The sequence below is a fragment of the Triticum urartu genome, chromosome 3 (genome assembly GCF_003073215.2).
Source record: "Triticum urartu cultivar G1812 chromosome 3, Tu2.1, whole genome shotgun sequence".
NCBI lineage: Eukaryota > Viridiplantae > Streptophyta > Magnoliopsida > Poales > Poaceae > Triticum > Triticum urartu.
Window position 1 is genome coordinate 698855886 of NC_053024.1, and position 60625 is coordinate 698916510.

Below are 60625 nucleotides of genomic sequence, written 5' to 3' on the forward strand. Positions count from 1 at the left end.
TGGAGAGTGGTGTCTCCTAGATTGGCTAGGTGTCACTTGGGAGCCTCCGACAAGATTGTGGAGTTGAACCAAGGAGTTTGTAAGGGCAAGGAGATCGCCTACTTCGTGAAGATCTACCGCTAGTGAGGCAAGTCCTTCGTGGGCGATGGCCATGGTGGGATAGACAAGGTTGCTACTTCGTGGACCCTTCGTGGGTGGAGCCCTCCGTGGACTCGCGCAACCGTTACCCTTCGTGGGTTGAAGTCTCCATCCACGTGGATGTAGGATAGCACCACCTATCCGAACCACGGGAAAAACATCCGTGTTTCCAATTGCGTTTGAATTCTCCAAACCCTCCCCTTTACATTCTTGCAAGTTGCATGCTTTACTTTCCGCTGCTAATATACTCTTTGCATGCTTGCTTGAATTGTGTGATGATTTCTTGACTTGTCCTAAGATAGCTAAAATCTGCCAAGAACTAAAATTGGGAAAAAGTTAAGTTTTTATTTGGTCAAGTAGTCTAATCACCCCCCTCTAGACATACTTTCGATCCTACAAGTGGTATCAGAGATTTGGTCTCCATTTGCTTTGATCTCCATAGCTTTTGGTGGTCATAGCCTTGGTTTCACAACCTAGGAGAGTATGACGTCTAGCGAGGGAAATTATCACCGTAGAGGTCCTTACTTTGATGGTACTAATTTTGCTAGTTGGGAGCATAAAATGAAAATGCATATTCTTGGACATAACCCCGCTATTTGGGCTATTGTGTGTGTTGGTTTGCAAGGTGACTTCTTTGATGGGAGAGAACCAAACCGTGAAGCTACCGCGGATGAGTTGAAGATGCTGCAATACAATGCTCAAGCTTGTTATATTTTCTTCAACGGATTGTGCCCCGAAGAATTCAACAAAATCAGCCGTCTTGAGAATGCAAAGGAAATTTGGGACACTTTGATTGATATGCACGAAGGTACCGACTCCGTCAAGGAATCCAAGTTGGATGTGCTTCAAAGTCAACTTGACAAGTTCAAAATGAAGGATGGTGAAGGTGTCGCTGAAATGTACTCTAGGCTTGCTCTCATCACAAATGAGATTGCCGGCTTAGGAAGTGAACAGATGACTGATAGATTCATCATCAAGAAGATTCTAAGAGCCTTGGATGGAAAATATGATACCGTATGCACATTGATCCAAATGATGCCCAATTACAAAGATCTCAAGCCAACGGAGGTGATTGGAAGAATTGTTGCTCATGAGATGTCACTTAAGAATAAAGAGGAACTTCACAACAAATCAAGTGGTGCCTACAAAGCCTCATGTGAAGCCCCTACATCATCAAGTGAGAAACAAAACTTCAATGAAGAATTGAGCTTAATGGTGAAGAACTTCAACAAGTTCTACAAGAGTAGAAGCAAAGATAGAAGTTTCAAGTCAAGGTCCTACAATGACAAAAGATCTTCTAGTCGAGAGCGAAACTGCTACAATTGTGAAAGACCCGGACACTATTCCAATGAGTGTACGGCTCCCTACAAGAGAAGAGAGGACTCTCCAAAAGGAAGAAGCAAAGAATCATCACCAAGAGAGAGAAGGAGTAGAGATGATCGTTATGAAAGAAGATACTCACGGAGAAGCAAGGATTCGGAAAGGAAGAAAAAATCATCAAAGAGCTACACAAAACGAAGACATCAAGCTCATGTTGGTGAATGGGTATCTGGCTCCGACTCCGTGCCACTCCGAGAGAAGTTATCACTCCGACTCCGAAGATACTCAAGATGAAGGTGTTGCCGGTCTAGCACTTGTGTCAACCAACTCCTACGACATATTTGATTCACCAAATGAAGGAATTGGAAGATGCTTCATGGCCAAAGGTCCTAAGGTAACACACCCCGAGTATGTTGATCTCTACTCCTAATGTCTCAGTCCGTACGTCGTTCGTTCGTTCGTTCGCTCGCTCGCTACTTCCTTTCGATCTCCCCCCACCCCACCTCCCACCGATTTTTTCCATCCCTATGAAAACCGGTGGAGAAAACACCCCCAAAAAATCAGGTGGTCAAACAAGTAACCAACCTGCACGATCAGGTCCAAGCAAACCCTAACTCTAGCCCCTTCTCACGCACCCCACAACCCGCCCCTTTACCACCGCTCCTCGGCTTCGGCCCTCCATGCGCCGCGCCGCCGCCCCACCCACCCTGCATGCCCCTCCTCACAACCACGCGGGATTGCACGCTGACCTCCATGCTCATCTAGACGGTCTTGAGACGGACGTGCAGCCTGGACTTGCCGATCTCGATGCGGGATTGCACATGGCCTCTCCCACCGTGAGCAAGCGTGGCTGCACGATGTGGGCATCGGATTGGACGGCCTTGACGCTAATCAGATTCTCCTCCAATTGGGATTGTATGCGCAGCTGCACCTACGACACACCCTTACGCGCGGCTGCATGTACGCCGCCGGCGCAGGTACATGCTTTTCTTGATCTTTTCCGTTCATTGCTAGCTAGCTTTCGACCAGCCAGAAACACATATAGAACAGCCTCGGCTAATCAATTTCCATGGTCAGCAAGAGTTGTGAGTTTTGTATATGCTAAATTATATGTTATGTTTTTTTCTATGAATGCAAAACTATCTCCGGTGTAATAAATATGCCCATGTTATTTTGCGCTAAACAAATTATGTAAACCTAGACTTTGTTTGTATGGGTAAGCTTATAACTTTTTTATGTGCTAATGTCAATATTTCCTTTCATCATGTATCGTGATATGCCAAGCAAACATATTAGAGTATTTGGCTTAATGGTTGTTTATTATTTTTGACATAAGAAAGAATTATGCAGTGTAATTATCGTGGGAAAGGCCGGCATGCAATTCCGCTTGGAGGCCGGCAAGTCCAAGCTGCACATCCGTCTCTTGCCCCTCCTCGTCTATAATTCTAAATATACGTGTGTTTAAAAACACACATGTTCTCAAATTTTAAAGTATCCATCCAGATTTTGACTCGTGAACCAGCAAAGAAAAGTTCAAGCTATGCAGAACACAAAGAAGAGGTCAGTTTCTTCCAAGCAGATAAAGCTGCATATCTACCCTTTTAAGATCTGGGTAAAAAGGTGTTTTCCTTAAATTATATTCGTCATCTCTTTACCATGCAGTATTACCGAGTGTTGCTTCTCAATCCCCCTATCTCTTTACCTACAAGTAATAGTTCAGTAAAAAGAAAACACACAATTTATATCTATGCATGATGTATACTTCAGACATTTTTGCAAACAAAATACAAGAGAGAACAATATATCCATATAACACAATACTTTTGTTAGGGGTATTACAAAGGAGGCATGAGGGAGAGCTCAAGAAAGAAAATAATAACTTTGAATCTGGGATATGCATTCCACTTCTGTTGATATATTCTATTCAAGGTGGGCATAAAATGATTTTTTATTTCAGATGTTTGGTCTGATGAACTACATTTCCTTATTTAAAGTATATGAAATACGAGAAAAAAACTTGTAGTTGAACTTGTAATAGAGGGGGGAAATGATTAACCCAATAGATGATGGTTTTTTAGGACATACCTTTTATCCATAGTTACAATGTCAAGCACTTGATTTTTTAAGTTCTCCTCAATTCTCTCTCCATGTTTACAGAATTGTTTGCCTGTGAGAAGAAGATACCACTTGAGAAGCCTTTACACTAATTGACATCTTGAAGAAAATCCAGATGTAAGAAACAACAACTTCTATTTGGTTCGGTTGATTTTAACTCAGATATAAGAGATGTTCCACATGTTCCAGTCCCCATCATCACATCATTGACTCCCCTAGACTGTGAGAGGGAAAGGGATATCTGAATAAGAACTACTTTTCAGTTACCATGTTCTGTTCTACTGGTCCCTGTGTTTTTTTAAGTTGAGTACATTCAAATTATGGCTTTGAGTATTCAGTTTTGTCCCAAGGTTATTGCTTGCACTAAAACTCTTACTGAAGGAAACTGGCCGCAGAAAACAAAGTGAAATTACAAGTATTTTCAGTTAAAGAATCACTACTCCGATTTTATTGTGTCATATACCTCCAGCTATTTGGCAGGATATTTTGAAGGGGTCCTTATTTCAAACTACATTGAGTGTGCTCTCTTTGTAGCTCTCAATCACTTGCAAGATTTGGGATTAGTAAAGTTCTTTGTACGTTCGTTGTGTCATACCATGGATAACAAGCAAAAACTATGGTTTTAGCTAAGGTCGTATAAGTATATAACATCATACATAAGTGGTCTGTGATGGGATCTTGATTCTTCAATGATACAAGAGATATAAGAGAATGGGTGAAGCTATATCAGGTCTCTCAATCTGCAAAAATGGAGGACTTCATTCGTTACCTCAAGGATATATTGAGATCACTATTGAAGATATATCATGTAATCTAAAGATGGTGTACGTTCAAAGTAGATAGGGTGCTGAGCAGAGGATGGCCCCGTGATGAAGTCTGCTCCTTTTGCGACAAAATCATTGAAAGTGCTGCCTGCCTCACCCTTTCTCCTTTTGCGAGCTCGATTCTACCAACCTGGAGATTATGAGAATATAAGGTTAGAAATCAAACATCAAGAAATGATGGACGTAAGTTGTGGTCATGGCCAATTCCAAAGATACCTAGTACCTAGCCACAAATGCTATGTATGTTGCCTCGCACTTATAGAAGGAAAGAACCGTATGATGTTTGAGGGAAAAATATGCTAATGCCATGGTGGTATCCGAGTTGATGAACGAAGATATCTGCCTCCTGAACAACGTGACGAAATTTAATTTTTTTTGCTAGCTGAACACTGTACTTGATAACGATGCCGACGAGCTTTCCCATCGTGTACGCGGCGAGCTTGTCCATCATGTACGCCTCGTCTCATGCTCATGCACCGCTGCCTCTCCACTGCGCTGCCCTCCAGTCTCGCCGCGAGCTCCTTCGACCTCGTCCGCATGCAGGAATGCGCGGCTGCTGCCTCCTCCGCCAGCTCCTCCGCCCTCGTCCCCATGCAGAAGACATTGGTTGCTGCCTCCACTTCCACGGGGCGCCCTATTCCCTTCCATCAGCCTCGCCGCCTCCCTGCTTCGCCGGCCTCGTCCCCAAGTGGAAGACGCAACCTGTTGCCTCCTCCGTCCGCGCGTCGTCATTCGCCATGGCCGACATCTGAGGGTAAGGGAGGTCGGCCTGGAGATCTCATCCTATGGACAAGGTGGCAGGCAGCCGGAGCTCGCTGGATCGGATCTGGTGAGGGGCGGTGGGAGGAGGAATAGTCTGGAGAGGTCGAGGCAGAGCTCAGTGAGGTAGTAGCAGACTAGCTAGCAGCTAGCTGGGTTTTTTTTTCTGAGGTAAGTAGCAGCGCTGGTTCGGTGTTCGTTCCTGAAGTCATTTCCTTTACTTTTCTACTGTAGACGCTTCGGTGCATGATCGGCTGAGAGAGAAAAAAAGCAGAAAAACCCTCAAACTAGAGCCTCTTTCGTTGAAAACAGACAATACTTATTTTTCATTTTTTATATTATATCGTATTTCATCATCTTATTTAGCTTAAAATTAGCTAGATGTTGTTACAAGCTGAGTACAAGCCATTTTCTATTACTCGACTTTGAACTTCACTTTGTTTGAGCTCTCTTGAATTTAAGTTTAAGTTGATCTAGCTCGACTCGTTTGAGCTCGACTCGTTTGAGACCCTAACTGGAGGACTGAAAATTCACCCATTTGACAATAACACACGTATAATTGTCCTTTTTTTATGTGTCTTACATTTGGCAATATTTTACAATTTATTTCTATATGTCTCACATTTGCTAGACATTCATAATGAACCCACTTAACCCTAAGACGTGGTTTTTGAGTTCGAGAACTCACCGACATACATACACTTTAAACAAATTGCATTTTCATTACGTGCAGAATGTCAAAAAAATATGCTATCCTTTTAATAAACATTGTGTTTGCATATGGGACGTCGAGAAAGTGCTACCTCCTTTTCAGGTCCTGCGTGTATCTCTAGGGTCGGTAATTTTACTACTGTAATATGGATTATACATGACAAAAGTTGTACCATTGAAAATAGAACATTTGAAGTTTCTGATGGTATAAGTTTTGTAAAATATAACTTGCATTATTTTGAAAAAATATCATCGATCTAGCGATACGTGTGGGCCTAATAAATCGGAAAGGGGGTAGTATTAGAATGACAGGTATTCATAGCAATAAAATTATAAGTCACATGTAATGTCCACATGTTGAATTATAGTTTATTTGATCGACACTTTTTCTATATATAGTTTTGTCAGCCCGTGGCAAAGCACGGGCGTTCTACTAGTTTTAATAGTGATGAAGATGACTTGTTAGGTGATGATTTACTTGTTGACAACTCTAGTGATGAATACTATGATGAAACATCAATTAATCATGCTAATCAAGATAAAACGAATGACAATGATAAGGAGAAGATTGAGGCTCTAACTAAAGAACTAAACACTCTTAAGTTAGCTCATGAAACTATCTTCGAAGATCATAGAGAACTTTTAAAAGCTCATGAGAAGTTACGCTTTGAAAAGCTCAATCTTGAGCAAGAGCATGAGTTTTTAAAGGTAATCAATGATGATCTCCGCAAGAAAAGTTCTTCTTACATTGCCAAGCGTTTACTCTTATCCACTTACATGCCTCAAGTCAAGTCTAGTAACAAGAACAAGAAAGATTCTTTCTCTAGTAGTAACAATGATCATGCTAAATCCAATATTGTTGCTTCTAGTAGTTCTCTTGATTCCACTAATGATTCTCTTAGCCAAGTTACACTTGAGCAAGAAAATAGCTTATTGAAGGGAATTATAGAGAAAGGAGTGTACAAAAGCCTTGCCGGGAGTAAGCAATTCGAGGAAATTGTGCGCAAGCAAGGAATGCACCGGAAGAATCAAGGTGTTGGTTTTGAACGAAAGTTCAATGCCAATGAAGTTGAGTGGTAAGAAGATCAATACCCCAAGACAAAGTTTGTTCCTCAACAAGAGAAGTATGATACTTCCTTCAAGGGGACACAAGCTCAAGATGATCTTCCACCACAAGACTACAAGCAAAAAGGCAAGGACAAGCTTCAAGAGGAAATTGATGCATTTGAAGAAGCTCCTAAGACCTTAGTCAAGTGGATTCCCAAGACCACTTCAAGCTCCACTTCATCAAGTATGACTACAACTCCAAGGATTCCCATCAAGATGGTGTGGATCCAAAAGAAGAAGAACTAGAGAGTTCTTGAGGGTGACTCCGCCAACATACTTCACTCTTATCATTTTGGCAAGAACAAGTGCAATCAACTTCCGCATCTTGCACTAGTTCAAGGAGCCACAAACCCTCTTGTTGGTAAGACAAGGGACAAGGTAACCCAAAAGTTTTCATGGACATCATCTTGTGTGTGCATCACTCTATGTCTATGGATATCCTTGTTTGTTCCTTGTGGGACTAACCCATGTAGGTATTGAAAGTGCAATTCACTCAAATGGATAGCTCCAAGTGATCTACATCAACATTGAGCATCCACATCTTCAACATCTACATGAAGTCATCATCGACAAAACCCAAGGTTAGTTCATCCCTCTTAGGGGGGATCTCACATCTAGGGGGAGCTTTACTCTAAGACTTGAGCTAAAGCAACTCTAAAGATGTGAACACAACAATGCTTTATGTAAAAGTGGTAACCCCACTTGAGCTTAAACGATGAGTATGACCTATGATCAAGTGTTCTCACTTGACTCCTAAGTCAATATACTCATATATAGATGACCTAGTCATCGCAAATTGCTTGATAGATGCTAGAATTGGTTGTGCATGCTTTGCCACATATTTCATTTGCCATCTTATTGTGTGAGCATGTTGATTGCATATTTTACTCATTCAAGGACATCCACTTGTTGTTTTGATTGTTTGGTTTTATTTCCTCTTGCCAAGTGGATGGACAAGAATGCCTAAGAACCTCCTCTAGCTATCTATGCTTTTCTCGTCTCAAACTCTATTCATGCTACATCACAAAATTTGATCAAGTCAGATTCGAACCACTCTGTGTGAGGAGCGCTCGGAGTCCCCGATTCGTCATAGACTTAAACTTCCAAAACCTCTTGGTGATTCTCGGTCTGACCGATACCCTACTTTCGGTCCTATCGACATCATTAAGTTGATCTAGGTTTTCGATCTTGGTGCAACCGATTTGAACCATTCGGTCACACCGAGTTGCAACAACTGTATACAGTTTTGCATCTCGGTGCCACCGAGTTGTTCCACTCGGTCACACCAACAGGGTCGGGCTATATATAGTCACGGGCAAAAATTTGGAAATTTCTCCGAACCCCTTCGCCCGCGCGATAGCCTGCTCTGCCATCATGGTCTCCGGATCGTCTTCTCGCCGCCAGCCGCCTCCAGTCGCTGGTCTCCGTCGCCGTCAACGGGAATTCTACCCCGCCGTTGCCGCCGTAGCGAGTCTCTGCCGAACTAGGGTATGGACTCGATCTCTGTGCTATTCCTCAATCCAATTCTTAGCAAATTGTGGATCATCATGATTCTTGCCACATTTGATAAACTTCTATCCAGTCAATGAACTCGTAGATTAGGTTTAATTCGAAAATTCTAGGGTTAGGTTTCCGCCGAAACCATCTCGGACCCACCGAGTTGAAAAACTCGGTCCCACCGATTTGGCTTATGCCATTGCACAAGTGAGACTCGGTCTGACCGAGAATTACTTATCGGTGTGACCGATTTTGGAACTCTGTGAAACCCTAGCAGTCTCGGTGCCACCGAACTGTGACTCGGTCTGACCGAGTTCACTAGTTTAGGTTCCAAAACTGCTTCGGTATCACCGAGTTTAGAAATCGGTAGATCCGAGATGCTTTCAGTGGGAAACTAAAACTAAGTTTTTGAATTATTCTTTTGCAAAAATCTCTGCATTTTGTGATGCTCATCCACTCTATCTCATCTATAACCTATTCACAGGGTCAGCAGTCAGAGTTTGCAACATGTCAGACCAAAGTGACAGCCAGAATTTGTCAGAGCAGCAAGTACAGATGAGTGAGGGCACTAGTCCCTCAAGTTCTTCAGATGATGGCAGCAGAAGTACTCCTAGCAATCTAACTAAAGCTGCCACAAGACAGAGAAAGAAGAGAACCTCAGACTCAGAAGATGAGGAATATGTGGCAGAAGAGGAAGCAACTTCCAAGAGAGTTGAGCCAGCATAGGGCACAAAGCCAGGGCTAAAGATCAAAATGCCAGCAGGCAGGCAGCCTATGTCAAAGGCCAGAGCTTCAACTGAGAAGCCCACTCCCATGGAGTCAGTTGCTGCTGAAGGCAAGAAAAGGAAAGAAAGAGTGAAGAAAACTGTAGCCAGAGTGCTTGGCAAGGCTTCCATCATGGAAGATGAGGAGGAAGAAGAAGAGATAGCTGCACCAGCACCTAAGGCACCCAAGCTGATGGGTGATGCCATAAGATCAGGGGCAGCTGCTTCCAAGGCCAAGCTAGCTCCAAAGCCAAAGCCAAAGAGAAATACAAGAAGCATCCCAGCTGTTGAGAAGAACAAGGCCCCAGTGCCTGACACTGCTGAAGAAGATGAGGAAGAGCAAGTACTAAGGAAGCTCAAGCCCAAGATCCCAGACCACAACGATGCTCATCCTGTGGCTGAGGATATGAAGCTCAGGAGAGATTCAGGGCTCAGGAAGTGGAGAGAAGTAGATCCGTATGCTTCAAGAAGGAGGACTGCTGTTGACTACAGGTTCCACACTAAGGAACAACAGGACTTCTATGAGACAGTGCTGCTTGATAAGAAGCCAATAGTCTGTGATATGAGATGGGTCGACTGGGAATACATCAAGGAAAACGAAGAGTACTACCCTGGAGTGCAGGACAGCTTCAAGGCATGTGGAGTAGAGGACTTTGTTGGGCAGAAGCTCACAAAGTGGAATGAGGAGCTTATCATGCGGTTCTACTCCACCGCCCATTTTTATCCAGATGGTAGGATAATTTGGATGTCAGAAGGTACGAGGTACCAGTCTACAGCTGCTGAATGGGCTCAGCTGATTAATGCCCCAGAGGAGCAGGACGATGACTTGGACATTTATGCCAAGAAGAAGATGGACCACAACTCAATGTCAAACATGTACAAGGAGATTCCAAATGAAGCACTTGATACGTTCAAGTTTGGCTCAGTACACTATCTTCTGTCAGGGCTGCCAACCATCAACTGGATTCTTAGGCACACTTTATTGCCCAAGTCTGGAGATCACAAGATGATCAAGGGCCACGCAATCAATTTGCTACATATCTTTGATGTGCCACAGAAGTTCAAGGTGATGAGCCTCATGGTAGAAACAATCAAAAGGACTACAGCAGACCAGAAGAGGAGCTGTGGGTATGCCCCACAAATTCAGGAGCTCATCAACTCCAAGATGGGCACGGGCATATACTTGTTGGACAAGGAACACCTGCCCATCCGTCCAGACTTTGAAGATAATCAAGTTGTCATGACTGAGAATAAACCATCATCTGCACAAGCACAAGCCAAGAAGGAGAAGGCGAGGAAGGAGAAAGCTGCCAAGATGCCAACTCAGGAGGAGGCATCTGAATACTTCTTGAAGACCAAACAGGAGCAGCTTGGTTACTTGATTGCATCCACCCTGCGGATTGAGCAAGGACTAGCCACCCTAACTCAGAACCAGGCAAGCTTAGAGAGGATCATGGAACAAAAGTTCTATGACTTGGATGTCAAAGTGATAGAGATTCAGACTGCAGTGGAGCAGCTCCAAGATGACATGCAGGAGAGGAGAGGCAAGACTACAACTGATGCCTTTGCCAGAGTGCCACGAGGTCCGAGGTCGTCTGCAGTGCCAGTTGCTGACACCAGAGCCACCACTTCCGCACCAGCTATAGCCTCAGTTCCACCAGCTCCAGCGTCCACTTCAGCCTCGACTCCGACCACGTCTACAGAAGGCTTCATCCTTGGAGTGCTCCGGACTCCACCACCACCTGAAGATCAAGCCTGAGTGTCGACTTAGCACTATGCATTTTCTAGGAACTTTTTGGTAACTTGTTGCCAAAGGGGGAGAAAATGTATAGATCATAGGCTTCGAGAGAGAGTGTTGCTTTTATTCTCTCTTGTTTTATTTGGTGGTTTCTTGAACTTTGTTTGCTTTTGAGTGCCTGAGATACTACGTCATTATCTGTGAGACATTGATGATCATGTGTTTGATCATAAGCTACACTTAATGTTTGCTTAATATTATTATCCTACCTATCTTATGTGATCATTCACTATTCTTGGTGATGAGTGCATGTATTTTATTCTTATCATTTTAAGCGCTCCACCAAGATGTATGTGACATGGAAGAGTAACCCATGACTCTAACTCTTTGTGCATTTGCAGTCCAAAGCAAATTTTAAATATGCACAAATTTAGGGGGAGCTCTTGCTTGTCACATACTTCTCAAAGCGATGATATATTTCATGCCTATTATCATTTGTCGAAGCTTTGATCTATATGTTGTCATCAATTACCAAAAAGGGGGAGATTGAAAGTGCAACTATCCCTAGGTAGTTTTGGTAATTCATAACAACATATAGCTCATTGAGCTAATGCTATTTCAAGATGATTATTTCAGGAAAGCTCAATGATTGGCATGGCATGGATGTGAAAGTGGAACCCTCAAAATGCTAAGGACAAAGGATTGGCTCAAGCTCAAAAGCTCAAGACTCTTCATTTTATATTTTAGTGATCCAAGATCACATTGAGTCTTTAGGAAAAGCCAATACTATCAAGGAGGGATGAAGTGTTGCTTAATGAGCCTCTTGCTTCATGTGCTTAGTGATATGCTCCAAAACCCTTAACTACTTTCCCATATCCACATATGACCTAAACCCTAAGCCAAACTCGGTCATACCGATTCTTTCTATCCGGCGCCACCGAGTTTCACTTGTCATGAGCCACTGCCAAACCCTAGCAATTCGGTTCTACCGATAGGGATCTCGGTCTCACCGAGATGGGATTGCAAACTCTCTGTTTCCCTTTCGTAACTTTTCGGTCTCACCGAAAGAGCGAATCGATCCCACCGAGATTGCAATATAAACTCTCTGTTTCCTTGTTGTAAATTTCCGGTCTCACCGAAAGAGCAAATCGGTCCCACCGAGTTTACCTGACCAACTCTCTGGTTAGCCTATTACCAAAATCGGTCTCACCGAGTTTGTGTAATCGGTCTCACCGAGATTACGTTGTGCCCTAACCCTAACCATATCGGTCCTACCGAGTTGCATGTCAGTCCCACCGAAAATCTCTAACGGTCACTATGTTTACCTTTTCGGTCCGACCGAGTTTGTTGATTCGGTCCCACCGAGATTGGTAAATTGTGTGTAATGGTTGGATTTTGTGTGGAGGCTATATATACCCCTCCACCTCCTCTTCATTCGAAGAGAGAGCCATCAGAACACATATACCATTCCAACTCATACGTTCTGAGAGAGAACCACCTACTCATGTGTTGAGACCAAGATATTCCATTCCTACCATATGAATCTTGATCTCTAGCCTTCCCCAAGTTGCTTTCCACTCAAACCTTCTTTCCACCAGATCCAAATCCTATGAGAGAGAGTTGAGTGTTGGGGAGACTATCATTTTAAGCACAAGAGCAAGGAGTTCATCATCAACACACCATTTGTTACTTCTTGGAGAGTGGTGTCTCCTAGATTGGCTAGGTGTCACTTGGGAGCCTCCGACAAGATTGTGGAGTTGAACCAAGGAGTTTGTAAGGGCAAGGAGATCGCCTACTTTGTGAAGATCTACCGCTAGTGAGGCAAGTCCTTCGTGGGCGATGGCCATGGTGGGATAGACAAGGTTGCTACTTCGTGGACCCTTCGTGGGTGGAGCCCTCCGTGGACTCGCGCAACCGTTACCCTTCGTGGGTTGAAGTCTCCATCAACGTGGATGTAGAATAGCACCACCTATCCGAACCACGGGAAAAACATCCGTGTCTCCAATTGCGTTTGAATTCTCCAAACCCTCCCCTTTACATTCTTGCAAGTTGCATGCTTTACTTTCCGCTGCTAATATACTCTTTGCATGCTTGCTTGAATTGTGTGATGATTGCTTGACTTGTCTAAGATAGCTAAAATCTGCCAAGAACTAAAATTGGGAAAAAGTTAAGTTTTTATTTGGTCAAGTAGTCTAATCACCCCCCCCCTCTAGACATACTTTCGATCCTACAATGACGTCGCTTTGAATGCTGCATACTGAACACAAAAGAAGTCCGGAGTTCAAATAAGTTATTAAAAATAAAAAAGAGGTGCAATGCTGGTTAATTTGCTTCAAGTCATTCGGAATAGTGTAGACTGCACTGCACATAGCTCAGTGCAATCTATGCTATTCCGCAAGGCTTGAAGCTAATCAACATGCAGGTGAGCATTGCAACTCTTCGTCATTGTCTGTGCACTCACGGCTTATAAACCGCTCATATTGCCCCTCTCTTGGCGAGGTGGGACTAAAAATCAGCTTACAAAGAAACTCTAGTACCGGTTCATGGCATGAACCGGTACTAAAGGTCTTCGTGGGGCCCCAGCCTGACCATAGCCTGACACAGCCTCATTAGTACCGGTTCATGGCATGAACCGGTACTAAAAGTTGCTCACGAACCGGTACCAATGATGCCCGCCCGCCTAGTCGTTGGAACCGGCACTAATGGTCACATTAGTGCCGGCTCAAATTCAAACCGGCACTAATGTGCTTCACATTTGACCCTTTTTCTACTAGTGTAAATTGGCTACAAGTGCTCATGATGCTGCCTACGCAGGGGGGGGGGGTCATCTTCAGACGTACCAAACGGCACGAGATCAATATGGAACTGTGTTTGGAAATTATCGGTGCCACAGAAGATGAAGATAGCGGTTTGGAAAGTGGTGGTCGGGGCTTTGCCGACGGCAGCATGCAAGAAGTACAGACATGTTTCTAAGCGGTCTACTTGCCTGCTATGTGGTGTGGAGGAGGAGAATGAGTTCCATGCCTTAATCACATGAGATCATGCACGTACCCTGTGGACACACATGCGGGAAAGGTGGCCTCTCCCTTCGGATAATATTCTGATCAATACTGGCAAGGAATGGCTCCTGAATTTGCTCATGCCATGTTCGGATCAGGTTCCTGACATGGTGATCATGCTGCTGTGGAGGATATGGCAGCTGCGGAATGACTGCGCACATGGCAAGGAGGTGCTAGCAGCGGCGGCAACGGTGGAGTATCTGGATAGTTACTACAAATCCATTCGGCTCGCTAGTCGCTTTACCACGGAAGAAATAATAAAAGGTAAAATGCCGGTCTCGGAGCAGAAGACCGACACTCAGATCAAACAACCAGCGCCACCATGGCCGGCTCCTAAGACGGCGGCCGCCGCGCTCTCTGTTGATGGGTCCTTCCGACAGGAAGATGGGTCAGCAGCAACCGGAATCGTGTTGAGAGATGGATCAGGTACGGTGTTACTAGCGGCTTATCATTACATGTTTAATTGTAATGATGCATTGGAGGCGGAGATCCATGCTATCATGCAGGGTATGGCCTTGGCTATTCAACACACAGTTCTTCCGGTGGTGGTGCAGTCGGACTCGGCGACTGCTCTTTCAGTATTGGCGAATGATGATCTCACCAAATCAGCATATGGGCATTTGATACTGGAGATTATAAAGACTTGATGATGAAAAGGGAGTTTTTACCTCAGAAATTACATCGGAGTCAGAATAGTGTTGCAGATCGGTTGGCAAACTATAGCCGCACCGAGAGAACCACGGCTGTGTGGGTTCATTCGGTTCCACCATGTATTGAGGACCTTTGGCCTCTCGATTGTAACACTGTGACTTTATAATAAAACTCCCTTTTACCCCGCAAAAAAAAAGAGTACGCTGCTTCCTCAAATAAGCTATCTGCCTGTGTACGCTTGTGGCACGGGTACTATCAACAAGGTCTGAGGGTCAGAGGGTGGCGTTGTTTTCACACCCTAATCGACTGTAGTAGTCTATGATAGATTTGTAAGAGCAACTCTAGCAGAGTCCCCATTTTATCGATTGCCATCTATCATATGGAACACGCTTCATAATAATATGGAGGCTGCCAAGGCGATGCGCAAACTCAGAATCACCATGCGGGATCCGTTTGTCGTTGGCTAAAGACCTCTTCCTTCCCCGCCTCAACAATGAAAAAAATTCATTCTAGAATTAAACATGGATTACAACTATGATTTCAACAACCATTTAAACTATGATTCTTTCTCGATTCGAGAAGATCTCAATGTTCTACTTGGAGGATTCAATCTATCCGGCGAACCAACTCGTGGACATTAATCCTGTCACGTACCTCATTGAGATACACGCAACGCACTGGACGCACGCACACAACCATTCGAACTTCGACGTGTTGCTTTTTCTCCATGTGTAACTCCGCCCGAACTTATGAATGTAGGCCAACATTTTGCGGAATCACGAGAAATAAGCAGGTCGAGCCAAATGAGCTATAGTCATGCATATCGGTTATGTTCAATGTTGCGACATGGGTGATCTATTGTATCCCGGTGCACGCTGACAAGACAAACATACCGGCCGTGGCCATGAACATAATCAAAGTAGGGTTCAAGCTATTGTATGTGGTCCTCTTCATCATTGACCCCTAGGAGGATGACTACAGACGGAATTGAGCTATGGCCATGACGCGCTATCCGTGGATGCAGGAGGAAGAAGATTTCAACATCCCCAAGATTTAAATTGTTTTTCTACTTTTTTGTACGGGTATGTTTGTAAGCACCTGTGATACTTAATATGGCCTTAGGCCTTTTCGCCAAAGAAAATTGGAGGTGCTGGTGCCGTTCAGGTGTAGAGCGGGTTGGATTCATCGGGAGAGAAGAAAACAGGAAAAAGGAACATGTTTCCACGTTGGGCCGGGTAGGCCTGTACTGGGAGAATGGGGCAAATGAATATGCGAGGCTGTTTCCACGTTGATTCATGCTGACATGCTCACATGCATTAATGGACTGTAACATAGCAAGAGCAGTGTGGGCAATGTGGGAGGATGATGTTATTGTACCATTGGTTGGAGGTGAGACCCCAAATGCAAAGTTGTGGCTCTTCAATCTAGTAAACACACGTCAATAGGATCAGCTGGTCGAGGTTCTTGTTACTCTCTGGGCTATTTGGTGGGCGCGGTGGAAAGCAATACATGAAGGGGAGTTCCAAACATTTTTATCGCCAGATACCTTGACGAGGTGCGGTCGGCACATGCCATGCAACCCTTCGGCTCCCAAACCAACTCGTGTGTGGAAGCCCCCACCTGAAGGGTTTGCAAAACTGAATGCCGATGCGGCAGTAGCGAAGACTCGGAAGTCAGAACCGAGGTGCGATTGGGGTGAATTACACCAGGGGGTTTTCCGCGCGCGGGGGCGGGGGGGGGGGGGGGGGGGGGGGGGGGGGGGGGGGGGGGGCGTCCGTAGTTGTTTTTGAGGGAGTACTCGACCCAGAAACTCTCGACCTATGGGTGCAGAGAAGCTCAAGCTTTAGTAGAAGATTTGGCAATGCGCAAGATCTATTTCACCATTGACTGTCTGAGAGTCGCAAACGACCTTCGGACGACACGTCATCTAGGTGGTTATTGTATGATTGTGAGAGCTTAACCCTGGCAAGACTAGTTTTCTGCACGTGAAATATGCCATGAGAAGCGCGAGCATAATTTGAAGCTCACAATATTGCAAAAATGGCTACTAGCTTGGGTTTGGAACGCCATGTGTGGCTCTCATATCCTCCTAGCAACCTTTGTATCCCAACACTTCCGTCGATAAAATGAAGTGCGCTGTCGCGACTCAGAAGAAATGAACACACGGGGCAAAATTGACACAGAAAATTGAGAGTTAAATATGGCATGTAAAAAAGTGGATTTCAGTCCTTTTCTTTTCATTTTTGACGTGTTTTTTGGGACATTTTTAAGAAAAAAGAAGACATAACACACACGAGTGGTTGACTTAGATGCATGCAGTTTGCAATTGCATTGCCAGGCAGCTTATTCGAACGCAAAATATCCAGCGCTTGTCGCATTCCATTCAGAAAGTAATGGAGTAGGCCGGCGACATGTCCGGATTGAACAGCCCAAAGTGCTTCTCGCTCTTCTCCCCGTCCTTCTTGTTCTCGTTGAACATGGCGAAAATGTACGTCTCCAACGGCCCGGGCCGTTTGGGCGTGCCGTTGCCGACATGGTTGATCAACCCCTGGTTATACGCACGCGCGTTCTGCGCCGTCGCCCCGAAACCTTCGTCCGACGGCCACCCGCTCTCGGATATGACCACCTTAACCCCGGGTCTGCCGGCTTTCTCCAGCGCGGTGTAGATGGAGTCGACCATGGCGTCGAAGAGGTTCGTGTATGTCAGCCCGTTGTCGTTCACGGTGGTGCTGCCTGGCACGAAGGTAGCGAAGTTGAGCTGGATGTTCTTCGGGTCTTTCTCGTAGGCGAAGTAGGGGTAGACGTTGACCAGCAGCGGTGCGCCGGTGCTCGCCAGGAACTCAAGGATGGGCCCCATGAATGATGTGTCCGCGAACACACCGTTGGAGGGCGGAGATGTGTCCTTGACCACGTCGAACCGCACGGAAGTCGACACCTTGACGCTGCCGCCGAGGCCGGCGGCCACGAGCGCCGCTTGTACGTTCCTCATGGCCGGGAGGATGGTCTTCTGGCCGGCGCTGTCGATGACCTCGTTGCCGACGGCGATGTAGCGGAAGGAGACGCCCGGGAAGGAGGAGACGTTGGCCTTTACCCAGGCGGCCGCAGCGGAGCTGCTGGAGGCGAGGCTGGGTAGCGCCTTGCCGACGTCCATGAGGACGGCGATGCCCGTGCCGCTGAGAGCATTTAGGACGTTGCCCTCCGGCTCGTAGATCCGCATGGCGTTGATGCCCTTGGATTGGTAGAGCTTCACGACGTCGCTCGGCGCCGGCAGGTCGTTGCCGAGCACGCCGTTGCAGACGCCGATGGAGTGCACTGGAGAAAAAAAATGCGGCATGCAAGAGCTAATGAGTTTGATTTGTTGCGTTAGGTACAGCATGTAATCACCGCCCAAATACTACGATATCGTGTGCTAAATATACCTGCTGGAAATGCTGCGAAGGCAACAAGGACCAGCGCCACTGCGACGTCTACACCTTGCTTCGCCATCCTCCTCGCTTATGTCTGTGTATCTTTGAGGTGTCTTCCCCCTTATTTGGATGCAATGTACCAAGCACACTCGCCTCTTATATACACAAAAAATTCTCAGAACTACCAGGCAGTTTGGCCCAATAATAATTCTCAGAACTACCCGGCAGTTTGGCCCAATAATACACCATTACTAGTTTCTTCTCGGTTTCCATTTTCCATGGCACCTACAGCATGTGTAGTGCTGGCATGAGAGGAGACCGGCCGCCGGCGCAACTTGTTCGTTGGTCTGTGGAAACCGGTTGAACGGTTGTCACCATCCAGTCCGGCCATATTTTATCTTACGCGCGTTGCGGTGATTGACTCGATCCGTCCGTGAGCGATGAGGTCGTCGACGTGCCGCTGCAGGTCGCATTCCATCGCTGGGAGAGAACTTGGCGACACATAGAGCTTGTCTGGCTCGTGGAATTTCCTCACCGCGCTGACCGCTGACCTGGCCCGTCTTAAGGGCTGATGATGGCATCCACAGTGCGTCCTTTGTTGCTTCCTTGCCAGTTGCCACTAAAACCCCAGCTAAGCTAATTGTCTGTGAGTGCCTTGTGGGCTTGTGGCACGGGTGTTATTAACCTGGACTGAGAGTGGTAGTGGTTCACACCCGATTGAATCGACTGTACTAGTCTACCATAGCCCTTGGTCATCGTGGCAACCAAAGCAAGTTTTGTGTTTCTTCCTTTTTTTTTCCTTTCTTTTTGTGAATAGGCAACGAAAGTGTTGGCGCCGCCTCCTTGCAGCGCCGCTCTTCCTCTTCTATATTGGTGCTGCCTCTCACAGCTCCCTCTCTTTTTCACTGATTGTTTCTCTCAAACACAAAAGAACACCCACACACACACGCACCAAGAAGGAGCACAAAGCTTTGCCCACGGGCTCTTCTCCTTGGTGAACGTATTCGCTACATTTTGCTCTCAGCCCTCACAGCCTACTTTTCATTCATCTGATCAACACATATATACAACGGGCTGGCTCACGCACGCCCTGACCCAGCCTTCACTCGGGTCACTAAACCCACTAACCCATGCACACACACAGAGCTAGCTAACCAACTACTTGCATGCAGCCAGTTTGTTTCCTTGATTCACTCCAACGTCCCAAGACTAGGACTTGCATGCAGCTCACAACCGGATCAACCCAGCCGGCTAAACATGCTCATAGAGCCCCACACTCCAGCCTTCGTCGCACTTGCCGCATCACACGGCCATGCTGCCTCACGCAGCACTGCAGCCTCACGCCGCCATTGGCATCTCGCCATCATCGTCGTATCGCACGACGCCTTGGCATCTCGCCTTCTCCGCACGCCTCCGCTGAAGTTTCGTTGGACAACTACTCCCTAGACAAACTAAGCTACATGCATAACGAAAAACAAACTATGCAGATACACGAATCAAGATTAAGTCTAACATTTTTCTCCCTAATCTTGATTCTCCAATCATCACAATCTTTGATGCGGATCACCCGCCATCACTTGATGACGCCATCGCAGCGCCGTAACTAGCCACGCGCCGCCACCGACGCCGTCGCAGCAGCGGTCACCATGAACCATCTTGTCGTGGATGACGTCCTCGCAACGCCAATCACCACACCGTCTTGCCGTAGACGACGCCATCGCAGCGCCGAGTACCATGGCCTCTTGCCGCATGTGGCGGCCATCTCTTCACGTGGACGACGCCTTCGCGGCGCCGATCGCCACACCAACTTCTCCTCATAACGGCCTCGCGCCGTCAAAGCCACCAGCGGCCTCGCGCTGCCACAAGCCTCTTGCTTGCGCCACCGGCCTCCATCTCACATGGAGTCCACCACGCCGCCGACGCCGCCACCGGATCAACCAGGCTCTGATGCCAATTGTTGGCGCCGCCTCCTTGCAGCGCCACTCTTCTTCTTCTACATTGGTGCTGCCTCTCACAGCTCCCTCTCTCTTTCTCTGGTTGTTTCTCTCAAACACAAAAGAACACCCACACACACACGCACCAAGAAGGAGCACAAAGCTTTGCCCACGGGCTCTTCTCTTTGGTGAACGTATTCGCTACATTTTGCTCTCAGCCCTCACGGCCTACTTTTCATTCATCTGATCAACACATATATATATACAGCGGGCTGGCTCACGCACGCCCTGACCCAGCCTCCACTCGGGCCACTAAACCCACTAACCCATGCACACACACAAAGCTAGCTAACCAACTACTTGCATGCAGCCAGTTTGTTTTCTTGATTCACTCCAACGTCCCAGGACTAGGACTTGCATGCAGCTTACAACCGGATCAACCCAGCCGGCTAAACATGCTCATAGAGCCCCACACTCCAGCCTTCGTCGCACTTGTCGCATCACACGGCCACGCTGCCTCACGCAGCACTGCAGCCTCACGCCGCCATTGGCATCTCGACATCATCGTCGTATCGCACGACGCCTTGGCATCTCGCCTTCTCCGCACGCCTCCGCTGAAGTTTCGTTGGACAACTACTCCCTAGACAAACTAAGCTACATGCATAACGAAAAACAAACTATGCAGATACACGAATCAAGATTAAGTCTAACAGAAAGCAAGTTAGAGCATCTCCAATTGGGCTGGACAAATATGACCCCTAAACGTCTGCGAACGCGTAGGTTTCATCGTATGTACTGCATACATAGGTTAATACGAGCTACATTCAATATAGACTACACTAATGCTACTCCTCGTCCGAGGAAATGTTGATGACCTCCTTTCTGGAGCCTCCGGCCTCATGGTCATTTGCGGCAGGGTGGAACTCCAGCGCCTCCTCCTCCTCCTTGTCGGCGTCCGCGAATAGCTGCTCCTTCCTCATGTTGGCGAGGTGGATAAGGCGACGATTTGCCACCACCTCCCACCGGGACTGGATCAACTCCATGATGGCATGGTTCTTGGCCATGAGGCCGGGATCCACGACGAGCCCGGTGAAAGTGGCATCGCCTACGTGCGCGTCCTCAGCCACGTGGTGCTCCACCTCCGCGGCTTTAGTAGGGGAACGTGCTACATAAGAAAAAAAAAGTCGCGCACATAGATCTCAGAAACACTATGGAGGTACAAGTAATGATTATCTCACCAACGATCTATGCACCGGAAGTAGAGGAAGAAGAGTTGGTGAAGCTCACTGATTCCTACATCTAGAGGTATCCATGCCTCCCGATCTAGAGATACTGCAACACTTCATGGAAAGAGAGAGAGAGAGAGAGAGAGAGAGGGAGGGAAGAGAGAGAGAGAGAGAGAGAGAGAGGAGAGGTGGTAGCGACGGGTCGGCCTCCGATACTTTGGTGTGCCTCTAACCTGCCCCCCCCCAAACCCAACCCAACACACAGATAGGGGGAAGGGGGCAACCCACTTTGGGAGGAGGCCCTCTTTGGGTCGGTCGACCTGGGTAGTGGAGTCCTCCTAGGACTCTCTCCTGGGTGGCTTGCCCCCAGATTTCCCTAGTGTTGGCCGACTTGGGCCCTTGGGGTGCCTTGCCTACAACTCCAGCATGGAGTGGCCCTCTAAGGACCCTCCCAAATATTCTGGAAGGTTCTGGAACATTTCAAAAGCTCTCGTGGCATTCTAATACATTCTGGGACCTTCATGGTATCATTAGGACATTCCCAGGACCTCCCAAAACAATTCCGGTATCATCCGGAACACTTCCAGAGCTCATTCTCCATCATCTCCTAGTTCTGAAACATTACCACGAGTCATTAGGCGTATGATCCTACATGTGTGATAATATGCCGACAAGTGCAGAACACCTTCCGTTCAATAATTATTATCGGGATCTGGACACCCATAATGATTCCCGCATTACCAACGAAGATTTTATCAAGCGAATATTTTTCAACGCGGAAAAAATTGCCTTCTCTTTGTGACACATTACAAAACCCGAAGCAAGACTTGTACTGTATCCTCGTGATCAACACTTTGATCACTACACCTTGTTATCCTCATTACCGGTTTGTACACCTTTCTTGTTTCCGTATTTCTATGTGCCCTTGCTAACACCTTAATCACTATGCTTGGCCCAGCGATGATGGACATTGTAATACCGAGTGGGCCCAGAGTATATATCTCCATCGCCATAGGAGCAAATCACATTGTTGACGTATCAAACACCACAACATACTTTTAGGTATACTTGGAAGTCACCTTTATAACCATCTAGTTATGGGGTGACATCTTGTAACCCAATGTAATCATGTGTCATCCCGGTTTATGATATTCTCATAGTCTAAGGACTTAAGTAAACGTTAAAAGAATAAAAATGTTGACACTTCATACGAAAACAAGGACAACATATTGTCGACGTGATCTCATACTATTTCGTAAGTTGGGTCTATCCAACATCATAGTTACTCTAACAATGTGTTTTAATTATTTTTAACATTCTCGTTACATTAAGGATGCTCATGGTTAGGAAAATAGAACCATCAACAATGCGTGATCTAGTCTAGAGGCTTGATTAGGGATCTGATTGGTTTTTATTTTGGACACATGCAAATAGGTTTTTCTACGAATATCACATTCAAAAACGATTGCGATTGTGGCATGAAAATATAAAATAAATTATAAACATGGAAATAGAAATACTAATAACTTTATTAATTCCTTCTAGGGCATATTTCCAACAATTTGGGTGAGGTGGACTGCTCCCACGCTTCCTCCATCCCAAATCCATTGGGCTCAAGCTCCATGCCTACCTCTACCTCCTCCTCCTCTGGCGCCGCATCCTCCGGCACCTCCTCGTACTCCTCCTCTGCGCAAGGTAAGTGACGCGGCGTGACTCAGTGGTGCGAAGTTCTTTGATAGGTTGCATCTTCCGCCCGATCTCCACATGTGTTTAGGCGTGAGCATTTTGGACAACCCTAAAGTATGGGCGATTTTGGGGTCCGAGTGCGTGTATATTCGGTCTGGGAGGTGTCTTGGTAGTCCGTCCTAGCATTTAGGGGGGATGGGAGTCCGATTCTACATGCTCTTACGGCCTCATGTGGCGCGTCCCAGAAAAGAGTCCAATGAGTTTGGATGGTTACCAATACCTACTGTATAAAATAAATCTTCTGAGGATAAACCATTCCGCACTCCTAATTTAGTAGTAACCAAAGGTTTGGTGCTTGTTTGCATGGCTGCCAATATATTGATTTGCCCATGACAAGTTAGCAACTCTAGTTTAAATTTTAGCCAATTTTAATCAACTCATGGCAAGAAAAAGCTTGACCAAAATATTGGCCAGCCAAATGTATTATAAACGTCCAAAACAACCCGCCTAATGTTATAGAGACATGTTTCCTAAGACATTGGTTGTGTATCCTGACTTATCTATACCTAGAAATTTAAGCTAGCACAGTTAATTTTTCATTAAATGGCTCTAAATATGACTAAGATTTAAAGAATTTTCTTTGAAAATTTAAAAATAAATGTATAATGTCTCCATAGGTCTAGTGAGCTATCACTTTATTGAAGCTACTAGAAAAAACACTTAAATGAAAAAAGTGATTTCGGGAGAGGATGCCGAAATATACCTATTTATTGAAAAAATTGACAGGAAAATGGTTATGTTTCTGAATTTGATAGAAAAACATAACATGATGATATACAACTGCGGCTAGTGCAACAAATGTTTATCTTAGGTCATTGTGTGTGCCTTTTTTCCAATGTATATTGCATTCTAATATGCACACTATGGAATCTTTGTTTATTGCTTGGGCGGTTACATTTTTTTAATTTTCAAAATAAAGTGTTGCATGGTGAAAGTGCGTTATATCGACTAGAGGGGGGGTGAATAGGCGATTTTTATGAAAATCTTCAAAACGTGAGAGTTATGAAGACAAACAATGAAGATTAGGCCTATTACTGTGCAGCGGAAGTTAGATTACACTAGGCCAGCCATGGTCATGTATTCAATAGAGTGAAAGCGCAATGACAAACAGCTTCAGTGTAATAAGGATCAGGTAGGAAGAAGTTATGAAGCCAAACAGATCATACATTCATGTTGTGAAGACAAAAGATAAAGCAAGCATGCAATGGCTTCACAATGAATAACTGTAAGTAAAAGGAAGTGAAGATGAAACCAGTGACACGTTGAAGACAATGATTTGTTGGACCAGTTCCAGTTGCTGTGACAACTGTACGTCTGGTTGGAGCGGCTAGGTATTTAAACCAAAGGACACACGGTCCCGGACACCCAGTCAAGGACACTTAGTCCAAGACACCCAGTCCTCACCGTTTTCTCCTTGAGCTAAGGTCACACAGACCTCGCGCAATCACTCAGGTAAGTCTTCAAGGTAGACTCTCAAACCTTCACAGACTTCGTCCACTGGCAATCCACAATTTCTCTTGGATGCTCAGAACGCGACGCCTAACCGTCTGGAGGATGCACAGTCCTCAAGTGTAATAAGTCTTCAGATCACATAGACAAGAAGACTTAAGTGATGCCCAATTTACTCTGGCTCTGGGTGGTTAGGGCTTTTCTCCTCACTAGGAATTTTTCTTTCAAAGGCTTCGAGGTGGGTTGCTCTCAAACGACAAAAGTCGTGCACTGAACTCTGAGCAGCCAACGTTTATGGTTGTAGGGGGTGGGCTATTTATAGCCACTGCAACCCGACCTGATTTGTCCGAAATGACCCTGGGTCACTAAGGAACTGACACGTGTCCAATGGTCAGATTTCAAACTACACGAGCAACTTTACTTGGGCTACAAAAGCTGACTTGTCTGACTCTGGACAAGATTTTCTCTCAAGTCTTCGCTTGAAGACATAGGATTTGAATTAGGCATCACTTCGTCATTCTGACTGGTTCTCTTGGACCCCACTTAACAGTACGGTGATTCCTATGACACAACATAAATGAAATAAAACTACGAAGGATCTAAGTCTTCGAGTTCCATAAGCTTCATAGGGAGTCTTCTCATGTCATTGTCTTCAATATGAATATCTTCATAAACCACCATTGTCTTCAATGTCTTCGTACATTTTTAGGGGTCATCTCTGGTAATAAAACCGAATCAATGAGGGACTTCTACCTGTGTTTTCCTGCAATTCTCACAAACACGTTAGTCCCTCAACTAGGTTTGTCGTCAATACTCCAAAACCAACTAGGGGTGGCACTAGATGCACTTACAATCTCCCCCTTTTTGGTGATTGATGACAAACTAGTTGAAGTTTTCAACGGGGAACATAATTTGTGAGATAGTAAAGGAATTTGTCTTCATAAGTTGCAAGGGCTCCCCCTGAAGATGTGCATATAAGTAATTTGCTTGAATGCAAATGCACATGGCAGGTTGTACTTGTGGAGATCCACTTCAACTTATGATGACAATCCACTATGCATGTGAAAGTATATGAAGATAATGACATGCATAATGGAAAATGGACGTCTGCAGAAATGAGATGAGTGCGGAATTTATCGTCGCACATGCGGAATTTATCTTCGCATAACGGAGTGACAAACAGGTAGCAGACGACCATCAAGGCTAAGTGTTACAACTCAAAGAAGCAATGTAGCAAAAACGGGAGTTGTAAGCACGAAGCAAAATGTAGCAAAATATAAAGGCACCCGCCCAAGACCCGCTTGAAGACTATAAACATCATGCTTCTCCCCCTTTTGTCAGTGATGACCAAAAAGGTTTGAAGACATAGAGTTTTCTACGCGTTCCCAGGCGCAGCAGGATCGGTGGAGTTGTTTGGTGGCGGTGCAGATGAGCTTGGTGCAGATTCGACGTGTGTTGAAGCAGGTGGAGATGATGTCGCGTCGTCGTCTTCTTCAATAATCCGGGCAGACACGGTGGCAGCAGAAGAAGAGAATTCTGACTCTTCAAGTGATGGTGTGCTTCGCATCACAGCTCTTCTTGGAGGCGTGGAGTCAAATTGGAATCTCTCTCTGAAGCCATCCTCTTGCAGTTCAGCTTCATTGCTCATCATGGTGAGGCCTTTCCAAGTGCGCACAGTCTCGTGTGCGACAACGCATTCTTGGTTTCCAATTCTGATTGCGATTTACGTATTGCATGATCTTTCATCTACCGTTGACCAGTCTGATGCCTATTTGGCTTTTGGTGAAGGCCAAAAGCTCTGTCATTGAGTGCTCGAGCGTGCTTCTTGGTCTCTTGGCAGCTGTGCTGTCAGTGGCTTCAGTTGATGCAGGGGCACGTGTGGTGCCAGCCATTGGATACACTCGGGAGAGAGCTTCAACACCTTCAATATTTTGAGTGAAGCTCTGGTGTTCTGCATTTTGAAGACTTAATGGTTGCTTGCCAGGCTCTGGATATATTGCTTCAGCAGATGTGTCCACATCTGGCAAAAATATCCTATGGTTGCGGGCTGAGGGTTGATAGGAGATTGCAGAGTGAAGCTTGATCAGCCTCATAACCCAAGGAGCATAGAACTTTAATCCAAACAGTTCTGAGGCAGATCGCTGCAAAGTGACGGATGAAGAGATCCTGTGCATTGAAGCATTTGCCATGAAGAATGCAGAAGATGAGAGTCTTCATTGCACCATCAATTGTTGCATATCGAGAGTGTCCCTTTACAGGCCATAGAGTCCGCCTTATGATGTGATATATTGTTCTGGGCAGGTACTCTAAGTCTTCAACGAAGAACCTAGTTGGATAGGGTGCATTAGGAGGCAGTGGCTTCATTATTGAGAGCATCTGACTCATATCTGGCTCAGGACGCTGAAATATGCTCTCAATTGCTTCAGCATGGAGTTGGCACCCTTCTTCAAAGAATTCGCCAGGAGTGGGAAGGCCGGTAAGCTCAATTAGGTCGAAAGCATTGGCTTCATGATGGATATTGCCTGTCATCCACTCCAGATCCATGTCTTCGGATCTCTGTTATAGCCTTTGATATGCAAAGTGGCATAGAACTGGAGCAGAAGCTCTTCGTTCCAGTGCTCTTCATCAGTGATAAATGGCAGCAAACCCACTTGCTTGAAGCAATCCAGTGCTTTCCAGACCAGGCAGACCAGCAACAGCTTCAACCTCAAGGGCCTTGTGAGGAAAGATGCAGGCCTTGTGTATGAAATCTGATAATTACATAGCTGCGCTGCTTAAGCTCCACAGAACCTACTTACAATCCTTCCCTTGAATAAGGGTTTGACGGTTCGAAAAACGTGTTATCTGCCCTGAACGTATGATGTTGAAGAACCAGAGTGATGCAGGACCTGGACCTTGGCATCGTGGATCGGCTCTGGACCTGGGGTCGTGTACGCAATTGTAGTGAATGTGCCGTCACAGACTAGCACAGAATGTTAGGAGCAGTAGCTCTTGCTTCTGAAGCTATTTTGTGTTGCTCCACATTTGCTTCTGCTTGGTTGTTTGTGCAGCCTCAACATCAGACTCAGGCACGTTCTCCTGGAGAACTGCTTCTTGTTGGTGTGGGAGTTGGAGCTTGTGTATCTCTGCATGCTCTTCGGCTGATGCAGCCGGAATGTCGTCAGCAGCCTGAGCCCTTGGCCCTTTGCGAAGCCTACGGAATGTAGGCGCCGGTGGAGTTGCAGTGGGCTTGGGGCTCATCTTCCTCCTGTGGGCGATCTGCCCACGATGCATCTTGTGTGATTGGCGTCAATGGACGACCAATACTGATCAGTTCGCTTGTCTCAAGCTGAGGAAGGGCTGCATCACCTTGCACATTGTCTTGGAGACCAATGTCTTCAGCAGCGTTGGTTCGTCTGCTGGAATGTCTTCAGCGTGGGTTCATGCACAGTCAACTGACGATCTGCGTCAGGATAGCGGACGGAGAGGGGTTCAACTGTCAAGGGCTCTGTGGGAGCAGCCCGAGATTTCTTGGTCTTGCGCTTCTTGATGATGGGTTCAGAAGGAGAGGCTTCAGAATGTTTTCTCTTCTTAGCTTCAGCCTCTGCAGTCCGTGTCTTCTTGTGCTGTGAGGCGGTTGATCGACTCTTTGGCTTCGAGCCAGTCGTTGCAGCGGGGAAGACAATCGGAGCAGTTTCTGACCTTGGCGCTTCAGGTTCAGGCACAGCAGCCTTCTTTTTCTTCTTCGCGGCCATCCTGGGGTCAATGCCGGGACGCCCAAGTGCCTTGCGCTTCTCTGCCTCATTGTAGGCCTGCACGCAGCGATCAGCCAAAGTCTTCATGCGCTCTCGCGAGCCTTGAGCTTCAGCACGCGTCTTCAGAAAGTTCTCTTTCAGCTCGTGCAACATGATCTTGAAGTTTTTCACTTCTTGCACGCTGAGCTTGGCCACGTGCTTCTTGAACTGAGCCTTTTCATAATCAATTTTCTGCTTCAGTTCTACAATTCGCTGGGCTATTGCAAGTTCTGAAGCAATTGCACCTTGAAAGGCAACGCTGAGGCCTATGGTAGCTGCAGATCATCTGAAGCTTATGTCTGGTGTGTCAAACCATTCATCAATGAAGCTGTGGATGACGGCGACATCAAACAGAGGCAGATTGTTGAAGATTTCAGCCTCCTCCTTGCTCTTGATGAGCTGCTCAAGTGCGTCATCTCCAAGATCTTCATCGCTTGATAGATCAATGTTTTCGCAGCGCAGAACGGAGCAGCTGTGAGCTCTTTGCCTGTGTGTGGCTGAGGCTTCTTGGCTTCTTGGGGCTTGGACACTCGTGATAAGCCTTCTGACTGCACACTGGCTTCAGGAGGTGCAGTTGCTAAAGGCTTCACTCTTGCGATCTTGGGAGAAGCGGCTGGCTTTGAAGCTTTTGGCTTCTTCTGCTTCTTCGGCGCAGCAGGGGCGTCATCTGACTCAGTATCTGCTGGAGGGTCATTCACAGCAGTCCCTTGGACTAGGATGCGAGTGATGAGGCCTGCAAGATTGGCATACGGCCCGATGATATTGGGATCGGCGTCGCGTGTGCCATCTGCCCTTGGTGAGGAGGGACCAGGGTTGAAGTCAAGCCCAAATTTCTTCTTATTTATCTTCGCTGATTGTTGTGCAAACTGAAAGTTGCGCTTGAAGAGATTATCATCGCGGCACCAGAGAAGTGATGACGGATGTGCTTCAGCTGGCTGTGGTCCTCTCACCATGCATGGATAGAAGCCTTGAGCAATGTCGACTCTGGACCTGGGTACGAGATTTTTGTATAGTACGTCTCCCCACGGTCTCTTGATGGCGCACTTCTCCGCATATCCTGAGTGACGAAGCGGTATGGAACCATTGCTCTGCCCAATATCTTCGAATCCATTGGATTCGTGTCTTGCGCTGACCATACTTTCTTCTGGCTGTTTTACATCTTGCCATGCAATCATCGCAGATCTGACGTTCACGTCCGTCTCTGTCTGCTCCTTCTTGCTTGTTTCTACCATGATAACTTGGAAGCTTCAAGATGTTCAAAGCTTCAAAGGTTCCTTTTGCAAGAACTGGCTTCAGAGAGTTGATGTGATGCTCAAGTACTCTGCAAATGAATGCAGACTATGAGAACCAAAGGATTCTCCCACGGACATGTACCTGTGACAGCATTAAGGTGCGAGGGAAGGGGAAGAGGTCATATGCATTCTCAGAAGATTTTGAAGATAAATCGGTTTAGAAGACATAGACCTCATTGTGCGAAGACATTCACTCACAGATAAGAAGTTGGTTCCAGATTTGTACGAACCCACAGATCAGTACAAGTGAGGAATCTAACTACCTTATGAAGCACAAGTGAATATACTAGGCATGTCATGAGATGTAGCGAGATAACTAACTGATGTGAAGAGAAACTCCTTATGGCAGAAAGTGACTGAACTATGGATCAAAAGAGGCTGTAAAAAGAGGTTTTATTTACCACACTTGGAACTGCTAGACGAAGTGAGAGTTGAGGCCGAGCAGTTCGATCCTCCGTGCCCTAACTTGGCGACGGAACACCTACGGCGACGGCGAGAGAGCGATGTCCGCTGTCGGCGTGAAAACGGCGTCGGAGAGGTTGCGCAGTGAAGCGCTTCGTCGCCGGCGTCGTCGAGTGCTAGCGGTGGCGCTAGGGTTCATGCGAGGGTGGAAGAAGGAGATAATGACCGCAGTGAATCGTATTTATAGGGATAGAGGCGGCACTGCGCTATTACGCAGGTACCCCTGGCGGTTCGCATTTGAGGCACGCGTGGCCAGTTAGAGGAAGATTGGGATTTGTTCCACGTCCCACGCACGCCTAAATTGTCGGGCGGTCGTTCCTGCTTCTCCGGATATTATGTGGAGGAATGAGCATTAAAAACGGACTTTTATGGTTGTCACTATGTCTTCAGCTGACAAGGACACAGTGAAGACATTTGACAGTTTCAACAGAATGCATATGACTTGGAGAGATAGAGTTTGAGATAGAAAGCATAGAGAGGTTAGGGTCCGATCACATTCACTTAGTTCAAAAGATTCAACCAAGAAGACATAGCTATAAGTGAATGCTAGGACAGAACACTAGTATATATATATAATCAACATAGTGAAGATAATCATGAAGACATGTTGAGATTGAAGCCAAATCAAATGTGAAGACATAGCAAATGTAACGCCATGAGTGAAACACTTCAAACAGAACATTTGGTGGTGGCGTTACCCACCGTATAGGAAGTATTAGACCCAGACACGGCACAATTATCGTGGCGCTCTGAAGTCAAATTCCACATTAATGTATTCACACTTAGAATGTATGTCTTCATTGATTGAAGATATACTTTACTTCGTGTGTTGCACATCTAAGTCATCAATATGCATGCTTAAGTGTTAGGATGTGTGCCTGATCACAGGACATTTGAGGATTCCAAGATATTTAGCTCACACCGTAACTTGCAAAATCTCTTCTCATCCAAGGGCTTGGTGAAGATATCTGCCAATTGCTCTTCAGTGTTGACGTGTATGATATCAATGTCTTCCTTCACAACATGATCTCTGAGAAAGTGATGACGAATTTCAATGTGCTTTGTCTTCGAGTGCTGAACTGGGTTGTTGGCAATCTTGATGGCGCTTTCGTTGTCGCAGTAAAGTGGCACTTGCTTCAGATGAATGCCATAATCCTTGAGTGTTTGCTTCATCCACAGAAGCTGAGCGCAGCAAGATCCAGCAGCAATGTATTCAGATTCAGCAGTGGAGAGTGATACACAGTTCTGCTTCTTTGAAGACCAACATACAAGTGATCGTCCCAGAAAGTGACATGTGCCTGATGTAGACTTGCGATCAACCTTGTCACCAGCATAATCAGCATCCGAAAATCCAACCAAATCAAACTCTGAGCCCTTTGGATACCATAATCCTAGAGTTGGGGTGTGAGCCAAATATCGAAGAATTCGCTTCACAGCTAAGTGATGCGACTCCTTTGGTGTCGCTTGAAATCGAGCACACATGCAAACACTAAGCATGATATCTGGCCTAGATGCACATAAATAAAGCAAAGACCCAATCATGGAGCGGTATACCTTTTGATCGAACTCTTTACCATTGTCGTCGGGACCCAGATGATGCTTGGCTGGCATTGGTGTTGTGAAGCCTTTGCAGTCTTGCATACCGAACTTCTTCAGGCACTCTTTAAGATATTTCTCTTGAGATATGAAGATGCCGTTGCGTTGTTGCCGTATTTGAAGACCGAGGAAGAACTTCAGCTCCCCCATCATGGACATCTGATATTGCTCTTGCATCATGTATCCAAACTCTTCACTATACTTCTGATTGGTGCAGCCGAAGATAATGTCATCCACATATATTTGGCGCACAAACAGTTCACCATCATATGTCTTCGTGAAAAGAGTGGGATCCAGGGAACCAGGTATGAAGCCTTTGCTTTTCAGAAAGTACTTGAGTGTATCATACCAGGCCCTAGGGGCTTGTTTGAGGCCATACAGTGCCTTGTTGAGCTTATATACCATATCAGGATGTTTTGGATTTTCAAAGCCAGGTGGTTGTGCAACATACACTTCTTCTTCAATCTTGCCATTGAGAAAGGCACTTTTCACATCCATCTGATAGAGAAGTATGTTATGATGATTTGCATAGGCCAGCAGTATGCGTATGGCTTCAAGCCTAGCCACAGGAGCAAATGTTTCATCGAAGTCAATGCCCTCCACTTGAGTATATCCTTGAGCAACGAGACGAGCTTTGTTTCTGACAACTTGACCATGCTCATCTTGCTTGTTGCGGTATATCCATTTGGTGCCTATTATGTTGTGCTTCCGTGGATCAGGACGCTTAACCAGTTCCCATACATTATTCAGCTCAAACTGTTGAAGCTCTTCTTGCATAGCTTGAATCCATTCAGGTTCCATGAAGGCTCCTTCAACTTTCTTGGGTTCTGATATTGAGACGAATGCGAAATGCCCACAGAAGTTTGTTAGATGAGTTGCCCTTGCACGAGTGAGTGGACCAGGTGCATTGATGCCGTCAAGTATTTTGTCAATTTGTACTTCATTTGCAACACGAGGATGTATAGGGCGAAGACTTTGCTCTTGTTGATCTGTGTTGTCATTTGGAGGTATATCTTCAGGTTGAGCATTGTCTTCATGTGGATCAGGTGTTGAGATGATAAGTTCTTCTTCAGGATGAGCTTCAGAAGGTACAATTTCTCCAGTTCCCATAAGCTTGATTGATTCATTTGCTGGAACTTCATCTAGCACATTTGGCAGTTGCTCTCTTTGTGATCCATTGGTTTCATCAAATCGCACATCCACTGTTTCAACCACTTTGTAGTGGAAGAGATTGAAGACTCTGTAGGAGTGCGAATCCTTTCCATATCCAAGCATGAAGCCTTCATGTGCTTTTGGTGCAAACTTTGAGGTGTGGTGTGGGTCCTTGATCCAGCATTTTGCGCCAAATACTCTGAAGTAACTGACATTTGGCTTCTTGCCAGTTAGGAGCTCATACGATGTCTTGTTCAGAAGCTTGTGAAGATAAACACGATTGATTGTATGGCATGCAGTATCAATGGCTTCAGTCCAGAATTTTCTTGGAGTCTTGTATTCATCTAGCATTGTTCTGGCCATCTCAATGAGTGTTCTGTTCTTGCGTTCGACGACGCCATTCTGCTGTGGCGTGTATGGAGCTGAGAATTCATGTGTGATCCCCAAGGTGTCCAGATATGTATCAAGGCCAGTGTTCTTGAATTCAGTGCCATTGTCACTTCTGATGTGCTTTATCTTGGCGCCAAAATTGTTCATAGCTCGATTTGCGAAGCGTCTGAAGACATCCTGCACTTCAGTCTTGTAAAGGATTATGTGCACCCAAGTATATCTAGAATAATCATCAACAATTACGAAGCCATAGAGGCAAGCAGAAGTAGTAAAAGTTGAGTAGTGAGTGGGACCGAAAAGATCCATGTGAAGCAGTTCGAAAGGTTGAGTAGTGGTCATGATTGTCTTCGAAGGATGTTTTGCCCTTGTCATCTTTTCTGCTTCACAGGCACCGCATAAGTGATCTTTCTTGAACTTGACGCCCTCGATGCCTATGACGTGCTTTTTCTTCGCAAGGGTGTGGAGGTTCCTCATGCCAGCATGCCCAAGCCTTCGATGCCAAAGCCAGCATTCTGAAGCTTTTGCAAAAATACATACTGCAAGTTGTGGTCCTGCTGAGAAATCTACCACATACAAATCACCTTTCCTATACCCTTCAAACACTAGAGATTTGTCAGATTCCATTAGCACCAGGCAGCGATATTTGCCAAACATTACAATCATATTCAAATCGCAAAGCATTGAGACAGACATTAAGTTGAAGCCAAGGGATTCAACAAGCATGACTTTATCCATGTGTTGATCCCTTGAGATTGCAACTCTACCTAGACCCAATACCTTACTTTTACCAGTGTCAGCAAATGTAATGTGGCTCTTGTCGGATGGACGTAAAGTTGAGTCCATGAGAAGGCTTCTTTTGCCAGTCATGTGATTTGTACACCCACTGTCAATAATCCATTCTGAAGACTTTGAAGTCACTGGTGTCGTACCCTACAGTGCAGTTAGGGGGATAGGCTTCACGAAGGGTATTGTGAAGCATAAACATTTGACGAACCAGTGGATTATGAAAACTTAGATCCAGATTAGGACTAATAGGGAGAGTAGCATGCGATTCAGGAACGAAGTACATAATGATGCCATTTGGGCAGTTTATCTTGCGCCCCACAAGATTTTTATGGTCCCAGCAATATCATCAGAAGATTTTGTTTTTGTGCTGGAGACCTTTCCCTGCAAAAGAGAGTTAAGCTTTCTTAACCACCCACATCTTCAAGGGTGGCTTAGAAGCTATAAGTCTAAGTGCAGCATCTGAGAATTTTGGCTTTGAAGCCTTAGCAAACAGTCTAGCAGGGGGACAATAATACTCATAGGCATAGGCAGAATAATTTTTGGTCATATGAACATGACGGTTCGATGAACCGCTCTCATATTCATATGCCTGAGTATGGTTTCCCTGCAAAACATTTGCGTTAGTGTGACTCAGGTGAGTCCTCTGTCTGTATGAAGCCTTTGGACCGAGGTTTGTCTTCTTCAAGTGAGGTGTCATGAAGACATTCACAGGAAGATTTTCCAGACATGTTTTCGGAACCCAGATCTTCTTCATAGGCGGTCCATTCCTGCAGTTAGTACCAATGTACCTGGCAAACACTTCACCATTCTGATTCTTAAACAGTTTATAGTTTGCATCAAAGGATTCATCAATGATAATAGGGTTAGCACAAGTGAAGCCAGATAAATTGAATGGATCTGCTGAAAGTTCCTTTGCAGCAACCCATGTGGTTTTGGGGTACTGCTCAGGTTTCCAGTAAGAGCCATCTGCATTAATTTTCCTCACGAACCCAACACCCTCTTTCCTAGGGTTTCGGTTCAGAATCTGCTTCTTAAGGACATCACATAGTGTCTGATGCCCTTTCAGACTTTTGTACATTCCTGTTTCAAGCAATGTCTTCAACCTAGCATTCTCATCAGCAATAGCAGTGGTATCCTCAGAAGAGGGGTTAGTTACCACGTTAACAGTTGAAGATATTGCAACAGTAGTAGCAGTGGAACATTCAGCAACAGAATTAGTATTATCACGCTCAATGCATTTAAGACATGGTGGTTCAAATCCTTCCTGAGCGGGACTGATCTGTTCGGAGCGAAGTGACTCATTTTCCTTTTGAAGATCTTCATGATCCGCTCTCAACTTCTCAAGATCTTGCTTATTTTGAAGATAATCATAGGAGAGCTTTTCATGAGTAGTTGAGAGAGTCTCAAGACGATCTTCAAGTTCCTGATACTTAACGTGAAGATTTTTTATGTCTTCAATTAAGGATTCAGAACGAGTCATTTCGGCACCCAACAGATCATCGCTTCTGTCTAACAGTTTTTGAATATGTTCCATGGCTTTCTGTTGTTCAGTTGCAATTTTAGCAAGTGTTCTGTAGCTAGGTTTTGAATCACATTCAGAGTCATCGTCACTAGATGTTTCATAGTGAGTAGTACGTGTGTTTACCTTGGCACCGCGTGCCATGAAGCAGTAGGTAGGAGTGGAGTCGTTCTTGTCATTTGCGTCGGTGTCGGTGTTGCAGTCATTGTCTTCAGTGTTGAAGATGGACTTGGCGACGTATGCTTTAGCCAGACTCGCAATGCCAGAATCAGACTCCTCCTCAGACTCCACCTCTGCCTCCTCAGATGCGGACTCCTCCTCTGAATCCATCTCCTTGCCAACAAACGCACGTGCCTTGCCAGATGAGCTCTTCTTGTGTGATGAAGACTTTGATGAAGACTTGGAAGAAGACTTTGAGTATTTCTTCTTTTTCTTGTCGTCAGAATCATATTCTTTGCTCTTCTTCTTCCTTCTGTTCTCATTGTCCCACTGTGGACACTCAGAAATGAAGTGTCCAGTTTTCTTGCACTTGTGACATGTTTTCTTCTTGTAGTCATGAGCAGAAACTTCATCATTCCTTGAGCTTGATCGTGAAGATTTTTTTCTGAAGCCTTTCTTCTTGGGGAATTTTTGGAACTTCTTCACTAGCATTGCAAGTTCTCTTCCAATGTGTTCAGGATCATCAGAACTGCAGTCAGATTCTTCTTCAGATGAGGAGACAGCTTTTGCCTTCAAAGCACGAGTTCGCCCATAGTTTGGACCGTAGATATCTCTTTTCTCAGAAAGCTGAAACTCATGTGTGTTGAGCCTCTCAAGTATGTCAGACGGATCGAGTGTCTTGAAATCGGAACGTTCTTGAATCATCAGGGCCAGGATGTCAAACGAACTATCAAGTGATCTCAGCAGCGTCTTGACGATTTCATGTTTGGTGATCTCAGTGGCGCCGAGGGCTTGAAGCTCATTTGTGATGTCAGTGAGCCGGTCAAATGTGTGCTGGACATTCTCATTGTCATTTCGCTTGAAGCGGTTGAAGAGGTTGCGAAGAACACTGATTCTTTGATCTCTCTGGGTTGAGATGCCTTCATTGACCTTGGAGAGCCAGTCCCAGACTAGCTTTGATGTCTTCAAGGCACTCACACGGCCATACTGTCCTTTGGTCAGATGACCACAGATGATATTCTTGGCAGTAGAATCCAGTTGAATGAACTTCTTGACATCAGCAGCAGTGACACCTTCTCCAGCCTTGGGAACGCCGTTTTTGACGACATACCATAGGTCGACGTCAATGGCTTCAAGATGCATGCGCATCTTATTCTTCCAGTAGGGATATTCAGTTCCATCGAAGACGGGGCAAGCAGCGGAGACTTTGATTATCCCTGCAGTCGACATCGCTAAAACTCCAGGTGGTTAAACCGAATCACACATAACAAGGGAGCACCTTGCTCTGATACCAATTGAAAATGCGTTATATCGACTAGACGGGGGGTGAATAGGCGATTTTTATGAAAATCTTCAAAACGTGAGAGTTATGAAGACAAACAGTGAAGATTAGGCCTATTACTGTGCAGCGGAAGTTAGATTGCACTAGGCCAGCCATGGTCATGTATTCAATAGAGTGAAAGCGCAATGACAAACAGCTTCAGTGTAATAAGGATCAGGTAGGAAGAAGTTATGAAGCCAAACAGATCATACATTCATGTTGTGAAGACAAAAGATAAAGCAAGCATGCAATGGCTTCACAATGAATAACTGTAAGTAAAAGGAAGTGAAGATGAAACCAGTGACACGTTGAAGACAATGATTTGTTGGACCAGTTCCAGTTGCTGTGACAACTGTACGTCTGGTTGGAGCGGCTAGGTATTTAAACCAAAGGACACACGGTCCCGGACACCCAGTCAAGGACACTTAGTCCAAGACACCCAGTCCTCACCGTTTTCTCCTTGAGCTAAGGTCACACAGACCTCGCGCAATCACTCAGGTAAGTCTTCAAGGTAGACTCTCAAACCTTCACAGACTTCGTCCACTGGCAATCCACAATTTCTCTTGGATGCTCAGAACGCGACGCCTAACCGTCTGGAGGATGCACAGTCCTCAAGTGTAATAAGTCTTCAGATCACATAGACAAGAAGACTTAAGTGATGCCCAATTTACTCTGGCTCTGGGTGGTTAGGGCTTTTCTCCTCACTAGGAATTTTTCTTTCAAAGGCTTCGAGGTGGGTTGCTCTCAAACGACAAAAGTCGTGCGCTGAAATCTGAGCAGCCAACAGTTTATGGTTGTGGGGGGTGGACTATTTATAGCCACTTGGCAACCCGACCTGATCTGTCCGAAATGACCCTGGGTCACTAAGGAACTGACACGTGTACCAATGGTCGAATTTTGAACTCACACGGCAACTTTACTTGGGCTACAAGTAAAGCTGACTTGTCTGACTCTGGACAAGATTTTCTCTCAAAGTCTTCGCTTGAAGACATAGGATTTGAATTAGGCATCACTTTAGTCATTCTGACTGATTCTCTTGGACCCCACTTAACAGTACGGTGATTCCTATGACACAACATAAATGAAATAAAACTACGAAGGATCTAAGTCTTCGAGTTCCATAAGCTTCATAGGGAGTCTTCTCATGTCATTGTCTTCAATATGAATATCTTCATAAACCACCATTGTCTTCAATGTCTTCGTACATTTTTAGGGGTCATCTCTGGTAATAAAACCGAATCAATGAGGGACTTCTACCTGTGTTTTCCTGCAATTCTCACAAACACGTTAGTCCCTCAACTAGGTTTGTCGTCAATACTCCAAAACCAACTAGGGGTGGCACTAGATGCACTTACACATGGAGCTGAAGAGTAAAAAAAATCACTCCTTACATAGACCCTCACATATGTAACGAATTAAATGTCTATCCACCATCATTTTAAAAATACGCAATTACACTTTTTTTCATGAAATGCAATGATACATAACTATGGACATGATATCGGCCAAAAGACAAGTGTGCCTCCTAGGTCCTCACCAATGTTGATTCCCAAGCCCACAAACTTGAATTGTAATTTTTTACACTTCTGAGATTGCAAAAATCTTTATGGCTATCAAAGCTAATTTATCGACAAATTGGTGCAAAAGGTGTCGGATAACTAGTCACAAACATAGAGCCGGCTCTAGACCAGTGCAATATTGATAATCAACTAGGGGCCCTCATTAGTTATCCAGTTTGTATGTATTGAAGATATTCGGATATAAAATATTAGAGCAAACAAATACAAAAAGTTATGTGTAACATTATTTTCAACCTAAAAGCTTTTCGCGTAAATTTTGATTTGTGATGTTCAGCCAGTCAAGGTGTGTTGTGCAAGTCACTATTATTTTAGGGGTTGATTTACACACTGATGGAACCAAGAAAAAAAGATGATGCGCAAATTTTCACGCATACCTCTTACCAGTGCTAATGTTTGTTAAGTACAAAGAGAACATTTTCATACAAACGCATCAAAAAAAAAACTAGATCCATTCCATGCGAGTTGAGCTAAATGATGCTAATCCAAGACCAAATGCATGGTATGCACATGTTGTCAGTTGATTGTAGAACCGAGGAGCATGAAAGACATATTTGATCATCGGAGAACTAATAAACAAGCAACACAGCAGTTCATAGACAAAACAGTAATATATATTTTTATATGGTTAAATTTTATATTTATTACGAAGATAATTACCCATGTAATTACTTGCACATAATATAGATATGGATGCATTCTAGAAACCTCATTCACATTTATAGCTTTCTATAATAATATTTAACACATCTGTAATAGACAAAAGGAAACATATGTGTGCAATTCAATTAATCTATGAAGACCTGTAATCCTATATCTTTTCTCTAATCTAGAACAATCTAGTTAAATTACAAAACTGACGGTGTCTCGAAAAAGAGAGCACATCAAGCACTCTATAAGATGTACTTCATCTTTTGTGGATTGGAAATTTCATGACCAATGTTAAAATGATTTAATAGAAATAGTGTGCTTTAATATTTAGAAATAAAATTACACAGTTGGTAACCACAATGAAAACTAAGCGGCAAAATCATACGTGGAGAATATATTTTGTAGTTACAAAGAAGTGCAACAGTTTAGTCTAAATTAATGTTAGGTATTGTAACTCAGCCATGTTCCACTAATTTATTTAACTAGCAATGTAAGCACCGTCGAATTCTTTGTGAGGGAATGAGTAGCAATTTATGCAGTAAAACTGAACCACTTTTGAGTCTTCTCACATCAGGTGTGTTTCATGTCGTTGATTTTCGTTCTTGGTCGTTAGATCTGGCGTCCGCTCCCGGCTGGCCACGTCTACCAATTCATGGACCAGATGTCCTAAAGGGCAGCTACTCCGAGCCCTCTGATTAATTGAGCCACAACTAGCCCATTTAGTTTCACCACTCTCTGTCGTAGCGTGAGCGACACTGAAAAAATGTTCTATAGAAAAATTGAGAAGAAAAGAAACACAAAAGCGACATCTCTCTCGCGATGGCGATTGGAGAACGCCGCTTGGCACCGGCTCCCATGGCTCATCTGCATCCCTCTACGCCGGTTGGAAAGATCCTGCCTCTCTCCATTACCCCTGATCCCTTCGGACCTCGGCCTTGGGAGAGACCTTGTGCGCCGCTTGTGTACTCGTTGTTGCGGAGAGGAGGGGGGAGGAGGCGGCACGAACAGAACAACCCCCGTGCACCAGGCGCGGACAATGTCTTTGGTCACCCCGATGCCTCGCGTGTATGGCATCTCGTCGGCGCCCGCACGACACGCGCGGCGGGTGGGGGGTGGGGGTGTGGGGAGCGGCTGTGCACACCACGGTAGAGTTGTTCGTGCTTCTACCTCTTCTTTTATGATCCTTAGGTTGGGTCCATCACCAATTTTCCATTTGTATCCACTGCTCAGTTTCTATGAGGCAGTTATGTCTAATATGTTCTTGTTGAGTTCGTGCAGTTGGTGAATTATGTACTCGATGTATAAATTTGTTCCTGATAAGAAGCAAGTTTCAGTGGCCAAAGCCAGAATAATTACTTCTGTTTATACCGTATAAAATTTAGTGCAGTAGTAACTCCAGTTCTGGCCGGTTCGGTAGGATGCTCTAGCGCTTTTCTTCCTTTTTTGCTGGTGGGCTCTAAGAAGTACCACATAAGATATACCTTGTTAGATACCGGAAATAAAAGGCAAAACAGAAATGTATGGTCTCTATTGCCAGGTACGTCCAGGATCGTTTTGAAACTTATTTTTTTGTCACCCGGCGGCAAGGAGCGGTTATTCTGTCGACAGAAGGAGGTAGAAGATGTGTGCTTTATTGTTTGTTCGTAAACTTTGAGCGCTTTCGTCATTATAATTGGGACTTTTTCCACATTCCCGTCGCCAAAGAGATGTTGCATTTTACAGTAAGAGGCGCTTTATGCAAGAATACAGCCGCAGTGTATTTAGACTGGCATTGTTGTCTGGTGTGGGCTGGTCCGCCTTAATACGCCGCGTTGGTGGTTGTCATGTCATCGTCGGCCTTTTCTAATGCGTCTATGGATGGTCCCTTGCCCGAGCATGTATCATGTGTAGTGTGTCGGCTGAGGCACCGTCGACCACCCGGTGCCGTCCCGCGCCGGCGCTCTCGAGCGCGGAGAAACGTGTCCGCGAAGGTACGCTCGCGTAACCACACTCCCGCCGGCGACGTGCGATCTGGTTGTCCACGTACGAGAAGTAGGGGTACACGTGGGCGAGCAGCGGGGCGCCGCCGGTACTGCACGATGGGACCCATGTAGCCGGCGGAGAAGGTGCCTTGGGAGGGAGGGAACCCGGTGGTCACGCCCTGCGACACCGACGTGGACACCTTGATGCCGCCGAGCCCGGCCGCGGCGAGGGCGGCGTCGAGGTTCTGCATGGCCGGGAGGATGTTCCCCGTGTCGCCGCCCTGGTCGCCCACCTCGTTGCCGGCGGTGATGTACTTGATGGTGAGGCCCTGGTGGGCCTGCACGTTGGTCTGGACCCAGGCGGTGGCGGCGGAGCGGTCGGAGGCGAGGGAGGCGAGGTCCTCGTTGGCCACGTCGATGATGAGGCCGATGTTGGAGCCGCTGAGGGCCTGCGGCGTCGGCGTCCGGGAAGTAGATGCGCATGCCGGTGATGCCGTTGGACTGGTAGAGCTGCACGACTTCGCTGGCCGAGGGCAGCCCGTCGCCGTTGACGCCGTAGCACACGCCGATGGACTGCACCTCTGTGTGTTTTCCAATAGTGAAACGCGCAACCGAAGTTAGTACTCTAGCTTGCTCACCGATAGATAATATGAAGGGAAGGGAATTGCCTGCAGGAATGGATGCCAGAAGCACTCCAAGAAGGGCCAACGCCACCGAAAACATGCAGGCACGATGCCCTGCCATCTCCACTAGTACGTCTTCCTGCAACCAAACTCTGCACCAGTAGTGCAGCTAGATCTTCCAAAACTCTGCACCTGGTACGTACGTCGTACGTGCGTGCGGTTTGCATGAAATGAACCAAGCATTCACCCCCTATTTATACGAACAACGCAAGCTAGGATGTAATGTAATTAGGCAGTTTGGCAAGGCACGCGGTCCACCACTGCTAGCCAGCTCCCGTTTTCCAGCGCTGCTGGCACGGTACGTAGACGTTTGCTCTGGCCTAGTACGTGGAATGGAATACGCGCCAAGGTCACGATCTGGTTCGGCACAACACATCGCCCGTAAGCTACGCGCGCGCCGGCGACGGCGAGCTCGTCCACCAATCGCGGCGAGTGCGTACACTGCACTTGGGGGAAACAGCTGTGCCTCGTCGTCCGGGGCGTGGAATTCCAGTGTACGTAGCATGTACGTACATCCTTTTGACTGGACTTAGTTGGCATGTTCTACTGTTGAATGTTGATAGTAATGGTTTTGGAAGCATGGACACCAGTTCCAGTTCCGGCGCGAACCGAAGAAGAACGCTAGTTTGCGCTGTTCGCTCGTCTGTCCGCCCGCTCGTTCGCTGGACGCTGTTTTCTTTTTGTGCTGTTTTTTCTGTTGCCAATGGTCCGCTGTTTTAGAAAAAATCATATCACCAATAAGATTTTTTTTTCAACCAATTCCTAACGGTTATGTCATGTACCTATTGTTCAAATTTTAATTGTATCAATTAGAAGCCTAGCAATGCATTTAATGGCTTAAATATAGCAAACAGACCCAAGAAATTGCCAATTTTTTTACATGATACATGTAATGGTGTATGTTGAGTGTGAAAACAATCTCAAGTCCAACTGGCGAAACAGCGGTCGCTTCACATGTAAACTTGCTCATTCCCTCTTGAAACCTAGTTCCTTCCCCAAAGATGATACATGTAATGGTGTATGTTGAGTACAATTTCTAAGTGAAATACATCACGACTTTTTTCTAACTCACTGAGAAATTAAACACAATGCCTACATGACATACCATGACTCCATGCTAAGTTTCATATTTTCCAAACTTCATTTTCACTTAAAAAACAAAAAAAAAGTTTACCTCCATTAAATACCTAGAAATTCATTTAATGCCCCAACAACAGAAAATTAAACCTAAAAATGGGCAAAAAATTTAAATGCAACTTCTAGTGGTATACTTACAATATAGGGGAAATGGACCATAGATCTATTCCTAAAACACTAATTCTAACCTGTGGGGGATCCAAGAATTGAACTTAGCCGGGGCGAAACATTTGAAATATAAATTTTTTGATTGAAAAATGCAAGTCCCCTGAACCAAATCTCACAAAATTCAAATATGAAGCAAGATGCACTCGAGAATCAACATAACCAATGATTTAGAACAGCTCAAAATTCTCAACAACTAGGTGATCTAACAACCAAAAAACACAAAATCTAACATGAACGTCATAGATAACTACTAACATGGACTCCTGTCACTTGAATCATTCATTCCATGGCCCAAAATGCCCAACTCCATGACTAATAGATGCCTACAGCAGGTGAACAAGTTGGCTATCAATATATGTCTTAGAAAAAGTAAGCAAATAGTTTGAAACAATAGATAACAAAAAAATTTACCCTAAGTTGTAAGTATACGAGGAGGGTTTGGTAGATGGCCTCTACGGTCTCTCAAGCTATGAAAATGTTCTCTAATCTTCCTGTCCTCAATTCCGGCAAATATTTCTCGCTCAACATAGCATACCTTCATATCATTCAACCAATCATCAGATGTCTTATTTCTCAAATTTATCTTTATGATATTCATGGTTGAGAAAACTCTTTCAACAGATGTCGTCACTACTGGCAAAGTCAAATTAAGTTTGATGAGCCGGTAAACCAAAGGAAATTGTAAATGTTCCTTAGTTTCAACCAACTTGAGGGCAAGTTTAGCAATACTGTCACAACCACAAAAAACATGATACCTTTTCATCATATCAATGTATATCTTGAGCTGACCATCCAAATGATATAATTCTTCTGGATCGAAGTCGACTAAGTACATAGATGCAAGCTCAAGCAGGTTATCATGATTAAATCTACTAAATGAGTCTCTAGGATCTAGACTAGCAATGCATATCAATAACCTTGTTGAAGTTTCACTGAACCGGTTATTCATCTTAGCTATGTTTCTATCAAGCACCTCATTGAATATTTCAATCTTGTAGTGATGGAAGCAATGAACAATTTTGCAGGAACTCCTTGGGTAACCCATTGCTAGAATATTCTCATCCATACTAAGCATTGGTATCTCCCTTTTAAGACAAAACGAAGTGATACCCTAGAAAACGCCTGCCAATGGTAATCACCACTAGTGGCGGGTCAGAAGGGGTGCCCTTAACTAATAATCAATTACTAGTGGCGAGCGAAAATATGTGCCCATCACTGATCAGCATTACATGCAAGCCCATTGAAGCCCGCCTAACACCTTCCAAGTAAAAAACTTAACCTGACCCCTCCCATCCATCTGACCATCTCAATCTCCCCAGCCGCCTCCCTCACTTGTTGCGTCGGCGCCAAGGACGTGTTGGCCACACCTGCCCTCTACGACATGTGTTGTTTTGGCGATAGGCCAGGCCATTTGCTGATTAATCTAGCTCAGTTGCAGGCAGCACCTCGTGGGTGTGTTACTTTGGGTGGCTCCTGGTCGAGGCTAGAATCGACACGCGGGATGTCCTCCTCTGGAAGAAAATCATCGATGCTACCGGTGCTGGACGCCCCCTATGTGTTGTTGTCATTTAGACGGCTAACCATCTGATATTCTCCTGCCCCTTTACCGGTTGTTTTTGGGATGTGCCTGATGTTCGTCCTGGACAATGTCAATATCTGGCAGCTCCATATCCTAGATGTCTTAGCCACCGTCGCCCAAGTGACATCTCTTTGCGCAGGTGTGGTTGTGCCGCTGACAACTTTGGAAGCACCAAAACATATTTAACTTTCACGTGTGGCCTTCAACCACCGCTCCCCTTCTCGTCAAAAACTGTCGCAACAGTGTTGTTCTCTGGAGGCCTTGCATGCTAGCCATCCACCAAGGTGAGATCGACTGATGGCTTGGTTACTTACATTTAAATCCTCGAGTGTGTGATGTAACTACCTCCAAGCCCCCCCCCCCCCCCCCCCCCCCTCTTGTGTGTGTTTCCTTTTATCTTTTTGTTGTAACAATATGGGTCTGCCCTTTTTGAAATAAAAATTCAGGTGGGGAATCTCTCCCCTAGGTAAAAAAGTTACTACAACTTGATAAGATCCATACCAACAAAAATGATTCAAATATGATTGTAAAGTGAGAAGCTATCAACATTTTGCTAGGTAGTAGACATAGTTGTGCATCCTTCATGAGTTAAGATCGGTTAAAAAGATTCCCTAAAACCTTCTACAAGAGGACATTCCCTCCTCTCTTGATGAGTCTATTTTCATAATTCGGAAGAGCAAACTATGAATTATCGCTAAAAAATAATCCATATTTTGACAGCCTGGACAAAAAAAGAGGCTCTCCGACACCCCGTCCCCCTCCCCAGCTACACAACCCATTTGCTCGAGTTGTCTCGCGCCTCCAAACCCAGCCCTGGCACCTCTATTAAAAGCCAACTAGCGGCTGTCAAACCTTAGCTGCCATCATTTCCCCTGTATCTCCACCCATCAGTGCTGCCACCGCGTCCCGTCTCGTCCGCCGTCGGCATGGAGCACGAGCGTGTGACGTGGTACAAGAAGCTCCCAGCGGAGCAGTTGCGGAGCTCGCCACCGAGGAGCACACAGGGGTTTTGCTCTCGTGCGGTAGTGGTGAACCGGCCGCGCCTCAGTCCCTCTAATCAGTGCTCACATCAAACTTAAGTGGATGAAATCTTCAAGCACCATTCTCTTTGAATGTACATACACTACAAAGTCATTAGCCATTGAACAGGACCGATTCAACGTGTTACCAATGGAAAACACATTCAGTTTGTTCATACTAAATGAGAACGGGCGTCTCTTTGATTTAGTTCTGGCAGAGAATCGGTCTGATTGTGAGTTTATTTCATAGTCCAGGGCAGACGCCATCAAAACGTACGACGGGCCAAGAGACCAATTCATAGGAGCTGGGAAACAATATTGTGCTCGTCCAGATGATATCATATCAGAATTCAGAAACCGTTATAGTAAGAAATGATATCATAAACGCAGCAGCACACCACCAATCCAGCATGTGAACAGCACACCCACCATCCATAGAAAGAACACACACACAGCAGTTTTCTTAAGTTTCCTCTCTTAGCTAGGGATCAACTCAACTAATAAACTACTAACCAACATTTTCACCGTGCAAGCAAGAGCAACCTATACAATTCTTCAAGTCGAGGTCTCGTGAACAGGGGCAGGGCGATGCGCTTTAGCTGTCACCCGTACTAAACAGGGTCAGCAGGGCCAGGAACAGATTGATGATGTCAAGGTAGAGCGAGACGGCGGCCCAGACATACTCGTCATAGGTGTAACGCTTGATGATGTTGTCCGTGTCATAGACAATGTAGCCACTGAAGATGAGTGCCGCCAGCGCGCCATAGATCATGTGAGAGAGCTTGCCCAGCGGGAAGAAGATCCGTATATTTAGAGAAGCCATCATCAGTATTGATTGATTGTAGAATAGAGAAGCCTGATAAATGGGCATCATATCTTACCTGAACGAACCCAAAGACGAGCAACATGATGAGAGAAGCAAATAAGAAAGGACCAAGGAAGCTGAAGTCCTTGCCCCTCTTTACAGCCCAGAAGGTGTAAGGAGTGAGGCTCAAGCAACCACCGTTGTAAGAATCACAGCCTCCAAAATGACCTTGCATGTGCACATGCCGGAATATTTTATTTTAGCGGTTTCTTTATTTCATAATATAGAACTCGAAAAATTAGCCACTAATTAAATGAACTAATTGCTTTCTTATCATCTCGTACATTTTCCAAATGCAGAGGCCGACGGTCATCCTCCTTTTCTAAAAAAATCATCTCGTACATCTCTTCTACCACAGAAATTAACTTCCATGTAAATTTGACCAAACAATTAAGTACGTGCATGCTAAATCTGACAAGCACATCACAAATGCTTAACTCAGACAAGCATATCATAAAAGGTGACCAACAGGTACAACTTAGCCCTCAACACAAACCGGAAAAATGCATCAGCTACAGTCACATGGGTTGCCTAACATTTGCATGGCCATGGCAAATTGGCAGCAACTATCCAATTGCCATACATAGTGACTAACAAGCTTACTGGTCATACACATGTAATGAATTGACACAACGAGAGGGGCATTATATTAGAAGACTCAAGAAGAAGCTAGGATCTGCGGGCAAGAACATAATTCATGGTGGGGGAGACAGTTACCGCTAGTGAAGGCACATGTCATGCCCACAACGAAGCTGATGGCCACTGTGAAAACGCCGAGCAGCAGCAGGTTGACTGGGTGCTTCTGACGATAGCAGTACAACGGGCACAGCACTGCATACAACAAATTAACAAGCATTTTAGCAACGGGCACAGCACTGCAATTCGCAAGCCAACCACGTCCCATTCTAGTCTAGTAAAGCAAAATTATTCACTGCAAAAATCTGCAGTTGTAAGTACAACACATCCATAGTACGCGGTCGGTCCACCGAGGAACAAGCAATCACAAGACAATGACGACACCGAGATTTGTTAACGAGGTTCGGCGAACTCGCCTACTCCCCGGGGCAATGACTACGGGCGCTCCTCCCCGAGATACCGCAACACCGGCCACCCAGGCGCCGCCACAAGCCGCCAGCACCCCCTTGCGAGCCTGTCGCTATCTAGCCGTCATGGGTTACAACATGGGGTGCCTCCTCATATATAAGAGGCCAAGGATACAACGTGTCCGACTCCGACACTACAAGTATTCGACCCACACTACAACACCAAGTCCAAGCGTAACCCAACTAGTACAAAATATTCGTCACAGAAACACAACAAACTCCACCTTGGCGAATATTCTCCACCACCTTGAATTTGTCCATGCGTCAAACTTTCATGTACTCCGGACTTGTGTTGTCTTCTTCGGAGCTTACTGAGAGCTACTCGACAATCTGCCCCAGACCCGCCGCCGCCGTGAGACCCCGCTGCTACTCCTGCAACTCCAGTCTCCGTGACTCCACCTGCAATAGTGCTCCCTTGCAGCTTGTAAAGATGTGAAGCCGTTCTCCCTCCAATCATCACGGTCACCTCATCTTTCATGATTCTCATGGTCTTCCTATCCTGATCACAACGGAATACCATACCACCATCATGAAGAACACCGAGCGAAATTAGATTCCTCCTTAGCCCCGGCACATGCCTGACTCCCCGAAGCATCCGCTCAACTCCGTCAAACATCTTGATTTTGATGTCACCTACTCCAGCAACACGATAACCTGTGCCATCGCCCACATAGGCTAAACCAAACTCACCAGACTTGTACGAAGAGAACCACTCCCTGTTGGGTGTCGCATGAAAAGAGCAAGCCGAATCCAACATCCACGCTTCACCTTTGGTTGACCGCCTGTCTGATACTATGAGGACATCACTACTGTTGTCTGAGTCATCACCATGAGTTGCCTTATTAGCACTTGCCCCACCATTGAGTTCTGGACGGTCCTTTCTCATATGTCCCCACTGCTTACACTTGTGACACTGTATATTCTTTTTTTTTCTTGTTCTTCCCAGCCTCATATCCCTTCCGCCACTGCTCACCCTTGACTAGCAAACCTTCACCATGAGAGACTTCCACTGCGTTCTTCTTTCTCATATCATAAGATAGCAATGCCGCAGTAATATCCTCATTCTTGACGGTCACCTTGCCGTGCGTCAACGTAGTGATCAAATGGTCATAGGATGATGGCAATGAACAAAGAAGCAGAATTGCCCTATCCTTGTCGTCAACCGTCGCACCCAAGCGTGCTAGATCCGTCACGACTTGATTAAAGGCGTTCATATACTCCACAAGATCTGACCCCTTGTGACGCCCCGAGACCGATGTGCCAGGTGTCTTCCAGTTATTCGCCGACGTTGCCATGTCATTCGCTTGCGTGTTGCATTTCATATCATGTCATCATCCGCATTGCATCTGCATGTTTTTGAAAACTTGCATTCGTCCGAGTTCTCCGAGTTCTTTCAGTTGTCCGTTCTGAGCCCAGACACACTTGCACGCGCCCGCGACACGTCCGAAATATTATTTTATAAGTGGCCGGAAAATGTTCTCGAAATGGGATGAGAGTTGACGTGTGGTCTTATTATAGTGTAGATAGACCGCCTGTCAAGTTTCATCGCATTCGGAGATCGTTTGATGCCCCAACGGATAACTATAGCGGCATTATAGCCGGTCTAACGTCGGACGTTTTCAGTCTTCGGAAACAGATGTCAGGCCCTCTCTCTCTCTTCTCCCCCTCGCAGTCTCGCCACAGCCCACCTAGTCCTTCCTCCTTCCCCTCTTCGCTTCCGGGGTTGTCCGATGCGACCGTACGGTCCGAAACCCTCTCTGCACAGCGCATCGAACCCCTCACGTGCGCGTCCGAAATTGTCCCGAACCCGACCCAGGCAATCGTCACCGTTGGATCCGGATCATCTCCAAACGTCTACAAAACGTCACCGTTTTCTTATTTGGCCTCCCTAGCTATTTTATTCGCGACCGTCCGATTACGATCGGAGGGGTCCGATAGCCCCTAACTATTTCCACCAGCGTATATAATGGGCAACCCTAGGAATTAGGGATCCTGTCCCATCCTTCCATCCATCCAATCCATCCCCGCCGCCACTCAACTCCTTAATTTGCACGCCCGGCCAACCAGAGCCCCTCTCGATCCAACTCCATCCACCTCACCTGCTGCCTCCTCCCGCAAGCCTCCTACCACCCCGCCCGATCCCCTACTCGTTTGAACCCCTATCGAGATGCTCCCGCAACGACCCAGCGCCGGCCTCCCGCGCTCAGCCTCCTCCTCGCCGGTGCTTCCCCGTTGAAGGCTCCTGGCCAGCAACAACAGTCACCAGGAACCGCCCGTTTCTCCTTCTCCCTTCGTTTTTTTCCCTGGATCTCTCTCTCCCTCTCAGGTCTTTTCCTCTCGCTGGTTCACAGGGACGAGCGTGACGGAGAGCCAAGCTCCCGATCCAGGTCCTCCCCGCCGCCTCGACGCCTGCAACTGGCCGGATTCGTCAATGCCTTGTCTCCTCCTTCAGGTCTCGACGGCACAGGCCCCGGCAACGCCTCCTGAACCTGTTAATGACGCCAAGTTCCCCGCCGATGTTGTCGTTCCCCTGCGATGGCGCCTCGGCCTCCTCTGTGCCTGCACTTGAGGCCCCGAGCTCCTCCTGGTCCTCCCCGTACGTTGCTCCCTGCCGTCCTCGACCTCCCCTGCGGGCCACCTCGCCTTGCCGTCCCCTGCGCTTCAAGTCCGTTCCCCGGAGTTCCTCGTCGCCGGGAATCGCCTCCCTAACTCGGACTGGCCGGATCCACCGCGCTCGCGTGGACCTTGCCCCTTGCCCGAACCCGCGCCTGCAGGCCTCGTCTCGGCCGGGTCCGCTGCTGCCGCTGGTTCCTATCGAACGAGGAGAGCAGCTCGCCCGACCCCTCGCCCGTTGACCGATCCGACTGGGTCACAGCCACCCCAGGCCCGACGCCCCCCTTTCGGCCTGGCCTCATCACCGACCGGCCCAAGGCCCGCTGTGAGCAGCTCCCTCAGCCCCTCCTCTCTGTTGACCCATCTTGCACTAGTTTTGGCCCACTATGTTTTTTCCCTGGACCTGCGAATTTTGCTATTATCCTGAGACTGCAGTTTTGTAGAAAACCCCCCAAGCATCATGCATTTAATATCTTAATAACTGTGCATCATATGGAAAAACTTTATATATGAAATATGCTTAGAATTGCATCTAGTTTCATAATATGTCATTTCCATCCTTGTTACAAATTTTTAAAAAGCCTGTTTGTTTAAAAATTTGCTTAATATATCTTGCTAAATGATTTAATTCAATAGCTAAATAACTGTAACTCCGATTTAATAATCTTTATATGTAAATGGGGTAGAAAATGCCTAGATTATCAATGGTGTGCTTGTTTTGCATGTTTTAATAAACTTCTAAATTTTGTTTAGGGCAGAACAGTACCAAACCTAATATATGCATATGAGGAGTTTTTCCGGACTTGTTGTTTTGTTGTTTCCGGCTCATTTAAACTTGCCTAGATAGATAGTTTCATTATGCTTCACTCTTGCCATGTTTAACAACATTTAATATTGTTGGGTACATAAACGAGATCGAACTAAATAACTTGTGTGGTGTTTCGTCAATATGCAACTCGTTGCATATTGATCTCCACTTAATTTGTAGGATTGTTTGTGCATTTGCCATGCCATGCTTCATTAAACCGGACATGCATCATACTTGTGTGCATCATGCCATGATTATGTGATGGTTGTTTACTATGTTTGTTTGCTTCTTTCCGGGTTACTTCTCGCGTTATTCGGTTTCGTTCCGGAGTTGTGAGGATCCGTTCGTCTACGTCCGTTTGTCTTCTTCATGGACTCGTTCTTCTTCCTTGCGGGATTTTCAGGCAAGATGATCATACCCTCGAAATCACTTCTATCTTTGCTTGCTAGTTGCTCGCTCTTTTGCTATGCCTATGCTGCGATACCTACCACTTGCTTATCATGCCTCCCATATTGTTGAACCAAGCCTCTAACCCACCTTGTCCTAGCAAACCGTTGTTTGGCTATGTTACCGCTTTGCTCAGCCCCTCTTATAGCGTTGTTAGTTGCAGGTGAAGATTGAAGTTGTTCCTTGTTGGAACATGGAGATGTTGTTCCTTGTTGAACATGTTTACTTGTTGGGATATCACAATATCTCTTATTTAATTAATGCATCTATATACTTGGTAAAGGGTGGAAGGCTCGGCCTTATGCCTGGTGTTTTGTTCCACTCTTGCCGCCCTAGTTTCCGTCATATCGGTGTTATGTTCCCGGATTTTGCGTTCCTTACGCGGTTGGGTAATGGGAACCCCTTGACAGTTCGCCTTGAATAAAACTCCTCCAGCAATGCCCAACATTGGTTTTACCATTTGCCACCTAGCCTTTTCTTTCCCTTGGGTTCTGCAGACTCAAGGGTCATCATTATTTTAACCCCCCCGGGCCAGTGCTCCTCTGAGTGTTGGTCCAACCTGTCAGCTGCCGGTGCCACCAGGGGAAACTCTGGGCTGGCCTACCCGTACCTAAGACAATTCTGAGTGTGCCCTGAGAAAGAGATATGTGCAGCTCCTATCGGGATTTGTCGGCACATTCGGGCGGTGTTGCTGGTTTAGTTTTACCTTGTCGAAATGTCTTGTAACCGGGATTCCGAGTCTGATCGGGTCTTCCCGTAGAAGGAATATCCTTCGTTGACCGTGAGAGCTTGTCATGGGCTAAGTTGGGACACCCCTGCAGGGATTTGAACTTTCGAAAGCCGTGCCCGCGGTTATGGGCAGATGGGAATTTGTTAATGTCCGGTTGTAGAAAACTTGAAGTTGACCTTAATTAAAATGCATCAACCGCGTGTGTAACCGTGATGGTCTCTTTCCGGCGGAGTCCGGGAAGTGAACACAGGTGTTGGAGTTATGCTTGACGTAGGTTGTTCTAGGATCACTTCTTGATCATAGTTTCTCGACCGTGCTTTTGCCTTCTCTTCTCGCTCTCTTTTGCGAATATGTTAGCCACCATATATGCTAGTCGCTTGCTGCAGCTCCACCTCTTACCTTTACCTTACCCATAAGCTTAAATAGTCTTGATCGCGAGGGTGCGAGATTGCTGAGTCCCCGTGACTCACAGATACTTCCAAAACCAGTTTGCAGGTGCCGATGTTACCGAGCAGGTGACGCAACCAAGCTCAAGGAGGAGCTCGATGAAGATCTTGTCCTTTATGTTGTTTCGTTCTAGTTGATCAGTAGTGGAGCCCAGTTGGGGTCGATCGGGGACCTTGTCGCATTTGGGGTTCTTCTTTTATTTTGGCTCCATAGTCGGGCCCTGATTGTATCTTGGATGATGTAATGCTTTATTCATGTAATTGTGTGAAGTGGCGATTGTAAGCCAACTATGTATCTCTTTCCCTTATGTATTACATGGGGTTGTCTGAAGATTACCTCACTTGCGACATTGCTTTCAATGCGGTTATGCCTCTAAGTCGTGCTTCGACACGTGGGAGATATAGCCGCATCGAGGGCGTTACAAGTTGGTATCAGAGACTTCCCCGACCTTAGGAGCCCCCACTGATTGATCATTTTTAGCAGCCGAGTTGTGTCTAGAAAAATGTTTTGAGTCATTTAGGAATTATATATCGGAGAGTTTAGGAATTCTTTTTACTTCCCAATCTCCTCATCGCTTTGGTAAGGCATCCTGACGTAGAGTTTTGACTCTTCTCTTCTCAAATTTCACTAAAAAAATTTAGGATCACGCGGGTATCTTGGAATCGTTCCGATGGTTCTGTGACGAGAACATTGTCTTGGTGCCTCCTGTCAGGGGTTTTGTGGAAGTGTCCCGGGGAGTTGAGCTCCGAGGTGTTGTCGTCATAATTTTATCGTTGCAGTTCTGGAATACCTGAGTTTAGTTTACCGACATTGAAAATCTCTTTTATGCAGTTGTTGGTGAGATAACCTCGACGCCACCCAGTACTGGGGTGGGAGTTCGGGAGTATTGCCATAACTTGTATAACGGATGCTTTTCGAAGGTTGAGGTAGACGATTTCCGAAGGTTTCTTGGTTATGTGTTGAAGGATGGATACAGCTGGATGTAGGATTTTCTAGTTTTGGGTGAGATATTATGCTTCCCCTGTATCCCCAACACCTGATTGCATAACTGGGAAAATTTCGGGAGTTTATAAGTGGGAATTCAAGTAGCTCTTAGGATATCATTCTGACAGATGTATGATATGAAATTGGGGTTCGACGTCTAGTGGTCCGCCTATTCACAGTTGGTTTTACAGTGGTCTCGTTGTGTCTTAAAGAGTCCTTGGCTATGCCGACTCGGGGACGCTTCGTATGTCATGTGCACTGCCTTGTACATGATGGTGCTGTACGATCGAGCCCGTGTAGGCCCCACCACGAAAACTTCGGACGAAATCTCAGTCATATGTTTGTTCCGGCTTATTCTGCAAGCCAATCCTTTGTTTTGTTTTGAGTTGTGGTATTCGAGTTGCTTCGAAGTCAAGTGTTGATTCCATACCTTCCCCAAATGGTGTTCTCATACTCCGATGTGAATACTAATCCTTCTAGATCATCGAGATTGTCATGTCAATCTTTTTAAACCGGTGTGTTTTCTCCTCAAGCGAATCCGTTCTTTTTCAACGTCCGCAAGATCAATTATCAGTTCTTCTCAACGGTGTTCGTTTCATCCATCCCAAATTTTCTTTGTTTTCCCGCCCACCCACCCATTTTTCTTCGACGACTCAGAATTCTTAATCAAGTATCCTTTTATTCATATGAAGTCTCTCCATTCTTTTTCGTCAATGTTCTTATCCGGTGATTCTCAGGAAGATGCTAATGGAGCTTCTAGTTCATCATTCTTCGTTCTCTTTTATCCGATGAATTCAATTCAAGCTTTGCCAATTATATCCTTTCCTCGTTGCAAATACCTTCTCATGCCGGTGCACCTCATATTCAGTCATTTGTTGCTATTCAATTGTTCCGGAGTGCTCAAGATATCTCGAAGATTCGTGTTTCCACTCTGCTTTCGTTCAAGATCTCTCGAGGATGTTCTCTCATTCAAGCCTTTTAATTCAACCGGTGAAATCTCTCTTTTTAATCATTCTAACGGTGTTTTCTCTTGAGTGGGCCCTAACCCACAGGTTTTTTTCCCCAGGATCTTACCTGACTCTTATTATTTTTCCGGAGCTTCTCAAATTCTTTTCTAAAGTTTGATGTAAGAATGATTTTCATCAGTCAGATGTGTTTCTCCAAGATCTCTCAATTTTCTTTTCATCGTTGTCTCAACCTCTTCGCTTTTGATTCTTTCGGAGTGTCTAAACAATTCTTGGTGGTGTTTCTCGTCGTCACTCTCAACATTTGAAGACCGAAGAAGAGCTTTACCTCCATATCTTATCCGTTCTCTCAGAGATTCGTGGTCCTAGTTCGAGGCCATCCTCTCATAATTGTTTGATTGTGGGAATTCTTTTCACCTATCCGGAGCAAATTCAAGAGTCTTCTTAGTTTGATCATCCGGAGCCCGTGATCTAAAATTTATTCATTCTCAGCTTTCAGTTGTGGTTCTCTAAATCTTACCGGTGCATCATTCAAGTATTCTCTTATCAGCTCGTGATCTCTTCATTCTCATGTATCTAAATTCTCTCAAGCATCTTCATTCATTTGCTTAATTCTTCCCGGTGTTTCTTTATCTTCCCTTCGGTCATTTCCAATTCTTACGGTGGCTATTTAGGATTTTTTTCTTCCTTGCTATAACATCTAGTTATTCGTTGCCAATCCTAACGGTGGTTCGTGCAAGAGTTCTCGTTATTCGTTATCGTATATATTCATTTGTTCTTCCCAATCCTACCGGTAACTTGTTGAAGACGTTCTCAAGTTATGCTATATCTATCTTAATCCTTTTTACGGGGATAAGTAGTGTGCCAAATCCATTGCTTATCATCAATTTAATTGATGAAGGACAATCATAATGTAATTCTTATTCTTGTTTCATCCTAATGATTAATTCTTTATTCCGGAGGCCCTTCAAATTCTTGGTTTCATTTGTTTCATCTTCGCTTTTTCCCGGAGTTTCAACCTCTTTCAATTATATTATCATGGAGATCTCTATCTAAATCATTGCGAGGCTTCAATCTTATTCTTTTCATCATTCAATTATTTTGGATCATTCTTTTATTACCGGAGTTCTTCATGAAGGTTCTACATGATGGATTCATCAAGGATTTAATTCCTTCTCGAAGTGTTCATCGACATTCTTTGCTAAGAAGCTCAAGTTTTTCTTCATCTTGCTATACAGAGTGCAATTCTTTCTTCCGTATCATTGGAGGTGGTATTATGTCATTCTTGATAATTTGAGTTCATGTTTCATGATTCACATGTTATTAAGAATGAGGTATTTTAAATCCATCAATCTCGTCATTGGAGTTACCTTGGGTTATATCTCACCTAAAGCTTTCCCTAAGGATTGTTGCTATTTAGGGTGCTCATAAATGACCCAAGTTCTTCTTTTATCTTCCCGGTGAGATAGCTTCTCTTATTCTTGTTGATATCAATCCAATCCATTGTTTCCATTAGTGGCAGAATTTCACCTCATAATTTGAGATGTATTCCATAAGACCATATCAAGCTTATTCTTTTCGTTGTTGGGTTTCCAACAACTCCGTTCGACCACTCTCCTAAGGATGCTTTCCAAGTTCATTTGTGGTAGGAGTTGTCATTTTCTTCTCCGTTCTTTTGTTCTGATGATCTACCTTTGATTCTTTCATCCGCAGGCAATGTGATGTTGCTCTTTTCAACCCATCATCTCATTTCGTCAAAGATCATGTTCTTTTCATGCTTATCCATTTAACCGGGGTGTCGTGCCCCTTTTAAAGTTCTTTATACTTATCTAGTCTTGCATCTCTTTTCAATCGGAGTGCTTCCCAAAGTTGTTCTTCTTTGTTTCCTCTTTGCTAATGGAGTGCTTTCAACTTCATTTATCTCTGTTGTATTCTTTTCTCGATATGGCTTAACCTTTTCAAGGTTCTTTGGTTTCACTCGTTTGTCAAAGGAGCAACTTAGTTTTACCTCTTCTCTTGCTCTTCTGTTTTTCCCTCCGGTGCCATTCTAGATCTCGGGACGAGATCCTCTCGTAGTGGTGGAGTGTTATGACGCCCCGAGACCGATGTGCCAGGTGTCTTCCAGTTATTCGCCGACGTTGCCATGTCATTCGCTTGCGTGTTGCATTTCATATCATGTCATTATCCGCATTGCATCTGCATGTTTTCGAAAACTTGCATTCGTCCGGGTTCTCCGAGTTCTTTCAGTTGTCCGTTCTGAGCCCAGACACACTTGCACGCGCCCGCGGCACGTCCGAAATATTATTTTATAAGTGGCCGGAAAATGTTCTCGGAATGGGATGAGAGTTGACGTGTGGTCTTATTATAGTGTAGATAGACCTCCTGTCAAGTTTCATCCCATTCGGAGATCGTTTGATGCCCCAACGGATAACTATAGCGGCATTATAGCCGGTCTAACGCGGACGTTTTCGGTCTCCGGAAACAGATGTCGGGCCCTCTCTCTCTCTCTCTTCTCCCCCTCGCAGTCTCGCCACAACCCACCTAGTCCTTCCTCCTTCCCCTCTTCGCTTCCGGGGTTGTCCGATGCGACCGCACGGTCCGAAACCCTCTCTGCACAGCGCATCGAACCCCTCACGTGCGCGTCCGAAATTGTCCCGAACCCGACCCAGGCAATCATCACCGTTGGATCCGGATCATCTCCAAACGTCTACAAAACGTCACCGTTTTCTTATTTGGCCTCCCTAGCTATTTTATTCGCGACCGTCCGATTACGATCGGAGGGGTCCGATAGCCCCTAACTATTTCCACCAGCGTATATAATGGGCAACCCTAGGAATTAGGGATCCTGTCCCATCCTTCCATCCATCCAATCCATCCCCGCCGCCACTCAACTCCTTAATTTGCACGCCCGGCCAACCAGAGCCCCTCTCGATCCAACTCCATCCACCTCACCTGCTGCCTCCTCCCGCAAGCCTCCTACCACCCCGCCCGATCCCCTACTCGTTTGAACCCCTATCGAGATGCTCCCGCAACGACCCAGCGCCGGCCTCCCGCGCTCAGCCTCCTCCTCGCCGGTGCTTCCCCGTTGAAGGCTCCTGGCCAGCAACAACAGTCACCAGGAACCGCCCGTTTCTCCTTCTCCCTTCGTTTTTTTCCCTGGATCTCTCTCTCCCTCTCAGGTCTTTTCCTCTCGCTGGTTCACAGGGACGAGCGTGACGGAGAGCCAAGCTCCCGATCCAGGTCCTCCCCGCCGCCTCGACGCCTGCAACTGGCCGGATTCGTCAATGCCTTGTCTCCTCCTTCAGGTCTCGACGGCACAGGCCCCGGCAACGCCTCCTGAACCTGTTAATGACGCCAAGTTCCCCGCCGCTGTTGCCGTTCCCCTGCGATGGCGCCGCGGCCTCCTCTGTGCCTACACTTGAGGCCCCGAGCTCCTCCAGGTCCTCCCCGTTCGCTGCTCCCTGCCGTACTGGACCTCCCCTGCGGTCCACCTCGCCTTGCCGTCCCCTGCGCTTCAAGTCCGTTTCGCCGGAGTTCCTCGTCGCCGGGAATCGCCTCCCTGACCCTCGGACTGGCCGGATCCACCGCGCTCGCGTGGACCTTGCCCCTTGCCCGAACCTGCCGCCTGCAGGCCTCGTCTCGGCCGGGTCCGCTGCTGCCGCTGTTTCCCTGTCGAACGAGGAGAGCAGCTCGCCCGACCCCTCGCCCGTTGACCGATCCGACTGGGTCACAGCCACCCCAGGCCCGACGCCCCCCTTTCGGCCTGGCCTCATCACCGACCGGCCCAAGGCCCGCTGTGAGCAGCTCCCTCAGCCCCTCCTCTCTGTTGACCCATCTTGCACTAGTTTTGGCCCACTATGTTTTTTCCCTGGACCTGCGAATTTTGCTATTATCCTGAGACTGCAGTTTTGTAGAAAACCCCCCAAGCATCATGCATTTAATATCTTAATAACTGTGCATCATATGGAAAAACTTTATATATGAAATATGCTTAGAATTGCATCTAGTTTCATAATATGTCATTTCCATCCTTGTTCAAATTTTTAAAAAGCTGTTTGTTTAAATTTGCTTAAATAACTTGCTAAAATGATTTAATTCATAGCTAAATAACTGTAACTCCGAATTTAATAATCTTTATATGTAAATGGGGTAGAAAAATGCCTAGATTATCATGGTGTGCTTGTTTTGCATGTTTAATAACTCTAAAATTATGTTTAGGGCAGAACAGTACCAAACCTAATATATGCATATGAGGAGTTTCCGGACTTGTTGTTTTGTTGTTCCGGCCTCATTTAAACTTGCCTAGATAGATAGTTTCATTATGCTTCATCTCTTGCCATGTTTATCAACATTTAATATTGTTGGATACATAAACGAGATTGAACTAAATAACTTGTTGTGGTGTTTCGTCAATATGCAACTCGTTGCATATTGATCTCCACTTAAGTTGTAGGATTGTTTGTGCATTTTGCCATGCCATGCTTCATTAAACCTGACATGCATCATACTTGTTGTGCATCATGCCATGATTATGTGATGGTTGTTTACTATTGTGTTTGCTTCTTTCCGGGTTACTTCTCGCATTATCTTCGGTTTCATTCTGGAGTTGTGAGGATCCCTTCGTCTACGTCCGTTTGTCTTCTTCATGGACTCGTTCTTCTTCCTTGCGGGATTTCAGGCAAGATGATCATACCCTTGAAATCACTTCTATCTTTGCTTGCTAGTTGCTCGCTTTTTTGCTATGCCTATGCTGCGATACCTACCACTTGCTTATCATGCCTCCCATATTGTTGAACCAAGCCTCTAACCCACCTTGTCCTAGCAAACCGTTGTTTGGCTATGTTACCGCTTTGCTCTGCCCCTCTTATAGCGTTGTTAGTTGCAGGTGAAGATTGAAGTATGTTCCTTGTTGGAACATGGAGATGTTGTTCCTTGTTGGAACATGTTTACTTGTTGGGATATCACAATATCTCTTATTTAAATAATGCATCTATATACTTGGTAAAGGGTGGAAGGCTCGGCCTTATGCCTGGTGTTTTATTCCACTCTTGCCGCCCTAGTTTCTGAAGGAAATATGCCCTAGAGGCAATAATAAAGTTATTATTTATTTCCTTATATCATGATAAATGTTTATTATTCATGCTAGAATTGTATTAACCGGAAACATAATACATGTGTGAATACATAGACAAACAGAGTGTCACTAGTATGCCTCTACTTGACTAGCTCGTTAATCAAAGATGGTTATGTTTCCTAACCATAAACAAAGAGTTGTTATTTGATTAATGGGATCACATCATTAGTTGAATGATCTAATTGACATGACCCATTTCCATTAGCTTAGCACCCGATCGTTTAGTATGTTGCTATTGCTTTCTTCATGACTTATACATGTTCCTATGACTATGAGATTATGCAACTCCCGTTTACCGGAGGAACACTTTGTGTGCTACCAAAGGTCACAACGTAACTGGGTGATTATAAAGGAGCTCTACAGGTGTCTCCAAAGGTACATGTTGGGTTGGCGTATTTCGAGATTAGGATTTGTCACTCCGTTTGACGGAGAGGTATCTCTGGGCCCTCTCAGTAATACACATCACATAAGCCTTGCAAGCATTGCAACTAATGTGTTAGTTGTGAGATGATGTATTACGGAACGAGTAAAGAGACTTGCCGGTAACGAGATTGAACTAGGTATTGGATACCGACGATCGAATCTCGGGCAAGTAACATACCGATGACAAAGGGAACAACGTATGTTGTTATGCGGTCTGACCGATAAAGATCTTCGTAGAATATGTAGGAGCCAATATGGGCATCCAGGTCCCGCTATTGGTTATTGACCGGAGACGTGTCTCGGTCATGTCTACATTGTTCTCGAACCGTAGGGTCCGCACGCTTAAAGTTACGATGACAGTTTCATTATGAGTTTATGTATTTTGATGTACCGAAGGTTGTTTGGAGTCCCGGATGTGATCACAGACATGACGAGG

At 45.7% G+C, this 60625-nt stretch overlaps 1 protein-coding gene and 2 pseudogenes across 1 annotated transcript; all 3 read right to left on the reverse strand.

Annotated features, from left to right (window-relative positions):
• Nucleotides 1-16884: 16884 nt before the first annotated feature.
• Nucleotides 16885-18263, reverse strand: LOC125545993 (glucan endo-1,3-beta-glucosidase GIII-like). Its single transcript, XM_048710071.1, has 2 exons — nucleotides 18103-18263; nucleotides 16885-17995 (listed from the first exon to the last, which is right to left on the reverse strand). Exons 1-2 carry the CDS (start codon nucleotides 18167-18169, stop codon nucleotides 17067-17069), a joined length of 996 nt encoding a protein of 331 aa, XP_048566028.1. The 5' UTR covers nucleotides 18170-18263; the 3' UTR covers nucleotides 16885-17066.
• A 2606-nt stretch (nucleotides 18264-20869) lies between these two features.
• LOC125547210 lies at nucleotides 20870-41946 on the reverse strand (annotated as a pseudogene).
• Nucleotides 41947-46265: 4319 nt separating this feature from the next.
• Nucleotides 46266-47439, reverse strand: LOC125547211 (annotated as a pseudogene).
• Between the last annotated feature and the right edge of the window lie 13186 nt (nucleotides 47440-60625).

Coding starts and splice junctions, on each gene's coding strand:
- LOC125545993 (XM_048710071.1), bottom strand. CDS start 18,169: ATGGCGAAGCAAGGTGTAGACGTCGCAGTGGCGCTGGTCCTTGTTGCC. Junction 17,996..18,102: donor CTTCGCAGCATTTCCAGCAG/GTATATTTAGCA, acceptor TTTTTTCTCCAG/TGCACTCCATCGGCGTCTGC.